This window comes from Clytia hemisphaerica, unplaced genomic scaffold (assembly GCF_902728285.1).
Source record: "Clytia hemisphaerica strain Z4C2 unplaced genomic scaffold, Clytia hemisphaerica genome assembly, whole genome shotgun sequence".
NCBI classification, from domain to species: Eukaryota; Metazoa; Cnidaria; class Hydrozoa; order Leptothecata; family Clytiidae; genus Clytia; species Clytia hemisphaerica.
The window spans coordinates 748,502-820,590 of NW_027103528.1; the positions used below are offsets into that span (position 1 = coordinate 748,502).

At 35.6% G+C, this 72,089-nt stretch overlaps 4 protein-coding genes across 6 annotated transcripts in view; 1 reads left to right on the forward strand and 3 right to left on the reverse strand.

Moving 5' to 3' along the window:
- The first annotated feature begins 7,540 nt into the window (after positions 1 to 7,540).
- Positions 7,541 to 24,450, forward strand: LOC136799458 (glyoxal reductase-like). Of its 3 annotated transcripts, none has more exons than XM_067056169.1 (9): positions 7,541 to 9,250; positions 9,630 to 9,719; positions 9,928 to 10,038; positions 10,365 to 10,553; positions 10,933 to 11,024; positions 11,538 to 11,636; positions 11,941 to 12,034; positions 12,256 to 12,412; positions 24,364 to 24,450. In XM_067056169.1, exons 1-8 carry the CDS (start codon positions 9,208 to 9,210, stop codon positions 12,399 to 12,401), a joined length of 864 nt encoding a protein of 287 aa, XP_066912270.1. In that variant the 5' UTR covers positions 7,541 to 9,207; the 3' UTR covers positions 12,402 to 12,412; positions 24,364 to 24,450. The 3 variants fall into 3 exon arrangements, with proteins under 3 accessions (XP_066912270.1, XP_066912268.1, XP_066912267.1); XM_067056167.1 differs by lacking the exon at positions 24,364 to 24,450 and adding an exon at positions 14,505 to 15,769; XM_067056166.1 differs by lacking the exons at positions 7,541 to 9,250; positions 9,630 to 9,719; positions 9,928 to 10,038; ... (4 more) ...; positions 12,256 to 12,412; positions 24,364 to 24,450 and adding exons at positions 14,103 to 14,167; positions 14,505 to 15,769.
- On the reverse strand, positions 16,000 to 23,270 carry LOC136799457 (semaphorin-5A-like). Its single transcript, XM_067056165.1, has 12 exons — positions 23,069 to 23,270; positions 22,419 to 22,506; positions 21,506 to 22,155; positions 20,986 to 21,179; positions 20,487 to 20,659; positions 20,206 to 20,279; positions 19,919 to 20,037; positions 19,297 to 19,379; positions 18,632 to 18,756; positions 18,121 to 18,264; positions 17,511 to 17,726; positions 16,000 to 17,267 (listed from the first exon to the last, which is right to left on the reverse strand). The coding sequence occupies exons 1-12, from the start codon at positions 23,178 to 23,180 to the stop codon at positions 16,612 to 16,614; spliced, it is 2,634 nt and encodes an 877-aa protein (XP_066912266.1). The 5' UTR covers positions 23,181 to 23,270; the 3' UTR covers positions 16,000 to 16,611.
- Positions 24,451 to 47,329: 22,879 nt separating the features above from the next.
- On the reverse strand, positions 47,330 to 55,954 carry LOC136799459 (solute carrier family 12 member 2-like). Its single transcript, XM_067056170.1, is given in 11 exon segments — positions 47,330 to 47,827; positions 47,829 to 48,033; positions 48,251 to 48,443; positions 48,445 to 48,575; positions 48,801 to 49,098; positions 49,422 to 49,608; positions 49,996 to 50,300; positions 50,589 to 51,116; positions 51,853 to 52,079; positions 52,458 to 52,734; positions 55,403 to 55,954. Coding segments are annotated over 11 exon segments (3,234 nt in total). The 5' UTR covers positions 55,889 to 55,954; the 3' UTR covers positions 47,330 to 47,430.
- Positions 55,955 to 63,608: 7,654 nt separating this feature from the next.
- The window catches only part of LOC136799443 (uncharacterized), a 33,395-nt gene continuing 24,914 nt past the window's right edge, over positions 63,609 to 72,089 (reverse strand). Inside the window, exons 6-16 of the mRNA XM_067056149.1 lie at positions 70,672 to 71,362; positions 70,237 to 70,369; positions 69,835 to 69,897; positions 69,524 to 69,636; positions 68,955 to 68,999; positions 68,658 to 68,768; positions 68,316 to 68,411; positions 67,077 to 67,259; positions 66,734 to 66,807; positions 66,486 to 66,575; positions 63,609 to 64,094 (exon numbers count right to left, since the gene is read on the reverse strand). Of these exons, the coding sequence (XP_066912250.1) occupies positions 63,951 to 64,094; positions 66,486 to 66,575; positions 66,734 to 66,807; positions 67,077 to 67,259; positions 68,316 to 68,411; positions 68,658 to 68,768; positions 68,955 to 68,999; positions 69,524 to 69,636; positions 69,835 to 69,897; positions 70,237 to 70,369; positions 70,672 to 71,362 (1,743 nt within the window). The 3' untranslated portion in view covers positions 63,609 to 63,950. The remainder of the gene's footprint in view (positions 64,095 to 66,485; positions 66,576 to 66,733; positions 66,808 to 67,076; positions 67,260 to 68,315; positions 68,412 to 68,657; positions 68,769 to 68,954; positions 69,000 to 69,523; positions 69,637 to 69,834; positions 69,898 to 70,236; positions 70,370 to 70,671; positions 71,363 to 72,089) is intronic.

Consider the following 72,089-nt stretch of genomic DNA (forward strand, 5'->3'; position numbering starts at 1 on the left):
TTCATAAATTTTTATTTTAAACAATATTTGGACCTCCTTAGGGGCAACGTCCATATTCAAAGTCGCCACTCATAACGGTAAAAGACCGTTACTTTCAAAACATACCTACCCACTTCCTTAACGGTCTTCATAATTTGACCAAAATCTTACCGAAGCTTCCATTCCTGCTAAAAATCAAAACAAATGGCCCGCTCAAAATGTCGCCATTTTTTACAACGGCCAAATTCGATCACAATTTTTAAACGGCCTTTGTTTTTAAAACTCCCGAGGTAAAAATTTTATACTCTGAAACAACCCTTAAAATTGCTTAGGGAAAGGATTTTGGATAGCGTGCTAGCTAAAGGAAAAAGTATTAAAGAAGTGAGCGTTACGGTAAAGGGTCTTTGATTTTTTCCTTTGAATTTTTAATGGCATTTCATTTTGGTCATCAATGCCACAGCTAGCTCTAAACATTCCGATATAACTACCCACTAACGGTCTTTTCCTGTTACGCGTGGCGGCTTTGAATATGGATGTCGCCCCTTAGTGCCTCTTTAGTGGAGGTCTTCATCAGGTTTACAAATGTTCAGTGGAGATCATTGTTTTGTCAGATGACATCAATGCAATGACCTCAACCTGATATGCGAGAGCATTGGTCCAGAACCTCAGTACCCTGAGTATCAGAGGTCAAGTTTTCAAAGAGAAAATATTAACCTCTGAGGACAAGGTTGGGTTTTCTAATCGGAAGGCGCTGCATTGCAAAACGTTCGAAAATTGTCAATCGAATTTTGTTTTTAAAATGCAGAACACAATTACGTCACTCAAGAAAGAAAAATAACACAAAAGGAAAAAACTCTTGTCTAATGCTCATTCCGACATTTTAAATTTTCCGGGGGTTTTGCTGTTTGGGATTGTTTAGGTCAGGGTTGCTAGTAACGGCTTGTCACTGTGCCGGGTGCATACTCGGCGCCCTGAGCCCCGCAGGGTTGCTAGTAACGGCTCGAATTTCAGTCAGGTTAAAAAAGGGGCAATTTTACCCATATTATAATAACATTACCCCCGTCTTTTTATTCATTCAATAACTATTTTCAAATTTTGTATTCTGCTGTGCGAGTGTGGCTCAACGGATAGCGCGTTGGGTTTCTGATCAGAAACTCTTTCATTTGGTGGGTTCGAATCCCGGTCGGGTCGATATTTCAAGGTCAGTTAAAACACTGTAAAATAGTCAGAAAACATAGTAAATAAGTCAGAAAGGTCACCAGGGGGTCAGAAAAGAGCCTCAGAGAAGATAGGCAGAAATGAAAAGTCGATGTCGGAACGAGCAATAGACAAGAGTTCTTTCCAACACAAAAATCGAATCAAAACAAAAAGAATTTCGAATGAAAAAAATAAAGTGAGATAGGGACGTGATGATCAAACTGATTAAAAAGTTTTCTTGTCATATATCTATCCTGGCTGATCCGAAATATGGGATCTATCAATAGAAGAATAGCTACTGTATGTAAAGCTGTTTTTTTTTCGAGTGCAGTCAGTTGCTGAAATTCATAAGTGCTGCTGTGCTGCTAGTGCTAGACAAAAATATTTGGCTGGATATTTTGTTGTGGATTGGAGAATAAATTAAGGCAAAGACTTTGAGAAAGTCTAAATCTTTGGGGAGGGTGAATACTTCTAATGACACCCATAGCCCTGATGCAAATGTTTCACTTGATCCAAATACTCAAAATTTGCTTTGGACCTGGAGGAGTTGGAGAGGAAATGTTTTAGATTCGATTCCAAACTTATTACTCTTGACACTACAGTACAGTTTGCGATAAAGAAGTTAGAATATTTACTTCCAGTAATAGTGATCCATTCTTGGCTTGTTTGCTGTGTGTGTCAGGAACGATGAAGTCTTGCAAAAAAGGGTAAGTCGTTTAATATTTCAGAATTACAGCTGGCATGAATGAATAAAATCGCCCAGCTTTTTTTATCACAAATGGAATGAAACTTTTCTCCGTTTGAAGAATTTCTATGGGCCTATTCCTAGGGAATAAAACACTCAATTTGTGTGCCATAATAGGGTATTTTCTTTTCTGAAGTTAAGAAAAACTACCAGAGAGTTTGTTTTGCGATAGTTGTTTCAATTTGACTCATCTATTAAGACAAGGTGAAGCGTGACGCTGCAGATCAAATCTGTGTTTTGACTGGACTCACCAACCTTTTAAAGGTACAGTCTGTTTATCGCAACAACTCGTGCTAAATCTAAAATCCAATGAGTGTGCTCCATCTTGCTTCATAATAAAATTGTTTCTTTAAACTTATGCTGTTCATTTTTAAAAATGAAAAATAGGGACGGTTCACTCTTCATCCTTGAAAGATAATCTGGAGATATTTTTATGAAGAGAAGGAGTATAAAACGATAAAAAGGTTTTCTCGTTTGTGGTTTAAAAGAGCCTGGTATCTCGGGGTCTTTTGTCTTTATCATAAAGTATGAAAATGTTATCAAAAGGGACTGAAAAATTGCCCTCACTGATCTGACCCGTACGTCAGTTAGGTACAGTTGCAAGGAAAATCTTGTTGAGTTAGCAAGCTATCGCAAAGTTCCCTACTGACATAATCGTTCCGCCTTTCATTTCTCACAATTTTTCTGAAAAAGCAAATCAGACATGATCCGCAACCTCCTCTAAGCCAAACGAATCCAAAATGTGAAATATATCTACTTTGCGAGCGTTTTTCTACAAGATCTTGTATTAAAAAAAAACTTTGTCTTCACAGCTCGAATTTATTTCGCGCTGTGATACTCACGGTAGAACCTCAGTACAGTCAAGTATCAATATTCGAGGTATTACGAAAATTGCTATTTTTGATGAATTTTTGCCGTAATCGCAATCGAATATTACCCAGGATTTGCCGTTCGATTGCTTCGATTACATTCGATTGTATTCAATTATGTTTGAGTGCGTTCGATTGATTTACGGTTAGTGTAAAACGCAGGTCACAGGTCACAGGTCGCAGGTCACAGGTCACAGGTCAACAAAGTACAGACCGGAAAAAAAAAAGATCATAACATATACCATATACATAACATAGCATAACATCAATACATATGTAGCGCATTAAATTACAAAAAAGTAATACATGCTATTTAGATATTATAAAATGACAATTGAATAGAATAACAACCTGTTTTGACATAGTGACACTTACTTACAAAAATAATGACAAAATCATAAAATATGATGCCTAACAAGACAAAAGCATGACAAATATTTATTATACAAAATGTGATGTGGATGGTGTGAATGGATATAAAATGGCACCAATCAGAAGCTTGTGAGGTCCCTACGAGAGTGGTTTTAGAAGGATGGAACTAATTAATTATTCAGTTATTATTTTAATGTCTTAATGATAATTTTTGACAAAAATATTAACAGAATCATAAAATATGATGCAAGAACAGACAAAAAAACGAAAAATATTTATAATACTGAATGTGATGTAGATAGTGTGAATGGATATAATACGGCACCAATCAGAAGCTTGTGAGGTCCCTAAGAGAGTGGTTTTAGAAGGATGAAACTAATTAATTATTCAATTGTCATTTTAATGACTTAATGACAATTTTTGACAAAAATATTGACAGAATTACAAAATATCATTTCTTACGAGGGAAAAGCACCAAAAATATTCAGCATGCCGAATGTGATGATAACAATATGGCTGGATATAAAATTACACCAATCAGAAGCTCGTGAGTTCTCTGAGAAGGTAGTTTTAGAGCGATTTGTTTCATTAAATGTAACCATCATATAACATTACAAACATTACAATATGTAATATACCTGTTATACGTATAATATGGTTTCAAATATTTTCTGGTCTGCGTTATACACGGCGCAAACTGCGAAAGATCGATAAAAGCACGTGGTTAAATTTTGATGTTTGAAATGGTTTTATATGGATGAAATTGCTTGAGAATTATGTTTTTGATAATTCTTTGTGTTTTCCCAACATTTTCCTCTGCAATGACATTGATTAGAGTTAACCTGTCATCACTGACCTGTGACCTGTGACCTGCGACCTGTGACCTGTGACCTGCGTTTTACACTAACCGATTGATTTAGATTTTATTTGCTTTCGTACGATACTTAATAAACGCTCGGCCACCCACACTAAAAAGCTCTAACAGAGTGATCCAATTTAATTTAATCGCAATCAAACGCATCGAACATAATCGCAATCAAACCAATGGAACATCATAGTCAACTATTAATCGAACCAATCTAACCTTACTCGAACGCAATTGAACACAATCGAATATTACCCAGGAATCGGCCGTTCGATTGAGATTCGATTACATTCGACAATCGAATCGCAATTATACGATCGCGTTCGATTACGTTCGATTGCGATTTTTTTTCTAAGTTGTTCGATTGACACCGTCTGGGTACCCCGGGCATAGTTACGGGGCATTGAGAAAAAATCCCAACATAGAATTTCAAAAAGTTTCACGCTATCATATTCTACATTACAAAATACACCTGTTCTATGTTGGGTTTTTTTCTCGGTGTTTTGTAGGCTTAGTTATATCGCCATACAAAGTAAATAAAACCCCCTGGAAATCTTTAGGTTTTGATAAGCAAAACACTTACATACTATTGTTTACTTTTCAGGTATTCATCCAATCAGAATTCACGCTCAGAAACTTCCAACCAATTAAAATTCAACCGTGGCGCGGGAAATGATCCAATCAGAATCCCAAAGCTAAAGACTTACAGCCAATTAGAATTTGTTAGCAAGCGGTATTCATCCAATCAGGTTCGCGTAACACGAAAGCGAAAGTGAAATTAAAGGCGGAAATATGTTCTTTTTTCAACGTGATTTGCATATAAGTAGTAAGTCTGCGACCGCAGTCGGAGGCGACCCGAAGGCTCCTCTTTCGATAGCTATCTACCCGAAGGTAGGGGAGGGCGCCACTCTATCTCCCTGGATTTCTCCACTTACCCTTGATCCTTCTCTTTAGTTGCTTAGCATCAAGCAGAGAGGCATCAAGTACCATTTTGGAAATCTTTGGTATGACCCGGCTGGGGGTTGAACCCACAACCTTGCGAACCGTAGCCGGATGCTCTACCACTGTACTACGGTCGCATATATTAGAACAGAAAGAAATGCCAATTTGTCAAAGATTTGTTTAAAACCACCATATTTTTTGTTGAGTATCGCCTAAATTTATCTCGGGTGAGTTAGGGCTTGTCTAGATTTTTAAAAATCACAAATCCCGAATCTGCGACCAAAAGCACCCATTCTCAGGGATTCACTTATGGATTTTTAGATGACCTATACCTTCAAGTTTCAGGACCCGATGTTACATAATTAAATATTAACCTAAAAATTAATTATTAAAGAAAGTGTGAATTGTGACGTCATCAAATTATGACGTCATAAATCGTAAATTAGCTCTAACTCTATAAGTACATGTCAAATCTTTGTCAAATTTGGACCAAAGACGCATCTTAATGGTGCCAAGCTTTTCAATGAAAAATTTTTTGAAGATTTTGATGACGTCAGCAAAAAATGCAAAAAATTGAAAAATGCAATTTTTTGCTGACGTCATCAAATTTTTCCAAAAATTCTTTTTCAAAAAGTTACATTTCAGTTAGATGCATCTTTGGTTCAAATTTGGGATAGATTTGACATGCATTTTTTATATTATAGCGATTATACGATTCATGACGTCACTAAACTCGATCAAATTATGACGTCATGATTACAATTTCTTTAATAATTAATTTTTAGGTTAATATTTAATTACGTAACAACCGGGCCCTGAAACCTTAAGGTATGGAGGTACTTTAAAGCCCTAAGTGGATCTCTGAATCTGGCTGCTATTGGTAGCGAAAACTTAGGGGAAACTGTTAGGTTTTTGAGACTTGCCCTAAGTCACTCGAGATCAAAAAAATACGCATTTCAACATAAATTTTAAAATCTTTTTTATTGTTAAGTGTCCCTGGGGCTCAACGTCGAAAGGAAAATAAGCGGGCGGAACCGCCCTCGTAGTTTAATCCTGGGGCTGAAAAAACCTGGAGAAAACCTTTTCCGTACATATAATGTAGCTGAGGAATTTTAAAAACACGGCATTTTAAGTGAAACAAGATGGCGGAGAAGTAGCGATTGGAGGTTTTTGTAATTAGATAGCATGACAAAGGTTTGTTATATTTTAGCATAACAAAGACAAACTCAGGAGGTAAGGTAAATTGCGTTTTGACTGCTTTTAACCATTTTTCTAATACAGAATAACTTCAAACTTGACTTCACTGAACCTAGAGGACCCCCCCCCCTGAGCTCCGGAAACTTCCGGAGTTTTCCGGAGCAAGTGATTTTTAGCATGTTCTACAAAACCGTTTAAACATGGTTAAAAGAAATATGCAGATGTTTTAATAACATATTACAGTCTTTGAGGATGATGGTTCAGCCATTAATGAAATTGAATTTGTCACATTATATTCAAAAGCATCACTAGTCGAAATTTCGAAAAAATAAAAAAACGTGAGGTTTCACTACCCATGAGTTAGCTTTTTCTTTTTTAATACGCGAGTGCGCAGTTAGTTTTCACATGATTAGCAGCAAGCGCTATCGTAATTACATCGCGGATATCTTGTTCTGGAACACCGGAAGTGCACCTGAACGTTCCAGAGTTCCGGAGTTCCGGAGTTCCGGTGCAGACCAATTGCAGAAAATTGTGCTCCGGAACACCGGAAGTGTGCTCCAGAATCTTCCGGTATTCCGGAGCACGAAAAAAACGGCACTTTTTGTTCCGGACGTTTCCGGAGCACCGGGAGGTTCCTGAACCTAGACCTCACACACTGACCATCATCGTGTCTAGAGACCACATGTTCAACATGTTTACTATGTGGCGCTGTCTCACGGAACTGGATCTCCAATGCTTCTTGCACCTTCCTATCAAATTTATTTTCCTCTCTTTTAAGGAGAGATACATCATCCCATTTCAGTCCCTCTTTACATATCCTTGCATGATTCGTAATACCAGATAAACCCCACTTTTCGCCCTCAACGTTTTTCTTATGTTGATTCACTTGTGTGGTTACTTTAAAGTCTGGTCTCTGGTGTTCTTTGATGGGAGCCGACTCTTGTTTTTGGATGTTAACAAAGACTTTAGATTCGCACCACTTTTGAAAACAGTTCTGTAGCCTGCGTTTCTAAATGATTTTCTCAATTTGGAGCTCAGTCCTGGTATCCAAGGTAGCTTGACAATTTTTAATTGTTCTTGGTCATCGTCAGTTTGTCTGTTAGGTCCGGCTTCTTGTGCTTGGAATTCTTTAGCAATTCTTTTCAAAGTCGGACAATCATAACCATTTTCCGCAAAGTTATCAATCAGGAATTGAATCTCTTCATCTCGAAACTGTTCGTCGCAGGTCTTGTGAGCGTGATTGAGGATTTCTTGGCTGCAATGTATCAGGGCTTCTCAAAGATGGATTTTAGTAATGGCATTACTGTTTTAAGTTTTGTCAAATTAAAGATGACATTCACCGGTGCACCAGATCTCTTAATTGAATCTCCAACAATATTGAACGTAAAATTTCTTCACCTCTTGAGCTTCCTCTTTCACTTTCTTTGAGGTTGATTTATCACTTAAAATCTTATAGTTAGCATTGTTTCAATATGATTCTCATAAAAGATAGGCGGGTATTTCTAGCAATATCTTGCCTTAGCACACACTTACCTAAGACAATGGGGAATTCAATGCTCTGTTTACCTTCGAGCTCCAAAAAAAAATTATTGATGCAGTAAAATTTCATTATAGACCTTGCTTGTCATGTTGAATAGTTAAAAACTCCAGCATCAAAACAAAGATGAAAAGAAATTAATGCACACTCATAATAATTATACATTAATGTCACTATTTTAATGCAATGTTTTGATAGGCTACGTCATATTTTTCATTGTTACGAACATAAAACTCCTACTCTTCAGGATATGCGCACTGCTCTTGTTTTGAATATTGAATTTATCCGGATACATCGCATGCATACTGAGGTTTTAATGAAACAATAGAAGTAAACTAAAATCTGCAAGTGGGGTTTCATCCCTGCTCGAAACAGCAAATGAAATTTCATCTTTAAGACATGAAGACCATGAAAAAGCAGGAATGTAGTGTCTGTAGTGTCTTCACAAAAGAATCCGAAGGAGAACTACCGGAATTCCAGTCCCACACAGATCGCTTCATCAAAAGAATACCAATAACAAAAGATCTTGTTTCCGAATCTCTACTAAAACTAGATTACAACAAATTGTTTGGTCCAAATGAAATGCATCCAAAAATGTTAAAAGAACTTGTAGATTATATCGCAGAATCACTTGCACTTTTAATACCGGAAGAATGGAAATTAGAATGTAACTCCAATTTATAAGAGCAAAGGAGCACAAAATTTGGCTGTCAACTACCTGTAAGTTTGACTATTTTCGATCGTTTGTACTGTAAGCTGATGGAAACAATTTTACGAGCGCACATTACAAAACATCTTGACGACCTGGAACTCCTTTCAGATAAACAATATGGTTTCATTAGCAATTACCTATTTCGATTTTGCTGAGGCATTTGATACCGTGCCACACCGTCAATTGTGCAAAAAACTAATGGGATATAGACCCAAATAACCTACTCTTGATTGGATAAAAGCATTCTTTAACGGATGTAAACAATAGTTAATTTAGGGGTAGGGGGTAAAAGTCGGTATCTTCAGATCCTCTTCGCCTGGTGTTTTTTCTGTTCCATATAATGATAGAAGACATTTAAAAAAATTTTTTTTCAATTTTATGCATTTTTGACCAATTCCAGCCCAAAAAACTGCCGGGGGGGGGGGGGGCTTTTTTACCGAAAAATTGGTTTTTTTCGAGGTTTATTCTTCATATCTCTTCCAAAACTTGCTCAAACTCTTTGTAACTTTGCAAAATGATTTGATATGATTAAAGTAATGTTGTAATGTTTTTGGGTATATAAACAAGCATTTTAACAATTTTTCCTACAATAAAAGGGCTGTTACAGCAAAAAAATTTCAATTTTTTCTCAAATTTACAAGAATTATGTTAAAAAAATGCTTTATAGTAGGGTGGAGCGTCAAATGTCAAAGTCAGAAAATTCAAGATGTAGTGTTTTTTTCTGTTGTGACTTTTTTCATTAACAGAGTTTAACGAGCTTTAAATTATTTGTAAAAGAAAAATCACAGTAAAATGTTGAAGTTGAATGATGGAAATGAGATACCACTCGTTGGTTGTAAGTATTTCCTGTACAATTTATATACAATATTAGAAAATCAATCTTTAGAAAGAACTTTTTTAACCAATGCAAAGACATTTCACCATTTTTATTGTATAGCTCAAATTTTCAGAAATTTGCTATTAGGATTTTCATGATATTTTGATCTTTATGGATTACATCGTTATTTTCAACCCATTTTGAGAAAATTTAAAAGTTGTGAAGATACTTGCATAACCCTGTAGCCTCTTTTGTACTAAGTTTTTGCCCAGGGATCTATTAACTGATAGCTATAGATATATCCGTCTCCATGTATTTCACATTTTGGTTACCTTTTCATCATGATATGATATGTAGAATATATTCATTTGTTTGCTTTTCATGTTCTTCTTTTTAGTGGGTACATTTCAGCTGAGAAACAATCTTGCTCCAGATACTGTTTTAAAAACTTTGGATGTCGCTTTACAAACCGGCTACAGACTTATTGGTAACATGGCAAAAGTTTTCTCAATAACATTTTTTCTATGCTTTTAAAAAGTTCTAATTTCCAAAGTGAAAAAAATGCAAGTGTGAATGTAAATTTTTTTAAATTGTCCTCCTTGTCTTCGATACAATTTTGATAGACTACTGTTGAATCTATATGTTATTAGTATATCATACCTGAAAAGCCAGTGAAATTCATGTTTCTCATTTAGATACAGCGTCTTGCTACAGGAATGAGAAAGACATCGGTGAAGCACTCACAAGTTGTCTATACGAGAAACACTCTCTATCAAGGAAAGATCTTTTTATCACCAGCAAATTAGGTATGGGACAACATCTTCATTAGTATAGCATGCTAGACCACTAATTCGACGTATAGAAAAATCAAGCAAAATTTAATAGAAGTGAAAAATTGTAGAACACAGACTGATATTATCCCGTAAGACTGATATTTATCCCGTAACAGTTATCGTAATGCCGTATAACACCAATATTACTGTATTACACAGATAATAAAAGACTCCAGTCTACATAATCACCAATTTCACACAGCATTTGCATGTAACTTAGTAATAAAACGTTGATCTTATCTCTTTTTCCCCTTCCTAGAAAATTTTACATAACCTTTACATTCCTTTTTCTCTTCAAGCCCCCAAAGAAATGGGATATAACTCGACTATAGCCACCTGTAAGAAAACACTCAATGAATTGCAGACTGATTACTTGGACTTGTATCTCATACATTGGCCTGGAAAAAACAAACTCAAATCCGATGATGAAATGCATAAAGAATATCGAAAAGAAACATGGCGTGCTTTTCAAGATCTCAAAGAACAAGGTTACAAATTATTCATTGATTTATTGTGCTCAAAGTCAAGTGTCTGATATAAAGTTTTTATTGTACTGGTTTTATAGTCATCTGAAGTCCTAACAAATGCCTATTAGAATACACGTTTTTTTACTAGAACACCTAAATTTTGGCTGAGGCTGGATGTGCTTATTTTCTTGGTAATTTCCAGGGAAAATCAAGACACCGACCCTACCGATTTTTAGGAAATGATATTTTGAAATATGTTTTAAGCTACTCGAAAAATGAGGCTAGCCATGCTCTTATGATGGTCTTAAAATTTCGTTCATTATCCAGTTTAAATGTTGTTATAAACTTAGTTCTTATTAAGAAAACATGTAATCGATTTTTGTGTTTTTCTACTGCTCAGGTTTCGTGAAAAGCATTGGGGTGTCAAACTTCACCATGGATCATTTGACGGAACTGATGGAATTTTCGAATACCAAACCAGTCGTTAACCAGGTTTTTTTGTTTGTCACAAAATATTGAAATTTCATTCTTTCACTCTTTTTATTTCGAACCTTTTACCTTGTTTTTCCTTTCGAAAAGTTGATGAATTTAGTGCTTACCATCTCCCTTCAAAGTTTAAATTCAACCATGTTCAGATCCAATTATCAGAAAATAATCTTTAGATTTAGTAGGAAAATATTTTAAATGAGATTTCCGAAATCAAGACTTAAAAAGAAAGTTCTGAAGCATGTTTATGATTTACAATCGCCCATATTCGCCAAAGCTTCATTTTGAGAGAAGAATCAGCATGTACGATTTTTAAAGGTAGAGAGTCTATCAGCTAACAACCTACCTGGAAGTGCTTGGGATTCAAACACAGTCCATTGCGGTCCAAGTCTGTGATTGAAACCTTCACACTACCAATCGGAAGGATGTTAGTAAAACACAGTGATAGCCTTATCCAGATGGTGAGTGAATGTATACCAAGTTTATCGTTCTACGATACTAAATTTCCATTTTGTTTAGGTGGAGTTCCACCCTGTACTTTATCAAAAAGAGCTGTTGAATTTTTGTCAACAGAACAATATTTTCCTGCAAGCTTATTCCTCTCTTGGTACAGGCCAGGTAAAATTTCTAATTTTTTTGTCGTATTGTCTGGATTAATGTTTTGATAATGAGCTCAATTTCAACTGTTTGCTGTACTGTACTGGTCGAGTCTCAGGACTGGCGGATTTAAGACAATAGAACAAGTACGTCGGAAACATGCGAAGGAGTGCAACGCTCGTTAAAAAGCAATTACAATTCTCTACATCTGATAGGTTCGACAGGGTCTAAAACCGCCTATGTTCCAAAAGTCTGCGATAAATAGGAAAGGGAGCTTGTTCTTTACACGGCTTGGACATGATATTCCCTTCTTCATTTCTTACAGCTTTTAAACAACGAAATTGTGAGTGAAGTGGCTGACATGAAAAATTGCACGAACGCTCAAATCTTATTGAAGTGGGCTACACAACAGTCTGTCGGTAGGTTATCGCTTTAAAAAGGGAGTATTCCCTACTCTGTCGAGAGGGCTTAAAACGTGTTCTATAAGAAATACTGATTTTCCTGCACAATATAGAGATCTCTTCCAAATGTAGATTTTTGAAACACTTTTTATAAAAGAACTTTGGAATTCCCAAAGTATAATCACTAAAAAAAAATATTTATCTCTGGTATGAACGGAACAATATATCCTTTTTTCTAGGTGTTCTTCCGAAGTCAACGAAAGCAGAACACATTCGAAGCAACTTCTATTTATCATCGATCCACTTGGACCCTCAAGATATGGAAAAACTAAGCGCATTGCATTGTGGGACACATTATTGTTGGGATCCGAACAAAATCAAGTAATGGTGGTGGAGGTAGGGAACAGTTTGAGGGGCATTAATAGTTTTGTATTGGGTCTCAATGATTGATTATTGGCTGTCCCCTCTATTCCCCAACGGAAACAAACCATCACTGGGCTTCTGTCAATAGTTATAGTGCGCTGAATAGCAAATTGAATTTATCGTAAAAAACTTTATGATTTATTTCTTGTTATATTTGATTTACAAAGCCGTAAAAGTCATTCTCCCATACATTTGCAACATTCGCTGATTTCGTTTTGTTGAGTTATACCAAAAAGACCATGCGAAACGTTTATAATATATCACACAGCATATAGACATGCTTTCCATGTGGTTTCCAAGCCCTTAAAACAGCAGTCCAACTGTTTCTTAGAAACATTTTAATAATTACAGATTTTATTATTAAAGACACTCTCTAAAGCCTTTCATAAATACATAGGCGCACAACCCCCTTTTTAAAAATATCGTAGAATTTATAGTATAAGTTTCAGCAACTGTTATTTTTTGTAGCAAGGTCCTAGAAAACAAACTTAAGATATGAATATATTTAAATTGTCTATGTAGTTACATACATGATGATATAGGTTTAATATTTTCAAACACAATTAAGGCTTGTCAGTTCTTATACTTAAAGTTTGTTTAATGGCTTTTGAGCCTACCGCTGTCACTGCATGAAGATACTTTGATATTTATAAACATTGACAATGGTTTGCTCAAAAGGTCACTCCTCCCATTCATGCCACCCATTGAGCAAGTCAATTATTTCAACCAGCATGTGTAACAGTGGTTTAACTATTTGCACAGTGTTTTTAGAAATCATAAAACTCTCTTTTCTGTACATTCATCTGCCAATCTGTGTTTTCTTCGAAGGCTATCTCGACCTTTTTTCAAGCTTAGATTTTGTTATTGGACTGGGAGTATGATCATCTGTGGCTTTCATATACTTAGGCCATCGGATGATCTTTCTTAGTAATGCAGTTTAGTATTGCAATTTCAGTTTCAAGAAGAGATGCTCTCACGCAATATGGGGAAGTAAAAGAATTGATCTTGGGGCTAGATAAAGTTTTCCGTGTTCAATAAAACTTTGGTGATACGAATTTATTCTCGTCGTTGCGTTAAATATTTGTTACGTCATCACAATGTGATCATTTTTCTTGGGATTCAGCGACCAAGAATCAGATTTAAAAGCGTAGAGAATTGTAAAAGATATGCATGTATATTGAGATTTTGTTAATAGACAAATGAGCTTTGTTTTGTCGCGGATAATTTGATTTTAAGCCACAATATTTATACGTCTGAGACTATGGAGATTCATTACCTATTATTTTTGACAGGGCAGTTTACAATTTTCTACTCTCGACATCTTAGTGAATGTAGCGCTATTAAAATGCAGTGTTTTCGGACATAAAGTTGTGCTTAAAACACGAAGAATGATGGTATCAAAATCGTAGATTAATCAAACAAATTACGAGTGCAGAAGAATTCAAAGTGTTATAAATTATTCAATAAAACTTCATTGAAATTGAATGTTGGTTCAATTCTTGATTTACTCATTTTGATTCATTCTATTCAAACTAAATTCAAATGCTTTCAATCCCCTTCACAATTTATGTTTCAATCGCTACATTTTTCGTCTTGAAAGCTGGAGTAACTGTTTTTTACGTTGAGTAATCTGTTGAGTGAATTCGCTTTTTATTCGTTTTTTTTTTATTTTAACTGGTTAAAAACAAAAAAAGATTAGATAAGATTCTCCAGTGTCCAGATTATAAAGTGGGTATTCTTTAATTGTTGTTCTTTAAAAAAAAATTTTCCAGTTTAACTGTCAGTCTCATTGTTACGTGGAACTCGCCGCAATTAGCTCCGAAACAATTAATGCACATAATTAGATTGATTTTAGTGGGTGTTTTTCAAAGAAGTTCAAAGAGTGCTTTATACACACTTCACATTCGGCCAGCTGACACAAAATCTTTCAAAAAATAAAACGACCTTAAATCTGCTAAAAACTTTAGAGATCATTGTCACAAGAAAAATTGTGCACGAGTTTGCTTGAGGAAATTCAAAAATTGGATGACAATTTAATCATAAAGTATCCATTCTTCATTTTTAGCGCATCAAAAACAACACCAAAAAGATGCGATTGAATCGACTACTATTCTGCGTTTTCTGCCTAGCAACTCTCGTTTTCGTTCTCGTCTACATTGTCATAGCGAGTGGACGTGAAGTGGCCGCGCGGACGCATCATAAAATGAAAAATTTCCATCAAATGATGTCTGCAGATCATCTAACACTTCTATCATTGGTGGATAATTTACGAGATCTCTCCAAGCAGATTAGAAATATCGACACGAAAAACAACGAAACGCAGAAACAGATTCTCAAAAGTTTCAACCATAAGTTTGATGTTCATGAGCACGTGTTATCTTACCTCCAAACACAAGATAGGATCTTGAAAAAAGAGAAAGACACGGAACGTTTGAACACTGAGAGATCAGTAAAAATACATGGACCTCTTTGTGACGATCAGAGAGCAGAATCTAAACTGATATTATCGTATAGTATCTTTGGAGAGAAAGCGGAGAGTTTGAGTAGATTTATAAACATGGTACATAACGAGTCAATAAATATTTATCCATATAACTTATTCACTATACGCGTCTACCATGATGGGAAGTTATCAGAAAAGACACGTTCCCGCATTAAAAATCAATGTCCGAAGGTCCGGTTCTGTGATATCAGGCGAGTTCCACATTTCGGTGATTTATCAGCACACATCGGAACCGTATGGCGGTTTCTCCCAATGGCAGATAAGACTGTTGAAGTATTTTGTTCCCGTGATCTTGACTCTCCGCTTCTTCAACGTGGTGGAGACGCGGTCAAAGAATGGCTATCAAGTGATCGTCTACTACACGTAATGCGAGATAGAAAATCGCACATGCTTGCTATCATGGGTGGTCTTTGGTGCTTCCGCCCCACCGCCAGTCAACCGTTAGGCGCTCAATTCTTTAATCAGATTCTAGATAAATCGAATACAAAACTTGAAGTTGATATTTCTACTCGTGATGATCAACCTATCTTAACGAATGTCATTTGGAATAAACTTCGATCAAAGGCTCTACAACATGATTCTTATTTCTGTGAAGTCTACTTTGATGCTAAACCTTTTCCAACCCAAAGAAAGGATCATTTTGTTGGTTGTGTCCGAAATTGTGGAGAATTTAGACCAGAACTTTGTCCAGCAAGGTGTCGACCAAAAGAACACCAAGATTGGAATTATTGCTAGTTTGTTTTAATGTTTTCTAAATTTTTAAAGAAATTGTATATAAGTGAAATTTTTATCATTGGCAAAAGAAAAATTCTATGAAAACAAATCAACCTTGAGTTGTAGACTTTATCAGTCTTGTATCAAAACCATTAAGATATGAAGTAAACATTTCGACAATAGTTCTTCCTTTTCAAACAAAAAAGTTAAGGCGAAACTCCTCCTAAATCCTTTTGATAGTTTTAATCGATTGATTCTTTGGTTGCCCAAAAGGAGTAAGAAATGGACAGCTCGGACATAAGATTTCGAAAATAAGGAAATTAAAATTATGACGAGAATAGTCTTTGATCCATTTTCCAATATTTTGGCAATAAAAATTAAATAAATACATCTCGTTTAAAAAAACTGTACAAAAAGAAAACTTGGTTGGTCAAAAAAATTTCTTTAAAAATTGTATCTGATTTCCCTTTAGGACTCACTAACCAAACAATAATGTATTTTCTTTTTCATTGATGTTGGACAAAGTTGTTTCGTCACGCCATCGCATACCATTGTGGAAGCTGCCAAGGACGTCTGCATTTGCATGTGGAAAGCTTCGAAGAATGTATGTCTCATTTATTAGACTGTGATAGGAGTATAGCATAGAGCTTAGTATTCTCAATCCAGCCTTTTTGGTAGGTTTCTTTCATCTACTCTTTCTCATTCATCCATCAAAGATATTAAAGGTACCAGATAGCTGTATTCGTTACACACAGTGTAAAAATTTGAATGCGAGCTTAGGATTCGAGTGTTTTCTATTATCAATAACAACGCTGTCTATGGTATTAGACATTTTAATCGCTGTTACCAAGCAACGGTTTTCGCTGGGTTTTCGTCGTTCGACGTCATCGTTTGGAATCTCCACCTTGTCTATCGGTGCTTTGACCTGCACCACTTCACCTTCCGTCCATCTCTCTCAAGCGTTCGATTCCAGGGTATCGGTTTCATCTTCATTCAACAAAGGTTGTGATTTAGTTTTCCTTACTGGGTTCGGTGAATAATTATTCTTCTTACGATCGCGCCTGATCATTAAGAAGACAATAGTCAATACAATTACAAAGCAACTAGCTATGATGCCAACTCCAATACTTATAAGTTCGACAAGTTGGAAAGTGTACCCGTCTTTGCAGACACTATCCATTGGACCTGTATTCGGAGCAGGTGTTAATGGAACTACTTCAATATATTCTGTAGAGTTTTTGCCACCGTCTGATGGCGAAGTTTCATTTTTAGTGGAATTATTTTTCACACTTTCATCCACTCCTATCGGTGGCTTCTCTGTAGGACATCCTTTAGGCTCACAAGTCTGATATTGGCAGAGCTCCATTCGCGGACAGTTCGTGCCACACCCAACAATGGATTTTGGACAACGATGTTGTACTTTCTGCATGCAACTACAATTCGACCATTCACCAAATGCCACACCCTCTTCCGGGCAATCTCGTTTTTCGGTATCTTTACCGTTACACTGTCCGGGCTTACTACATGTTCGGGCACGTGTTTCATATTTGACCGATTTGTCAGGGCAATTGCTCCATTTTGACCACTGGGTCCATATGATGTTGATGATTTCTAAAGAGATTAAATCACGTGGTAATTAGTTTGAATTCTCAAGTAGAATTTAACGGCTTGCTGATAGATGCTTGAGGCATGAATATTTAAACAAAGGTTTTTTCAAAGTGCTGCCTGTTTGTAGGTTTTCCAGAAACATTGAGTTGGTTTCAAAAAATGTTCAGCAGTTATTTGTAAACCCATGATGCAATTTTTTTATATTAGGACCCAATAAACATATCCAAATCATGACAAGATGTTTACCTTTCTTTTTCGGACACGTTGTACATTCGAAATCTCTTCCAATACATTCACGACCTCCATTTGCTGGTTTTGGTGATTCACATTGCCGGGACCGAATCTTAGTATCGTTTCCACATTTGACATGGTTTCCACATTCGGACCATTCTTGCCAAGATGACCACGATCCATCAATTGCACCTTCTTTCAGCCATCGGTCAATGTCAGTGACAGCATTTGCTGAAATTGAATAGAAATAATGTCGAATGATTTTTACTTACATAACTCAGATACAAAAACTTGAGGAAATTAACTAAAGTTAAGATTGTGTTTAAACTTGGCTATAAAACAAGTAGAAAGTTCTGTTCATAATATTTATGACGTAATGTTTTGTACGGAAGCACCCATAAAGGTCTGGCGTTTGCCACTAGTTTTATGATTTGAATTTAAAGTAAGTAGCAAAGACCCAGTCTGTTTTGGTTTTACGTCATGAATATCACGAATAATATGTCGTCATAGAGTGATTGCTTAGTGAGTGTAGATTTCTATTGTACACAAAAGACCAAACATATGTAACAGTGCAGTGCAAAATCCGTTTAGGACCTGAAAGATTCTCGAGCATAAGTTTACCAACCTGTGCAGTTGATGACTTCGGTAGAAGCAACGTCACAAAGTTTAAGATCACACGAATGACATTGCCGGTGACGAACTAAACAATATTTTTCTTGACCTCCTTCTTGTTCTTGAGCTTTCCATGAAGACCACGCGCTGAAGATGTCTGAAATGATGAAAATTATTGTCTTTTAGTTTCATAACAAAGTTTTTTTTTCATCTTGTCGTTGAGTCATTTCTGACTTCAGACAGGCTTCAGTCAAAAATGAATCTTTTCAGTTTATGCTAGTTTAGTATTAGTCTAATAAATGCGATCTCTGAATTTTAACATTATGCTCTTCTCTCGAGCTGCTCACCATGTTTCCGACTAGGTTCAAAGAGTAATAAACAAATACGAAATATAGATACTCTAGAGGAAGAGTTCGATATAATAGTATTTGTGTGCTATTTTCTATCGAGAAAGTTCCTTTTCACTTGTTTCAGACGATTCACCCCTTTGGTTGCCCTACAAATTCCACAAATTCGTTTCTTACCCAGTCTGTTTGGACATTTGTTGAGATCTTGCAATAAAGTTTCATTCCCGCTACTTCTGACAGAAAGACATTGCGATGTTTGCATGTTCCATCCGCATCTGGGGTTGTGTGCACTGATACAGTCACTGTAGAAAGAGAAACATTTCAGATGAGATGGAGTTTTTATAAGATACTATAATAATTAGTCATTTGATGTAATAAAAATGACGCGTTCTTTAGAAAAAGTAAAAAGATTGTTTTATTACTGGTTAACGACCAACCAAATCAAATAAGAGTTTGTAAAAACTCCATCTCGTCCCAAACATTTAAGATGAGTAAATAAAGTTAACTTTAACCAAGGCCTGAATCATTCACATTCACATAGCATCAGGGAACCAAACTCCTGAACCACTCTCAACAATAATTGTTTTATTTAGATCAATTTTGACGTAGGAGAATCTAACACTTAAAAGAAGAAATCTCTATGCTGATTTTGCAAGTTTTTTTTGCCTGATGCAATATTAAATATAGTTAATCAACATATCAACAGAAACACTCTCATTATCAGTCAGTTACATTGGTCAAGAAGTGACTGTGATTTTTTCCTTGCTCGAACATATTCATTACTGCTGGCCATCAAACATTTATCCCCAGGGACTGTCTAACGGATCCCTTTTCCAACTTACCTTTTACCATTGTATCTTGCACAGCTATCAACATTATACGTCATCAGTCGGCTACCATCTGACGTCGTGATGTATAGCATACGCTGCAAGAAAAGAAGAAGAAGCATGTCATATTCACGAAGTAGAAACACTTTGTTCAAAATATTGACTCTGCTTGAAGGGATTCAGTGGACTCGTTGATTCAAACGTCTATTATCCAAATCTTTCTATAATTCGAACTCTTTTTGAATCCCAGTTAATGAGTTATATTTCGAATCTCTCTGTAATTCGAACAAATTAGATTTCCCATTCGAGTTCGAATAAGCGAAAGTCAACTATACTTTATCAGTAAACTATATCTGTATAGATAGATGCTGGCTTACTAGTAAACAAGATAATAGATAGACAAAAAAGTGAGTAAAGCCAGGAATGGACTTGTTCTTGATTATCTTGTTGAAATTCTACTGAAGACTATATCTGGAGTAAGGATTTAAAGTATTAAGTATTTAAAAAGATTTTCCGTCCAACCTCGAAATGGAGATGTTAGAAATCACTTTTTTACCGAGCAGTGTGGGCTACCGAGTGGTGGTCTGTATCTTAATATTCAACAGCACTTGGAATGCAGTGAAAGTTATTCACTTACCTCTTTATGGTTCATTTGGAAAATCTTTGGATTCTCCATTCCAGTTGCAATTTCTTCAATGATACATGATTCTTTTGTGTTCCCCAAGTTGGCGTGTAATGTGAAAATGTTTCCTTGGTCTGTGAAACAGAAAATGAAAGCATCCTGTTTAAAGTTGCCCTTGCTAATTACACACACGAAATGATTGCGAGATGTATAGTACATAATATTTCTAATAACTTGGCAAGGAAGGAAGATTTGTTTATGAGCGAAGACATTTCCAGACAATTTTAAAAATATCTACTTACCATCAATGATATTGAGAAGGGTTTCTTGTGCTTTGTTTTCTCCTGAAAATTGGTCGATGGCGATCTTGGAAAATCTGAAACAAACGAAAAAAAAGTTTACACAATCCAATTGGTTGATGACTGTAGATCTGAAATGAAATCTATGCTGGAACTAGTGAGAATTTAGGAGAAGAGGATGAAAGATGTGAAAAAGATGAGGCTACTATAACACCCCTTTTTTGGTTTCTCAGTTATTTCCCGTTTCTGAGAGTGACTCAAATACTTCTTTCATTCATAAATACCTGGTCACTGGTTTCATGTATTGAAAGATGTCTGGTTGAGTTGAGATTGTCTTAGCCATGATTCGATGTGATGAGACGAACATTGAAGATTCCAGGTTTAGACTGTTGGTCGGTTCTTTGCCAGGCGAAGTTGGATTGATCGAAGATGACAATTTCGTTCTGTTTACTTTGCACTGAAACGAGATGTTATTTAGTTATTTTATGTACGAAAATTCCACCTTTCCGACCGTACTCGCGCGGTCAGGCGCATGCCTCTTAATTATTTAATTATCCCTCTAAACTCGATCCAATCCTTTTTTGACACCTTTTTCTATTGTCTATAGGTGCAAAAAAAGGACTGGGACGGTTTTAGGGTGGTAAAACGGACAAAAAGATGCCCACGGCAGCAATTGGCGGCTACGTTCGAAAAGGCGTATTGTCTTATACAAACCTACCAAGAAGGATTTACAAAGCTGTCCTATTTTTAAATGGACAGCGGGAATGATTTCATTCTTCTTACCCCATTGAAGATTTTTGGATTTTGAATTTCATTCCATTCCTTGTTATTCTCATTCTTTGCCAGGAAGTTACCAGAGAAAGCTTCTTCCAAGTCTTCAAATTTGAAGGTGCAGATAGTGGATGCTAAACTTTCATGTTTTGTCATGGTGTAGATAGCATAGAAGATCTTCTTGGTTGCGTCATAGTCGACATCAACTAAAACAAGAGATGATATTCATAACCTAGTGCTTGTTTTATTTATGTCTGTAGTATAGGGCTGAGAAAAATGGTTAAATTGATGGTATTAGGTTTTGAAGTAAGACTTTTTTGATCTTAAGAAGGTTTGGCTTAACTTTCTTTAAATTATATACGAACTGCATGTGGATCGCTTATTTTAAATTTCAAAAATATTTCCTTCTCTAAACATAAGATTCTTCCTGGTATCTTTGAGTTTAGTAACTGTCCACCTAAAGATCCTAGTTCTGTTTCCTTCGAGTTTTGTTTTTTAATACACCTTTTTCGCCATGAAAAAGACCGCTTACCTAGATGTCTGAACACCATTTTGTTATCTGCACGATTGTAAAAGCAATTCAAACGAGCTTTCCTGAACGTTGTCCATAATCTGTTGGAAATGAAGCTAGGTCCGCCATTATCAGTTTGGCAAAACCGCCCAACGGTGGGCGTTTGTTGGTTCCCATTTTCCTCAGCTTCTTCAATAAAGAATTTATAAACGCTATTCCCGATGTAGAAACTTTTGATGAACTCGGCACTTGGTTTGACGTCATCGGCACCAGTCTTTAGTTTCGCTCTGTATACTGGTAATTTTTCTGGCATAAAACTACCATGGACCTCTGAATCTCGTCCTTTCTGATCTTTATACGTCGCTACAATCATTTCTCCGAGAGAAGTGATTTGACCGATGACTCGATGCTCAGGATTCGGTGAAGCACAAAGTCGGTTTCCTTCTCTTGTCACGTTTAAACTGTCTTGTGAGAATACTCTATACACCGGCCTCGTAGAGCCAGTACCACAAGCAACGATTTTGTCTTTGTACAAATTGATTAATGTCACGTGATTATTGCAATATTCTTTGGGTACCAACCCTTCACTTAAACATCGTTCGTTGTCGACTTTCCATGATATATGAGATATATTATTGAGATTTGTTCCGTCCAGCACGGTGATGGAGTTTCTAAAAGTTGGTAGAAAAAATGTTGGTCAAGGATATCAACTTTTAGTATGAATTGGAATGGAAATCATTGATGGCTATGTTTTTAGCGAGCACTCCATTTTGAGTTGCGATTGTTGGGATTTATATTCGTGAGACGAGAGAAGCTCCACTATGATTTGTTTGGGGAAGGCCTATCTCACGAATCTATCAGTTGCCATCAACAGGTATCTCTTCTTCACGAAAGAAAGAAAAAATCAACAACAGCAACAACAACAACAACATACCTCCCTCCGGTGTATAGTTTATTTGTTTTTTCGTTGGTCACGATCGATTGGAATGCTGAACTCTTTGAAATTTCTTTCGTGTTGAAATCTAGAAAAAAAATGATGGATGGATGTAAAATAACGTTGACCTTTTATTCTTATTATGTAATGTAGGGGCACTTTAGGTTTTTGTTGAAGCATGAAAATAACATCTGACAAAACAATTAATTGTGACAGTCTAAAATTACTTTTCGTGTGGGTTAGTGTAAAAACATAATACGTTTCAAATGAAAGACCTGAGAATGCAATCAACAAGGTTCATGTCTGACCTTTGGATTTAAATTGGATTAAATCTTCGGCCAACTCTGAACTGACCCTGACTACACGTTTTTTATAATAACAAACTAAATAAGAATATAAGGCTTCGATGGCCAAAATCTTAAGAACAAGTTAAGAACATTTTTAGGCTTTGTGGACTCCAAAACACCCAATTCCTTAGAAAAATGGACAAAAATGCTCAGAAAATGGAGAAAATAAGAACATGTTAAGAACATTTTTAGGCTTAAAACTCAGAAAAGTTAAGAACATCGTCTCTAGTTTTAGCTAGACCTTTTGAGGAAAAAACGAAAAGCCCTTAATGCTAGTATAACAAAAACTGAGAAAGACCTTACCTCTTTTTAAATCCTCCTTGGTAAATTTTCGATGTTTGGCAGGAATACAGACATCACCAAATACCAATAAACATTGAACACATGTCAACAATAAAAATACAAAAACCTCCATCTTGAATAAAAAATTATAAACTCTATATTGCGTTGTTTTTAAACTCTTAATTTCATGTTAATTTCTCTTGGTATCCTTCTAAATGAAAACAAAAGCAAACATTATTTTTAATCATAGTATAGTAGAAATATGACTAATCGGTAAAGTTATAAACAAAACATGAGGAAAAGATTTAGGAAAATACACTCATTTGGAAAAGCAAATACAGCTCAAAATATAATTTAGTATGAAAAATAATCTTTCAAAATATCCGAACGGACTTTCCTTCAATATTTCTTGTGAATGAATGACAAGAAAATTGAACCACGTAGGTTTGAAATCATGATATGTTGTCTCGGTACTATATCCGTCAACTCAACTTCCACTTCAAGAAATCCTTAATGACGATGAGATAAACCTAGCAAGTCGTTAAAACCAGGAACTGTGTTCTACAACACATGACAGTACTCCTTATTTCCGATACACTCAAACAATTCTCTTCTCTTAATCACTGCATCTTGTCCTTATTAATAAGCTCTGATGTTTAGGTTTTTTGTGCTCAATAACACAGCACGTCGATTCCATATTCACTATACACAGTCTATGCAACCTTCACCAAAATTAATTAATTTCTGTCGACGGAGAACAGAAATTTAATTTAAATCTCACATCCTGTTACGAAATTCATGTTTTATCAATCTGTACCAAAGTCTGAATTGTTGTACCAGCTAATAGAAATCTCAAACTCTCTGCAGGATATACTTGTAAAATATACTTTTTGCTTACATTATCCTTTAACTTCTTGTCTGTTTCAACTAAGATTATCAGTACTGATACAGATAATGAGTTTCAAGAGTATTATTTTGTATAATCCATTCTTCAAATAATTCCTTTATTTTGTTTTAAGTTTCTTTTAATTTTTCACGTCTGGAATGATAGACCAAACATTTAAAAAAGCACTTCGCCCTTAGGAAACAACCTTACAAAGCAGAGAAAAAATATTATTTTTAAAAAGAAATAATTTCACACCAAGGCTCATATAGCAACCAGATCTATTTATATTGAAATCTCGAATAAAAATGTGAAATTATATTTCTATGTTCTTTGTTTGGGTGTTGAAAGAAGCAAGGTGTTTAGTTTCAATGCAAGGAAAGACAAAAGACACTTTGTTGAAAATGATTCATAATTTAATCTTATTCCTTAGACACGTCTGGCGACAACTTTTTTGGGGAAGAAGGAAAGCAAATAGAACTTTTCGAAGACGATACAATCATCAAACACTGAACCTCAGGTACCTTCTTTCTTCTTTACAATCCTTTTTAATGGTCAAAAGCCTACACGAATTGTCCTCTTACTATGTTGAATTAACCCTTTCTTGACGAACGAATGAGCAACTGGTCGACCCATAGTTTTGTGAGAAATTTTAACCATCTTTACGCCAAAATACAATAACGATCAAAAGCCTACACGTATTGCCTTACCGTGTTAATTTAAAATGATTTATCTCGTCAGAGACACGATGCCTGTGTAAAAAAGCGATTAGCAAAACGCACGAGCCTTCCTCGTCCCCCACACTTCATTACTTGTATCAAGTAACCAACCCTTTTGAAAGGTAATAATCTTTTTTGGAACTTGATACGTTAATGAATCAAATGAAGTCATCTCAATTTTTTAATATTAAAACTGAAATGCTCCAATTTTGCCCTATATAAATAACACAGTTGTAAAATTAACCTCTCTTTAAAGGGATTGTCTTCACTTCTTGGTCAAGGCGCTCAGTTTACAACTATAAATGTTTGAAGGATGACAAATCTGTTGTTTTGCACGCTTCTGACTACTTAACTAGTCCCTTTAATTTAACGACAAAACCGTCGTTAAAACGGTTAAAACTAAAACTAAAACTTCTCAATGGCCCAATCTTATTATATACGGCCAGACAGCCAATCATAGGAAGGGTAAAAGTCAAAAGGAGCAGCTAAAACATATCTCGGTTTTCCTAATCAGGAGCTTCAAAAATTCCTTTTAAAGAAGCGAAAGAAATAAAACCGATCTCAAGCTCTAACCAAAGAAAGAAATCATTTTGATGAAATTTTCCTCTATTTTTACATTCTTTCCATTTTTTCCATATCATGTCTTTCTCCTTCAAAGAAGGCCTCATTTTTGAAAGGAGACTTTAATATGATTAAATTCGTCTTTCTCTATACGAATTTAGGTCAATGTTTTATAGTTTAGCATGTGATCATCTCTTTAATGAATGTCGTATTACTTTCATAATTTCATTGACTAAAGAAAGAATAAAACATAAAAGGTCATCTTTTATCATAAATAATACGACTTAAAATAATTTTCCCAGTTTTCTGTCATAGTTTGACTTGACTGCTCTGTTTGGTGGTTTTTGTTACATAATAACACTCAATGCCACCTCCAAACAAAATTTTTCATTGCAAAAAATTTGCACAGTACATGAACTACTATACGATCCTACACAGCAGCAACAAACTGGAAATGAGTTTGACATTCAAAATAGTCAAACGATGCAACAAAAATAAATCAATTTGATATGCCACAAAAATGAAAAATAATTACTTTCAAAATCTCTTCAATTTGCAATTACTGCGACGAAAATAGACCTTTTTCAGACATACAGTATTATCCCTTTACTTTACCTGCCTGATAAACATGTCCATCCAATAAAGTTTCAGACACCCTTCAAGAAAGGAGTTCCAAGAGTATTGATAATTTACACAGTATTCTTTCTAGAATCGGGAGCTGTAATACGCCATTAAGTGCAAATAGTGTCTTTGCATCTAAAAAGAAGATTCTTCCCTAGAAATATGACGGACATTTTCTTTTTCACAATAATGCTTCAAATCCGTTCTCTGTAAGGATAAAAAATTATACCGATCAGGAAAATCTAAATCGTCAATGACGTCAACACGCAAATCCTTTAAAAAAATAAATTTAATCATTGTTCAAAGTTTAAAATTTTCCTTCCGTTATCATTCAACTTCTAATTTAAACGAGGAAGCCTCAAACCTGATCAATTTTCAGAAACCACACAACTTTGACTTGGAAAATCAACACAAATAGTTTGCAGCGGTGTGTGTGCCAAAAAAGGTGAAATTTATATCAGAAGATGCTCTTTCAAAATTATGTTCGCCTTTGTATTGGGACCGAGTGCACGTTTTTTTGATGGTCAAAATATTATGAACAAGTTAAGAACTTTACGGACTCTAAAATACCCGATTTCTTAGGAAAATGGACAATAAACATGCTCACAAAATATTGAAAGTAAGAACATTATAAGAACATTAGGCTTGAAAATCAAAAAGTTTTAGATTCTCTTATAAGAAAACGTGTATCATCCATCGATATTCCTAATTAATAATCCACTAAAATGCATTTACCTTTACAAAGCATTGAGGAAAATGGGAGAACAATCAACCAATCTTGATATCAAAAGAATCAACAGCTTTAAGTAACTGCAGAATAGAGAAGTATTCAAGATAAAACAGCTTTGAAGTTAAATTTATATTTTAAGAGCAATCGCTCAAGATCAAGCATATCAACGTTTTGATTACAGATAAGCCGTATTATCGACTGGATAATGAATATTTATGAACAATACGTCGTAATCCAATTGCTTACTTCAAAATTGGACAAATCGTCCGTTAAGTTTTCATTTCTACCTTTGTATTGTGTAGTATACACTTAAAAAAGCTCTTCAATCGATATTTTACTCAAGGTTTGACCTCCTTATGACTAGATATTCTCCAAAAGTGGAACTTTGAATCTTTAAGTCTTCTCAGAAGCTGCATAAGTAACAAACCATATCAAAACGTCGCTAAACATCAACGGAAAGTTCCCTTCCCAACAAAAACAAGCGCCAACTCTATCAAGGATAGAAAAGCTTATTACAGAACGAAAATAGACATCTAAAATGCGAGAAAGGGTTGCAGCTTAAAACAACCCCTCGATGGATATATCAAAAAATAAGTTTTCCTTAAATTGTCGAAAAGAGGTGGGACACTGTTTGAAATATGAGATGTTTTAAGAAATGGATGTCTTTATTAATTACTTTGACTGTGCTTGACACCACTGCGAAATTGTTAGTTTAAAATATCCCAACTTTTTGCACCATTTAGCGCTCGTTTTCTTTCTGCCCCTCCTGTTTGTTTACAAATAATGTTAATTAACATCCATGTATAAAGATGTACAAAATCTATTGCAAAAAATACCAGAAATATTTCTCCCTGTAAGGAAAACTGCTAAACTTTTTTATGATAGGAACAAACTATATAAGAACATAAGACTTCGATGATCAAACTATATAAAACAATTTAAGAACATTTTAAGGCTTCGCAGCCTCAAACACCCACAAAAATTAAGAACATTTTAAGAACAAATTTAAGCTTGATACTCAAAAAGCAAAGAACATCCGATGGCTTCAAAAAATTCTTGGATGTTAAAAATCAGGTGTACTTTTAAACCGATCATTTCAAATCACGTACACATCTTTCTCTATAAGGAGCACGTTTATAAGGAACTTGAGGCTGAGAATGGTCAGAGAATTAAGGAATTCCTAAGGAACTGCTCAGGCTGAGAATAAGAAAACAAGGTAAGGAACACTAAGAGTTAAATTTGCACACATTTACAAAATCCTAAACGAAAAGATGACAAAATATTGACGAAACAACTTTCAATAAACATATTTTCCTGTGTTCCATTGGTATACTTACACATCAATTACATACTGAGCAAATCCAATCTTAACAGCTAAGTAAATAAGGAACTCGATAATGAACATTGAGGCTAAAATTCTCTGGCAAAATAATGAACTTCATGGTCGGCCAAGTTTAGGTTCTTTATAAAAATCATGTATAAGTTTATCTTTTAAAAAAGGAGGAAAATTCCTCCTTGGGACAAGTAGCCGTCCTCTGAATAAAGTTTGAAAGCCAATTTCAGCCAATTTACCATTCGGAGTCAGGAGTCTCCTTAATGTAGACGCCAGCTTGCCCAACAAACCTTCAAAAAATAAGCCATTGTCAGCAAATTAGATTTGTCTTTCGAAAGTACGGCTTTAAATAGCCTTAGTTTAAAGCTTCCTTCTACTCATATAACAAATCGAAAGTCATTTCACTGACATGAACAGTAACACAAAAATAAAACATTAAGAGAGGCAGAGAGAAGTTTTGTAGAAAATGAAAATAAAACTCTAGTGAACGTTATATTTTGAAACTAGACACAAACATTGAAACGCTACGGCTAATATTGACTTCACAGAAAGAATATAGTCTAAGATTTTAACAAAGAAATGCTAAACGCAATCTAAATACTTCTCGTATAGGAGAAGTGTTAAGTGAGAAAATAAACATAGATAAAAGATAAAAGAGGAGGAAAGATTTGAGTAAGAGAGCAAACATTTATAAATGCAACCTCTGACATACCTTTATCTGTATTATCAACAGTCCACCTAAACAAAAGCTATAAATTGAGAAGTACCATATTACCGGACTTCTTAATCGCACCAGTAAAAAGCTGTCCCTGGGTAAAAGCTTATCTAATTAAGAACAGACCTTGAAGGGCTGTTTCTTCATAGACCTTGAAGGACTGTTTCTTAAAAAACAAAATCATTATTTAATTTTACTTTTTGTGTTATCATTTTTTATAAAGATGTTTAGCAGCTATTGAAAATAACAATAAAATCTATTGTTCAGAAGCATTGCCATTGAACATTTATCAGAAGTGAAAAACACAAAAAGTAAAACTAAACTGAAGATTTTAGAAAGAAAGTTTGTTGCCAAGACAAGGTTTCAAAGCATAATTCTGTTCAATTTCGAACTATCTATAAAATATGTTTTAAAAGTTTTAAAGTTTTAGAACAAACAACAAGATTTAAAGACTGAGTAAGCGTCACATATTAGAAAAAGACAGAAAAAGAATTATCATCTCAAATATCAGTATGCGCGTGCTATATGTCAAACTTTAAAGGTATGATATGATATAAACACAGAGAACAGTGATAAGAGCATGCATGAGAAAGCAAGAAATTTTGTGGTCATAATCTGTTTGAGATACAGTAACTTTCAGGTAGTTTATTTGAACCGTTAAAGAAAGACGTAATTTGTCTGGTATGTCGCCACTTATAATAGTTGTAATATTTTTTTGGTAGAAGGAAAATGGTTTTCTCAACACTAGGAGAAAAAAGGAAAAAGGCAAGACCACACCCCAATAAGTAGCAAAGAACTAGCAAATATACCGATATCAGTGCCTCATTTTTTCCTGTATACCTAATTTCCAACTGACCAATTTGGCGAATCATGTTCAATTGAAGCTTAATTCAATATTTCTCAATACTGTAGTACCACAATCTATGACCAAACCAGCCATTCATCAGCAAGAGAAGATACATAAATAAGATTTAGAGATGAGAAAAATTGAAATCTTTTTCTTAAGATTTGTTTAAAAGAAAAATATCAATTATTTGTAAGCTATGTCTCGTCAATGTCGTAAAACTTTACGATTTTCTCTGATAAAGTTTATAGCATTGAAGATAACAAAAAGCTCTCCCTCGTTACGCGCGTATGCAATGTCTTGATTAATACTTCTTATTGTTGTTAACAGCAGTGCGGGGGAGTGCATTTACACCGTAAACAATCAATGAAAGTTAATTGCTTCAAAATTACGGATATAAATTGGTGCTTTCGCTCTTTCCTTTCTTTCTAAATCACAAAACAATTAAGCCGGAATTATGTTGTAAAAAAACTTATCAATTGTTAGGATGAGTCTAAACTACTACTCCTAAAAGCTAATTTACTCCAACATGCGATGTTTTTAAAGAATGTTTTTTTGTCAATTTATAATGAGAAGCCTATTTGAAAAGTCACCCCCACCTGGGGCTACCGTCAAACAGGCGACACAACTTTATCAAACAAATTACAAACAGTCATACAGAGATTGATGCCATGAATCAAACCTTCGAACAGTCTTTCGAAAAAAACACAAACTCGGTGTCTTTTTTATAAAGAGAGAGGGATAACCAGATTCCACATGGCCACGTTCACTGCTCTCATCAAACTTATATTTCGATTTTCTCACTTTGAACCATGAAGAATTCAGACTACGTATAGTAGTATAGACTACGTATAGGCGATGGCAACTATCCGCTGCCTCTAAACTGTTTAATAATGTAATAAAGTAATAGACTAACATTAAAGATTAAACTACGACCATACCCTGTATTCAAACCATTCTATAAACGTTTACCCACATCATAGAGGAAAACCATTTCAACTTTTGATCGATGACATGCCATAAAAAAGAAACCACCTTGTCAGAACTGTCAACAGTGTCCGCTGACCACAAAATCTGCCTCTTGCATGAAAAGAAAAACATAGTGGAAACTGGCCGTTTCTTGTAACATGAATACAAAAAAACATATAATTTTCGATACGTCCCTGCATTCTACAAACTTTACCTTTCCAAAAGAATTTCCAAAACGAGACTATTAAACAACCCTGTGACAGACCCGATGAAGCCCACAACCTACTAGAAAAATGTTTCTGGAAAAAAAATAGTTTTAATCCCACTATGAAAGTGCAGTGCACTGTGGTTTTCTTCAAATTAAATGAATGGAAAAATTACAGCTCGAAACAATCCCGGATAATCTATCCCCACTTTGGGAGAAAGAGTCTGAGACATATGGTGTTATACTGTAATGAAAGTAAACGGCTTCATCATCGCAATTGAAGCATCAAATCTTTCATTTCATCAACATTACAGAACCATAGCTTATTTAGAAATGTACTTACTTACTTAAGTCTATTTTCGTGTCTCTATCCTTGAACGATTTCGCAAACTCTACAACAAAGTAAACAGTTTTCTGTTGTCAATGCATTGTTATGGTACTTCAAGTCTATTCCAGCATCAAAATAAAGTGCTTGAGAAATACCACTTCATCATACGTAAAGGACTGAATGTTTTTCTAACTCAAAGTATCTCAATGATCTCTTCACAAAACTTAATATTCAGCACTTTTCTAGTTGCCAAGAAGCTCTATAAGATTGATAAAGCTTGACTTATTGGAATATTTTCTTAAGTTGAATAAACGCAACCAACCAATCAAAGGCTTCAAGTTTTCCAGTTGTATGAAAATAACACCAAAAATTGTAAATTCAAAATTACTAACAGTTTAATTTGAGCACTTTAAACCATGATGTTTGAAACAGTGCGGGTCAAACCAGTATGTTCCCTTGTTTAAAATAAGGAAAAGAATTGGTATCGTACGTATGTTATGTCATGAAAACACACACATGACAAAAATTTGATTAAATTTGAATCATTAATCTCGATATATTTTCGTCCTTCTTTCATAAGAGAAAGGGGATAAAAAGTTCTTTTGAGAAGCAACTCAATGCAATCTCTAACCGCAATTCAATGACGTCATAATTCCCGCAGCGCCCTCGCGTATTCGTCATCTTAGCGCGCATAATACAATGTGGTAGATACGAAATTGCTGAATAGCACTAAAAGATTCGATCCAGTTTTTCTACCTCGATTCAAATGAGTTACTAGTTTTTGCTATAATTTTGATCTCATTTTACTCACATTCGGAAAAACTACTTTAATTCTTTACTTTAACATTACCCTTTTCTTGTTGCTTGAACTAGCGATTAATCAACTCAACAATTATATCTAAATCAAAGAATCGAATAGTAATAAAATAACGTACTGCTCAGATACACTTGCCAAGAAAATTCAATTACGTTTGTTATTGCCATCTGTCGAAATGAAAACAAACCGTCAAAGTTCGAATATCTATATATTTCTTTATTCCTGTTGCGCATGCAAACAGAACGCCAATGTTTCTCCGCTATGGCAAAGATCATTTACCTTTCCAACCAATGTTGTTGTCAGCCATCTTTCTTAACTTTTAACCTTAACCAAAATTAAAAATCTTTCTTCTCTCCTCTAGAATCTTTTTTAAACTCGGTCCCTATGACGTCATAAAGCGAAAAAAGCGTGAGCGCGAAACATTTCGGGTGCATCGCCTTACCTAAAAATTGTTATTTTTGTGCTTAAAAAAGGCAAACAAATTTGGCTGTCCTCCCCCCGTCCGTCGTCATGCTACTATAGTTTTAAACCTTACAAAAGATGGTAGATATATCACTCTAGACAATTTTGTACATTTTCCAAGAAAACTCCATCAGAAACCCTCCAAAGCGACCAACTATTTGACTAGAAATCAGAAATGTTATGTGATGGAAAGACAATTCCTTACAAATTTATACCATTTAAAAGGACCAGAATTGAGTTGCTGATGACTTGCTACCAAAAGTCTTTTGTTTTGACCTCTCATTTCTCAACTTGTTTTCGCGTTTCCTATGCGCTGACCTTTTGTTATGTCATGTTCATTTTCGAGTCATTTTGGATTGGCCAAGATTGAGCATTTGTGATGCAAAAGTATGAACCTTGAACTGATGCCAAACCAGTAAAGCCAAATTACAAAATCGATTGTGGTTTGAAAATGTATGGTTTTCACAATTGAATTGGTTTTCATTTCCTTCTTGTGGTCGTTGTACGGGAAACTGATTTTAAGGCAATCGAAAATCACATAATCTATTTCAAGGCTTCATCCCTATGATGGGTTTACTTTTTTCACCTGAAGTCTCATTAGCTTATATATCTACCTATGGGTAGACCACCTTAACGTTGCGTTCGAAAAATACACCTTTTCGACCGTAGCCGCCAATTGCTGCGCGGGCATTTTTTTTTCGTTTTACCACCCTAAAACCGCCCCAGTCTTTTTTTCGCACCAATAGATAATAGGAAAAGGTGTAAAAAAGGATTGGATCGAGTCTGGGGTGGTAAAATGGCAATCGGCGGCAACGGTGGAAAAGTTGTATTAAAAGGATTTTTCAAAAGCGATGAAAAGCATTGAAAACCTCTTCAATCCCTCTAAAAATCATTTTTTATCGAAGTTCTGAACAAAAAAACAAAGGTTAGCAAATAAGGTTCATAAGTACGCGTACGTAGGATGTCGGAGTCGGAAATTTTAAGGCTATTCCTCCAACCTGGATGTGGCACAAAGATATCATTGAAAACATTACCACTGTGTGTATTAAAAGGTCCCGGTTAAGAAAACCTTTTGATTGCTTCACAAAAATTTCCTTATATGTCGCTTCCTTTTTCTAGTTGCAACAGTCGAAGAAGAATATATCACTCAGAAACTAATTAAAATTATATGAGTAATTGTGACGTCATTGATTATTTCCTTGCATGCTGTTGAAGTGTGTCCTGGATGTCTGGTCACACGCTGTGGTCAGATTCTTTGTAAGAACAGTGAAGAGTTAATGCCACGTATTTTGTATCCGTAAGACGAAAATCAAAACCATTTCATTTGTTTTTGGAACTCTAGAATATGCAATGACCTTATCAGGGGAAGAGATTTGTAATTGTAATTTCATTTCACGAGCGTTGCACTCCTTCGCATGTTTCCGACGTACTTGCTCTATTGTCTTAAATCCGCCAGTGCTCTTCGTAAATTATGCTAGATTACTCAAATAATACTAGAAATAAGAAAGAATTTTAAGAACATTTTTAGACTTAAAACCGAAGAGTTGAGAATACCCGAAGGCTTCAAAAGTTTTTGACATTCTCATAAAATAACGTTTGAATACATTTTCTACGAAATTCAGTCCGTGTCTATAACTATAGGCGGCTAAATTTAATTTAACAAGTCATGAGAAAGTAAGAAACTGAATCTTTTTAGATTTCTGTAAATGGTATGGTTTTTAATTAAATTTGAGTATAGTAATTTAGTAGGCGATATAATGTGTATCATGATTTTTTGTCAACCCACAAAAAGGTTGATGTCCTCTCTACCCTTACTTTCCTTTTTGGACCTACCTCTGGGTGCCCCGGTGGAGGTCCTATAAATTAACCCATGTCCGTTCGTCCGTCCGTCCGTTCGTCCGTCCGTCTGTTACCAGCTTTTCTCAGGATTGGCTCATTAGTTTTTTCTGATTTTTTGCACAATGATGCAAAATGGCAATGCCCAGAACGTGACGGAGCCCGATTTTTGAAAAAAAATTTATTTGGGCAAATTTGGGCCAAAAACTACCTAAAAATAGGGTTTTTTGGACTTTGTGCAAAATCCTGTCATTACTTTTTCCTGTTTTTTTGTACAAAGATGGAGGGCAAGATTCTCTAAAGAATGGCTGAAGTGGTTTTTCCCGGAAAATTCTTATTCGCCTTAAAAAACGGATTTTCGTATTTTGGGGGAAATTCCCTTTAACCAAATAAGAAAATATAGCTTTTAACAATGTTGACTCATTATTTTTTTCTGATTTTTTGCACAATGATGCAAAATGGCAATGCCCAGAACGTGACGGAGCCCGATTTTTGAAAAAAAATTTATTTGGGCAAATTTGGGCCAAAAACTACCTAAAAATAGGGTTTTTTGGACTTTGTGCAAAATCCTGTCATTACTTTTTCCTGATTTTTTGTACAAAGATGGAGGGCAAGATTCTCTAAAGAATGGCTGAAGTGGTTTTTCCCGGAAAATTCTTATTCGCCTTAAAAAATGGATTTCGTATTTTGGGGGAAATTCCCTTTAACCAAATAAGAAAATATAGCTTTTAACAATGTTGACTCATTATTTTTCTCTGATTTTTTGCACAATGATGCAAAATGGTAATGCCTAAAATGTGACGGAGCCAGATTTTCGAAAAAAAATATATTTGGGCAAATTTGGGCCAAAAACTGCCTAAAAATAGGGTTTTTTGGACTTTGTGCAAAATCCTGTCATTACTTTTTTCTGATTTTTTGTACAAAGATGGAGGGCAAGATTCTCTAAAGAATGGATGAAGTGGTTTTTCCCGGAAAATTCTTTTTCGCCTTAAAAAACGAATTTTCGTATTTTGGGGAAATTCCCTTTAACCAAATAAGAAAATAATAGCTTTTCTCAAAGTTGACTCATTATTTTTTTCTGATTTTTTGCACAATGATGCAAAATGGTAATGCCTAAAATGTGACGGAGCCAGATTTTCGAAAAAAAATATATTTGGGCAAATTTGGGCCAAAAACTGCCTAAAATAGGGTTTTTTAGACTTTGTGCAAAATACTGTTACTTTTTTCTGATTTTTTGTACAAAGATGGAGGGCAAGATTCTCTAAAGAATGACTGAAGTGGTTTTTCCCGGGAAATTCTTATTCGCCTTAAAAGACGGATTTTCGTATTTTGGGGGAAATTCCCTTTAACCAAATAAGAAAATATAGCTTTTAACAATGTTGACTCATAATTTTGTTCTGATTTTTTGCACAATGATGCAAAATGGCAATGCCCAAAATGTGACGAAGCCAGATTTTTAAGGAAAATTATTTTGGGCAAACTTGTGCAAAAAACAGCTTAAAAGGTTTTTTGGGCCTGAATGGTTCAAGTGATTTTCGTATTTGGGGAAATTCCTTTTTACTATTTTACATTATTCAACACACAAGCTTTATTTCTCCATTCTGAATTTTTGTACAATTATTGTCACTTTTTTCTTATTTTCATCTGATGTTAATCATTAGGTAGGTCCATTCAGCATGTTGCTTGTTACAGTTATTTTTTGAATGTATTTTATGGACCAGAACGTAAAATTGACCCCCTGCCGGAACTAGGGAAGCATTTGAATGAATTTTTTACCAGTGATAGATATTGGTTTTGAGCCAAACAATGCTCTTAAAATGTTCTTATTCTCAGCATTTTTAAACAACATAATAAATAATACAAATTCTAACATTCTGGCACCAACGTACCTACCAACTCGAAAGCAACGAACATTTTTCACTACAACAAATTTCTGTCCAACAACCTTTTTTCCTCTTCTATTCCAAATTTTTTTAACTGTATTATTCATTTTCCTACTTCAGATATCTAATATTTGTTACAAATGAAAGTGAAGAAAAGATGAAAAAGAAGAGATAATCTGTAACAAGGAAACTCTTTGTTCCTCGTTATCCCTTTCCCCCTATTTCTGTCATTTTCCCCTTTAGGGGGCTGAACACATTTTTGTCCTTTGAGTCATCTGTGCAGACCCCAACAGGCTCACTTACTTAACCTTTGTTCTTTTCTTTCATTTTCAAAGTCTCAGCCTCAAAACTTCAAATCAAAAACCGAACAAGTAAATATAAGAACTCAGTCGATTGCAATTGCAACTTACATCAGACCCGTCAATTATTTTATGTATGAAAACCTCTCAAAATATAACCATAATTTTATATATCGGACGGAGGATAGAGACAAAAATACCATTAGATGCTAGAAATTTCCAACATGTTTCGACCAAGGCCGTTTTCAAGGTATATTTCCAGCTAAAAAAAACAAAAAATTTTTGACGTCAAATAAACGCTTTTTTGTGACGTATATTTATGAGCCGTCTGTAAGTGATCTGGAAAAAAATGGACGTGTAAACACAGACTTAAGGCGCTATCAAATTGAGTTCTTAGTTTAAACCCTTGGGTTTTAAGGTTTTTAGTTTTTAGTTTGTTGATCCAAAAGTTCTCTCGTGATAGAATGGTGTTTTTCAGCTGGCTTTCATTTCCTTCGATATTTCTTAGCTCTTCAATGATCGTAAATTTAGCATCTCTATTGTAACCATAACTTTAGTCTCCACAGACTTCGTTTTTTATTTAAAATCTAATGAAATTAATAAAAGAGTGAGTCAATACCCATAAAATTTTAAGGGAGCTAGAAGACCATCAGTTAATATTTTGGTGATAACGAGATTAAAAATTCCTTTTCTTCCTTTGATGAAGTATTTTTAACGCAATCTTTGTTATTGTAAACATTTCAAAACCGCTCCTCATTTTTCATACATTCGTCGTCGGCAAAAAGCATGCTTGAAAATACAACACCAGCTGCACCGAACAGTTTTTTTTAGAAATATTGAATTCCGCAGAACGTGTACTCACTTAAGAGATTTGAAGATACTATACACCCCTGTCTCATAGCCCCGGTGAAACTTTTTCTTACAGCGGGGATAAAAATTTCGATTAAAATCTCAATGGGGATGAAGAATTCTATTGTTCCAAAGTTAAAAAATCCAGTAGGGATGGTTTTGGAGTGCAATTTCTGAACAATGAATTTCTAATGGGGTTGAGATCAAAGTCAATTTCTCAGTGGGGCTGAAATTCTAGAGTATTTTTCCCACCGGGGACGAAATTTTTGCCAAATTTTCCAGTGTGGCTGGGGCGCAGCGGGTCTGTGACACAGGGGTGTTACTATGTTTATCCATTGATTCTAGTAATGTGGAAATTTAATTTGTTTTTTATGCTGCAAATTTTTGACAAAAAGAAATTTTAGGTGGGTTGCTGAAAGAAGGTTGTGCTGTTGACCCGGGGGTTGGAGAATCTCTGGGCCCTAAATGAGACTAAATTTTTTGAGAAAATCGGCGAAAAGTGACCTTTACACAGACAATCTTCGAAAATCTTACTAAATTTAGAGAATTTCATTTCATGGTTTTCGAACACTTAGAAATCCCAACCCTAGAGAGACTATTTTTTTAACCCTCCGAGAGACTCGGAAAGTTCAACAAACCCACAGCCCATACCGTTCGCACATACAAAGCACCTATTTTTGCCCATGTAATTCCACTGGGATTATAATAAAGCCAGGCTAACCTGAAGATCGAAAAGTAGAAATCAAACCTTGACGTGTAAACGACCATTTAGTGCAATAAATGGCCGATAAATATACCTAATTCAGGGAGAATTTTATGGATACTGCTTACAAAATGGATTTCAGAATAAAAGTTTAGCTAATAAACAGATATTAAGATTCTCACATGAGCATTTTATTTTTTCAAATGAATGAATCTAGAAAATGCCTCATAAAAACAACAAAGAAGATCTCCAAAATTACATTCGAAGTCAATTCCAAGTAATCTCAAAACCACAACAAATCTTCCTTAAATATTACCATTCAGATAACAATTATATAGATTTCCCCGATATTTCTCTTCATTATAAATATTAGAGAGAACGTCTGAAAGCTCTCAGCATTCCTCATCATTTTTGAATTCATCTCCAAAAATCTTCATGAACAACATATATTCCTTTTGCCTTTCCTCTCATTCTATCCAGGGGTAAATTTTTCATTCTTTATCTTTTCAGGAAAATATCTTTATTTTAAATATAGATAAGTTTTGAAAGGAAGAAAAATTACCTATTGAGGATTGATAAAATGGTTGTGTATTTGAAATATTCATTTCTCGCCGCGCTCCAGTTGGAGTAAATTGAATTATCTTTAAAATATTGATGAGATTTTTTCGTTGATTGATTACATTTTAAAGAGGACTCCTCTATGAAAGAGAAAGCCCCTCTCCGACCAATTCCCGCCCTTTTACAAACCTCGATTTTATTTTCAAGCTACCTTATCGGCCCTTTTTACGCCGCAGCCTGATTTTGGGTTTACGTCAATAAGGGCTGTAGATAACGCCAAAATTTGTTAGAATTGCTATTTATGCTTTAATTTACATTAAAATATCATTTTTCAGTAGTAAACGGTTGTAAAATCCATTGAAAAATACTGATTTTTACGAAGTTTTAAATATGGAGTAAAACAATGGTTAAACTTTTATGTTTTTTTTAACCTAAAATCCTTTAAATAGAGGAAAATGGTCATAAAAATTAACGCCACTTTTAAGTGAAATTTGCTAAATTTTGGCCCTTTTAACGCCGGCCCTTATTACACCAAGAGCCTAAAAATAACACCAATAATTGCTGGCGTAAAAAGGACCGATGAGGGTATGCAGTCGTCATACTTGGAGATTTAATATTATATACCCCTTTCTCTCAGACCCACTGGGGAAATTGGCCAAAATATCGTCCCCGGTGGAAAATTATCCTCCCATTTTTGTTCCCACTGAAAATAATCAAATGCTAATTATCCAATCCCCACTGAATTTTCTGACTTGAAAACAAAAAAATTTAAATCCCCGGACGTGAAAAATATGTGAATATCAACCCCTATCGAGTTTCAGTCCGTTACTGTTACCCAACTGGTTGAAAAAACCCTACCGGGTCTGTGAGAAGGGGTGTTATTATCGATTTCTTTTCACTGGAAAGAGGAAATATAAACTTAAGTTTTGACAGGTCACTTGAAATTGTTCAAAATAGTCAAAAACTAAACTTATCTAATTTTTATAGAATCATTGTCACACGGCTTACAAGTTTCATGTCTTTAAGTCATTAATGAAGCGCTTGGAGGCCCCCGGGGGGGGAGGGGTACTTAGGCAAAATGGGTGCCGGGTATGTGTGAGCCATAAGGGTCCCTTTTTCACACCCTCGAAAGTCCCTCAAAGGGGTACAAAAGTCATTGAAAAGCAATTGTAAGGGTTCTAAAATTACGAAAATTAAAAATCTCTCAAAGTGTCATAAATTCATGAATTTATTCGACTAAAATTTGAAATTCTCTAAAGTTGGCAAAGATGTCAAAAGTGGACAAAATCTTCGAAATTTTAACTTTGGCTCGGACATACCAAACCTAGTAACCCCCCCCCCCCCCCGCGGCACGATGCATTTCGATGAAGAAAGAATGCGAGATTTTAAGACGAAGTAATTTTCCTTAAAAAGATTAAATTTACCGACAAATCTGTCAGAGATTCGTGAATGAAGGTAGAGCATCCAGCTAAGGTTCGCAAGGTTGTGGGCTCAACCCCCAACCGAGTCATACCAAAGATTCCCAAAATGGTACTTGATGCCTCTCTGCTTGATGCTCAGCAATTAAGAGAAGGATCAAGGGTAGGTGGAGCAATCCAGGGAGAAAGAGTGGCGCCCTCCCTTACTTTCGAGTTGATAGCTATCAAAAGAGGAGCCTTCGGGTCGCCTCCGACTGTGGTCGCAGACTTTCTTAGAGAGGATCTATTGAAGCCACAGGAAAACCTGATAAACCCATAAGATGCTGCGGAAAATCTCTTATAAGAGAAAAATAAACCCAGGGGAAATCGAGGGAATTTATTGCAAGAAAACCGGGAAAGCCCGCAGGCCGGCGGGAGGTGACAAGAGAAACATAAACCCAAGGGGAATCGAGAGAACTTACACGTCTTTTTTTTTTTAAGAAACACACTTTTAAGAAACATGAGGCTCAGAATGCCTAAAAACTAAGAAACATCTAAGAAACATGCTGAGGCTGAGAATGAGAAAATAACATTTTTTAATTCGGTTTTTTATAAGAACCTTCCAATTAAGGCTAATTATGTCAAAAAGTTTGGAAACATGTAAGAAACATTTAAGGCTCAAAAGGCCGATTTCTTAAGAAACATTGAGGCTGCTTGGTAAAACTAGTTTCTTAAAAAAAAAAAAGACGTGTATTGCAAGAAAACCGGGAAAGCCCGCAGGCCGGCGGGAGATCTCTGACAAGAGAAACATAAATTCAAGGGGAATCGAGGAAACGTGCAGGAAACTGCAAAAAATAAAAACGAAAATCTGTGGTATACTCCAGCGTTACCACATCGTACGCTCTACGAAGGAGAGCAGACATATGTTGAACCAACGATGTAAAAATAATAGATAACCAACTTGCCTTGATTCTCAAAAAACATCCGTGTTATGGTTATAAAAATTTTAATGACATTTTGCATCGTAAAAAGTGCAATTAAATAAAAACTTGCTTCATTTGCAACCTTCTATTGGACAGAATCGATCACGTGATGTATATTTTTTCAAAATTTGGGTTAAAAAAAGGGTATTTTCCTATAGGCAGCCTCACAGAAGGAATTTTTTAATTAGATATTATTGTTCTATAAACATTTATCTGTTTATTTTGTATCAGGCAACCTTCATGCACTTTTCATTCGTGAGATATCGCACTTCAAATCACACATATATTTTTCAGATAACAGCATTTTATGAGCGCGTTTATTTATCCAGATGAAGATTAAGTGGTATCAGGCCGATCCGTAGTCAATTTGTCTAAAAATTGGTACCTTTATCTTTTGAAAAAAATTCCAAAATTTGCAGTAAATAACAATCCAAATTTTCTATCAATTCAGTGGATGTTAAAAAGTGTGTCAAAATCTAGCTAAAAGCATAACACGCACTGCACACAGAGCTTTTTAAAGGAGTGCTCATTTCAATAGGAAAACAATGGTTGCTCTCTTGGGAGAAGTGCCTTCTAGAGGTAGTTGGTTATCTATTATTTTTACATCGTTGGTTGAACATAAGTCGAATATCAAACTGAAAATCAAACTGAATATCAAACTAACTTATTTTTAATGTGAGAGGAAGTCCCAGAACAGATAATCTTCGCTTGATAAAAACAAGCAAAAACTTTGTCAACCAAAAGCTGTCAATATCTAGCCTCAGTAGCAGCGACGATGAGTTGCCAACAAAATATTAGCTTTTTTTTCAAATTGTAAAGTAGCGTTGACTTTTATTAGCCTTTGTTGCTACCTTTTCGTCAACATGAAATAAACTATTACATACATACATTTACATTCCATTTTTCACAAGGAAGTCAGTGGGGTTGTAAAAAAGCATAATTTGTTCAACAGGACGATATCTTTGCCAGATTTTCCAGTGGGAGTTGGTCACGACTGCACACAGGAGAGGAAGCAGATGAGATGGAGTTTTTATAAGATACTTTAATAATTGGTCATTTGAAGTAATAATAAACCAGCCGAGGCTGGAAGGTCAGCCAATAGGACTTAGCTAGATAGCTTTAATAAGTGGGTTAACAGATGTAAGATATGTACTGAAACAGAGTAGACTAAAAATGTTGAATAATGTACAAAATGTGAAACATTTGATAACTTGATTTAAAATTATTTAAAACAAGCCTGAGAGCTCCTCCAACCCCCCCCCCCCCCCCGAGAAGATCAAAGTATACTTCTCTTTAGCATTGTAGCACTGTTTCTACGACATCAAACAATTAAGCTATAGTTCATTACTATAAAATAAAAGAGAAACATAGTGTAATTAAAGTTTTTGTTAATTTCATTCCAGTCAGTTATGATACATTTTTTCTGTTGGATGTAGACAATATCCATATCTGACCAAAGTGTTATCTAGAAATAAATTAGAAAATTGCCAAAACGTCAGAACCAAAATAAAGATATCCATCAAATATACATAGAAACTATACTTTTTGTTTTACTTGATAAATCTCCAATAACACTTTAAACTAACAAGCTACAAACTTTAAGACAAAGCGCAAACTCCAGAAAAATACAATTTGCATCAAAATCTTTGCAAAACGTAGCTCATATTTATAACATTTCAACAGGAACTGTATTTTGGTAGACTTGGTCAAATTACAGAAACCATTTGTCAGTTGTCTGCAAGGCCAATGAGGTACGTAAAAACTGACTGCTATTCAGTCAAAGTCAAAATTTGGAAAGGTCAGAAAAACATAATTTACATCCAGTCTGCGTAAATAAATTTTGTAGTTTAGCACCGTCAAGTTACACAACATGCACACAACCATCTTGAAGACTTTGCTGGTCGCAAATGATAATCGAAAGCAAAACTTAAAATTCATAACTATGCAGGGAAGCTCATTTTTTCCCCCATTTTGCTTTAAACTCCCTTTTGATTGGTCTATGAATTTGGGCGATAGCTTTACCGCCTTGGCGGAATAAACACATGACCATATAAATTCAACAGGGCAGCGGAGTAGCAATTAATTTCAACTGGGAGTCCTCTCTTCTGTGCCAAGCACTGGTAGTGTTTTTTAAACTTTAAAACAATGTTAAATGAAGACCAGATGGATCTGTTTGTTATGACTGTGCAAGTTGTGACGAGAGTGTGCATATTGTGTAACTTGACAGTATAATTCATTAAATTCTAGAAACCATTTTTCATAACTTTCTGCAGTCCGCTTTCTGCAAGTCTGATAAGAGATATGTATAAACTGTTATCGCCATTCATTCCATTCCATCATTCAGTCAAAACGTGTGCCAAGGTTAGAAAAGGTTAGAAAAACACAATCTGCGTCCGGAACTGCGTGAAAAATAGTTTGATCAATTTCAACAAGAACTGTATATATTAATATTAATATAATTGATCAAATTCCAAAGACCATTTGTCATAATTTTGCAAGTCCAATAATAGGAGATGTGATGTCATCATTTGGTTCCCGTCATCTGACCGACCCTGATTTACGGTCAGCAGGTAGAGTTGGAGAGTCGGAAAGCTTTTCCGCTGCTTTGCTGGATTTCCACTGTCGACCTCTGGACGCTCTGTGTTTACAAATTTTCAAATCGAAGTAGTGAGCCGCATGCTAATGGAGAGTAAACCGAAAACCAGTTTATCCACGGTTTCTTAATTCGGATCAGTCCACACGGATTCCCTTTCAACAAGATGTAGCTGCTTCTTAAAAGAAAAATATTTTCGACCGACCGACCGAATGAATGACCCCCACTTTTTAAAGTAGAAATGACGGGAACCAAACAATTTTTTGCGATGCGCCTTATCAAACACGTCCAAACCAAGTCCAAAAAAGCACGATTGCATCCAGCGAGGTCTTTATCAAATTTAGACAGTAGCTGTACTTTTGTAAACTTTATCAAATTCCAATAACATTAGAACACCATCAATCCCGCCAAGATACTAAAGTCTATTCACGATAAGTGTGCACTCTTTTTTCATTAACCTATAACTTTTGAAGGAATTCTTCAATCTTTATAAATTTGCTATCATTGGAGAGATATTCGTGAGTGGAACAATTTGAAATAAAAAAATCTTTAAAAAAATTCTAAAAATTAAGATGAAAATGAAGAAGAAAAAAATGAAGATCTTGTAGAAAGGCGCTATAACTATCATTTTCACTTAAGTGAATCCTTGATCATCGAACGTCATCATTGTGAAAAAATTTCTCAAAAATAATCATTCAGTCAAAAGATATCAAACAAAATTATAAGCTGATTGAAGTCTAAAAACGCTGATTTCTGCTGTTTTCTGCTGTTTTTTGGGGTCAATCACTTATCAACTTTTTATCATAACTTTATATTGAATAAATATTTTAGTGAAATTTTTTCACAGTGATATCCTCCTAAGATCAAAGAATCTCTCCAGTGAAAATGAAAGTTATAGCATTTCTCTAAGATCTTCATTTTTTTCTTCTTCATTTTCATCTTCAATTTCAGAAATTGTTTAAAGATTTTTTTATTTCAAATTGTTCCACTCGCTAATATCTTTCTAATGATACCAAATTTATAAAGATTGAAGAATTCCTTCAAAAGTTATAGGTTAATGAAAAAAGAGTGCACACTTATCGTGAATAGACTTTAATACTTGAACATTAAAAAGCACAAAAAAAGTATGTCTTAAGTACTTTCGAAGTATGATTAGAAACCTATAATTTTGGTAAGGGCAAACAAGAAAAATATGTTTTTATTGCAAAAACTAATAAAAAGCAGCAATAAAAAGTATCTGAGTATCAGAAAATTCAACATAAACAAAAACTTGAGCAAACGGCTTTAAACCTTCAAAAGATGTAGAAAAAGAATCCCCTTGATGAAAATCATGTGTTTGATTTTCCGAGTTAAAAAAATAAAAGACAGAAATTGAAGCTTGCAACAGATTTACACTCGAAATACTTTGGTACAACACTGACTTATCATATCTGACTTATCGCTTGAGCCGCCATCTTGAAACATCACATTATGATCTGTAAAAACAACGCACGCTAAAAGTACCCAAAAAGTTAACCCGATCGGAAGAAAGTTTAGAAATCAAAGTTGAGATCGGGAAATCGGATTTTTTTTTTGTCGTCTTATGGAACTGGAAAATTTTACCTATTTGAATGCTCAGCTTCGGCTGACCAAAAATGACGCGTTCTTTAGAAAAAGTAACAAAATCTTGGTTAACGACTAACCAAATCAAATAAGAGCTTGTAAAAACTCCATCTCTTTCCAGAGGAAGGACACAAAAAGCATATTTTTCCGATCTTTGATAAATTTCTCAAAAAGTAACCAAGATTTGTTAGTTCTTTTTCACATTTATCTCATTTTCTCAGCACTAGCCTGGGAATCCAAGCGTTAAACTTTTTTCATAGTCTAGTTTATGATATTTTTGCTGCTGGTTTAACGCTTGGCGCAGGTAACTCGCCTGCAGGGACATTTTTCCCTGCAATTCAGGTTCGGCCTGATTGGCCAGCTTTCGGCGTATTACTTAGCAGTACTTTCGCGTGCATTTTGATTATTTCGATGCGCGCGCATAATTTATGGAAAAAAACTGACTCTGCAGAAAAAAGGAAAACAAATGAAAATGAAAACATAGATTCATTTCAAAACAAAATGGCTGTTGGCTGGAAGTCTAAATACATATGGCTGATGTTTTTATTTTGGTTTTTAGTAGCTTTGAAAGTCTTTATAGATTGTGGAGGAGTTTTATGGTAAGTTGATTATGTGTGTTTGCCTGGGTTTCCAAAGTTCAGAAAATCTGTCAACAAGGGTTCACACACAGACTGTTTATAACATTCTGTGTCAGACTAATCTACCTGCACCAAGCTCTATAATTTTAGAACTTTGTGAGGTGAGGTATTTTTTGTTTTCTCTAAAATTATGAGCTTGGATTCCCAGGCTATCTCAGCACGTGCAGTTTTTCGCAAATCTGGAAATTAAAAAATGACTTTTTTCCTATGGTCATTTTTCCCTCACAAGTTGGAAAAATGGAAAATTATCACATTTTACGGTAGCCTGGATATCCAGACCGTAAACTATTTCACCGTCTAGTTTTTTATAATCTTGTCTCTGGTTTAAGGTCTGGTCGAAGTAACTCGTCTGCAAGGATATCTGTCCCTGCATATGCGAGTGTCTCTAATTGGTCAGTACGCGCCCAGTCACTGAGCAGAATTTTTAGTTGCACCAGACTCTAAAATTTTAGAAAGTTTCTTTTTCTGAAATTTTGAGTCTGGATACCCAGGCTAATTTTACGGATTTGAGTGATTTCAATGCTTTTCACAATCAAGGTCAAAAATTTTTAAAAGAAGAGCACAAAAGAGAGAATTTACCAAAATTTTCAAAAACTTTCACAGGGGTCACTTTTTGACAGCTAAATAATCAAAAAATGACGTTCTCTGGTAGATTTTCACAACTTCTAGCCTTCAACGATTTCAAAGCTTCAAACCTCTGCCAATCAGTCTGTATAAACTCCCTCACCAAACCTCAACCAAAAAAACTTGTTTACCGGGGAAAACCGAAAATTTCTTGCCAATTAGTCGTAAAATACATTCCGTCTTTTTTGTTGAGACTTGTATAAGACAAACTTCCAATTAAAAAGACAATAGGCCTTTTCATAAATTATGTCACAAACATCACTTGCCTCGTTTTGAAATTATTGCCATGGTGATTAACTCCCAGCGGATTTTATTAAAAATACTTTCTATTCATGAAAAAATCATTTAATGACTCAAAGGACATGATCACCATGGAAATTGTTTGAATACGAGGCAAGTGATGTTCGTGACGTAATTTATGAAAGGCCTATTGATAATAATACAGTCACAAAGATTGATCAAAAAAGAGTTTTTGAAACCAAAAAGTAAATTGGGAATATAAAATGTAATAAAAAATATTTTTAATATAAAAAATCGTATAACCATTACATAAATACAAAAGTGACACTAATACAATATTTTCGTCAATAATTTTTTTTTTGAAAAATGTTTAGAAAACTGAAACTGCTCTCGAGCCTGTCGGATCTATGACATGATTTTTCGCGGGCTATTTGTGAAACTACGGGCAAAAAAGTTGGAAATCTATGGTGTGAAACCACCGAAGCTTAGGTCGTAGATTTCGATTAGGAACTTAATTTCCTGCGGGGATTGGGTTAAATCGATTATGTTATTACCACACTCCGCGTCGTAAATGTTACCTTGCACTTTGTTGGTCAATTCGGTAAATAAACACACACTGTGTAAAAAGAACTGGATTCTAAAAAGTTGGACTCTGACCTTTGATTGAAAATCTTTGCCTAAGAAAATTGTTCTGTTCAGATCCGAAAGTGAAACTAATTGAACAGTAAAAGTTATTCACATTCAAACTTATAAAATATGTGTTTTCATAGAAAGCCGTTTGTTTCCTTCTTTCCCTACTTTTAAAACTGTTCTTGCAGCTTTGTCTTCTATGACGATTACTAGTGACATACTGTTTTCTCGTTTATAGGAGCAGATGTTCGAATTTCCTGTCCTTCGTCCACGATTAAAGGGATATGGTCCCCGAGGCTCTCTGGAGGTGGTCTAGTCAAGTGGCTAATAAATTGATGGATTCGTGAACAGAAACCATCCCTCAAGAATAGAAGGTTAGAACACTGGTCTGGTTTCCACGTACCATCATAATTGGAGGGAGATCAGCAGACAACACTTCCAGCCAACTCATGTACATTAATGACGTCACTACCGATTTTTTTGGAATAGGAAGCGTCAAGACAATCAATTTGGCTTCAGATGAATGTTCATGTAAAAGCTCACCAAGTCGAATTTGGCGTAATGTCTTTTTATCCAATACACCATCAGGGGGTAAATGAGCTCCACCACGCATGCGCTTAAAATGAGTCACGCTATCGTCACGTGGATGTTTATTGATACCGCGGAACTCAACGACGCTCGAGAAATCAATACGGAATTTCTTTAACAAGTTTGCCATACGGATTTGATTAGCTTTGATCTTCTTATCAGAAAGCGGGGGTAAAGATTCTTAATTTACATCCACGCCAGTGTGTGCTGAGTGACAATAAGTGTGGCAAAAGAATGGTCAAACCCCCGTCATCGTACAACCACCAAACATCAATGTAACCTTTGCGTTTCTTATCGAAAGCCATGACGATGTTGGGAAGTTCGCTCTCTTTGAGTCGTGAGCCGTCCTTGCCAGGGTCACTTGAATTGTCGCTTCCTGAGAATGGAGAGAAGAACAATTTCATGACTCATATCATACAATGTTTAAAAGGCCTAATAGGAAATGCTTGTGTGGTTGGAAAAGAAAGAGTTCTGAAAGTGGGGGTCTTGTAAGACAAGTGAAACTCGTTATCAAATCGCTCACTACACTGTGGTAAAATTTTCATTGAACATTATGCACATTATGGAGTTTCTTGAAATGTTGTTGCACTCACCTTGTTGGTTGTCAGGGTTTTGTTGTTTTTGACTCTCGTCCCAATCCTCAGTATACCAATCAGGTTCATGGTTATCTACCACGCCGTTCTCAATCTGGTCATCAACTATACCATCCGTGATGTCGAAGCCGTCTTGAAGACGTAAAATACCAACGCCGTATTTCAAGTCGAACGCGTCGTGAAGCATATTTGTAGAATTCATCGACTTTAGAGCTATCGGCGTTTTGCCAGCAGTTCATGTAACCAAGGAGGAGAGTGTTTGGTCGTAATTTACCGAGACCGAGTGTCTGTAACATGCTGTTGACACCACCGCGTAATGTTGTGTCTGGGGGAGTAACGAAGGTTAATTTATTACTGAGTGACCAAATTAAGTAGCTATCTAAGTAATCACTCGTTAAAGTAAGTAGTCAGTGTATTACAGAATCACAAGTGTCATCTAGCTTGCTAAGATATTTGAAGTTGACGTACCATGATTTTGAAAGAATCCTTAATTAAATTTCAGTTTCTAACAGTACTGCGGGAGTTAACAAAACCTATAATATAGTCTTACTTTGAACAATTTGATGGAAAGCTTTGACTTTATGTTTCTTCAGCCATTTTGCTTCATTGTGTTGAGTAGTTTGTGAAATCTTATCAGTGATGACAACTTCACCACAGACTAACATTCCCAAGTGTTTAGTAATATGTGAAGCAAAATGGACGAGATTTGGACGGAGGGAAGGTTGACCGGTCAAACATAAACATTGGATGCGGAAGTTCTTGACATGATCCTCGATTTCTTCTAAACGTCTCGTGAAACGTAATGCTTTCAAGAATGTATGAGCCTGCCCTGACGAGCCCCAATTGATCTAAGTAATAGAATTTACATTGTTAGTTTACGGCTATTGTTGATTTATCAGTGTCAGGTTCTAGTAGTTTAAAAGACCCATTATAGACCATTTTGTCAAGCTTCTTATCAAACATACCATAAAGATTGCAATATCGACAATTAGAAAAATCCTTTTCTCACGCAATAGAGTCTCCCTAACCCGTAAAGGGAATACAAATTTTGTTCGAGTTATTGAGTAAGGGTTATAAGACATTATTAACTGAAGGGCTCATATAATTGTTTGAGTTAAGGAGACATTCGAGTTATAAAGGTCCGAATTAAATATCCTTTTCTGATACTTACATCAGGTTTTCGCACATCAACCCATTTGTACAACCCCGCCACAGCGAGAAGGGTGATGAGGGCGGCCCACCAATTGATCATAAACATGATAGCCATGCACAGCAAGAAACCAATAAATGAAATCCACATGTTGTAATATTTGAAGGCTGGACGCCAGCCAGGTGATTTGGAAAGTGAGGAAGCAAAACTAAAGCAAAGAAAGAAGAGGTTAAATGAGGACTGTTGCATTGAAAGACTCCAAGGTGGAACTCCTTTGGTATTACATTCGTTTATTCGAAGAGAAGGATAGTCTTGAGTACAGTTAATTTTTCATAACTGGGCAACACATGGAAAACACGAATTTGTTCCAGTTATTGAGTAAAGCTTTATAAAGTATTGTTCTATTGTTAACTGAAAGGACGAGACTAATTGTTCAAGTTAAGGAGGCATTCGAATTTCCACTGCATTTACAAAAGTTAATTATATTTTAGTGATTTCTCGGCAATGAGTTTACTAAGAAAGCTCGAAAAGAGTAACTAAGGTTTTCGTAGTTAAGGAAGGAAGAAACGGAATGATAGAATAAGCAATAACTTACACAGCATAATTGATAAGGGCGTACGCCATCAAGAAGAAATTAGAGATGATTGGAGCAATGACATTTAGTTCACCGATAGCAATGAATCCTGCAGCAATGATTAAAGTCAAGAAATAGCCGTTCCTCGGTTCGTTTGAGCGACCATATCCTTTAGCGAAGATTTCGATCCCTGGAAAAATTTTGTCTTTAGAGACTGCTTGGAATACTTTTGGAGCGCTAACCAGAGATGCAAGTGCAGATGATAATGTGGCTGCAAAGATTCCGATCAAAACCAGTGGTCCCCATAACGAGATTCTCTCGATGATCTGAAAGTTAAGATGATGAAAATGTAAATAGTACATAGATAATTTATACAGTAGAAACTCGCACCTCTATAGCTTCAATGTATCAACTCTTATAACAATATTTCTAGTACTCGAACTTTACATATAATAGCTCAAACAAGTTTTAGTCTCCCATGAGTGTTCGATTTGTGGAGCTATTGTAATAAGATTGTGTAGAATCAGTCAAAGTTCAAATCGCTTTGATTGTATCCAGAGAAGAAGTGTTGGGGAGTTAAATCTCAGTGACTAGATCATTGATAGCGCTCTCACCTGTAAATCGTTTCTCGCACCGAACTCATAATCCTCGACATTTGCCAGCGTTGTTGTGACGGTGGTCGTTGTCGTTGTGCTGTTGCTAAGGGTGTTGTTAAGGGTATCATTCAATCCACTTGCCATCAAAGAGATTGGGCCTTGTGCAAAACGCATGGTTGAGGAGCCCAAGAGCCAACATAGCAAGACGTACACTGCGGAAGTGACTACGATAGCAATAAGGGTACCCCATGGGACGGCTTGTGATGGATTTTTGAGATCACCTGATAAGTTCGCTCCAGCCATGATTCCTGTTGCAGCAGGGAAAAAGATGGAGAAGACGTCGAAAAAACCAACACCGTTCTCATAATCTGGACCGAAGTTCGTTTTGAATAGTTCACCGGAATATCCGGGTAGTCCGTATTGTTCCATTGTGTCACGTGACGATTGTGGGTTCGGATAAGCTGTTCCTGCAATCACACTGATGATGGCTGCACCCAACAACGCCAACAGGCCGGATTGTGTGTGGATGACCCAATCAAGACCGACCTTTAGAAAGAAAATACAACTTATACCTCATTTTCTTGGCGATAAGACATATATGCTACTGATAGTTCCTTATCGAGTATGCACGACAGTTACCGTTACCGTTCTCTAAAACCTATTTATGAATTCAATAAAATCTTGTCAAAAAAGTGGAACGAAAACAAAGCGCACAACGAATTTACAGTCGGCTTTCCTAATGGTGAATCCAGCTTGATAAAAAAAGACGCAGAAATTTTCGAGTTTTAGAACGTATTTACTGAGAAACTTTTCTTGGCGGAGGCTGGAAGTTTGTACAGGTTACCAAAAGTCGAATACTACAGATGGTTCATTTTTAGGTCGAAATGAATCAAGGGTAATCAGGACTGATTGCTCCCCCATAACGATTTCCCATTGGTTAACCTGCAAATATTTAGACCAATAGAAAGTTGTTATCTAAGCACGGTGATCCTGATTGCTCATGTTTGCTTTCGATCGTGAAATGGTCATTCGCGAATGTGTTTTGTAAAGTCAAAGGAACGTGTTGAATCGCATCGAAAAGTTTTTGTGACACCGAAAATCAGGGGTGGAAAATTTAAAGAATATCAAGGAAAAACATCGAAAACAAAGCTTTGGCCGAATCAGGCGAATTTAAAAGCCAGTATAATTAGTAGATGACTATGAACAAGAGCATGTGATTTTGAAAATATTCGCTATTTGAGGTTTGATTCCAAAAAATTCCAAAAACAAAGAGAATACTTACTTGCGTGATGATGAAGCAGAGAACAAGAGCAATGAGACCAATAATCCGAACATCATTTTTCACATCCACCATAAAGATTCCATCCTTCCCCATCAAAGCTTGTACAGTTTCACCAAAACCCACCAAGTAGAGTGCGACGGCTACTGCGTTTGCGATGGAAAAGATGATACCAATGGAGCCACCGAATTCCGGACCGAGTGATCGGGAAATGAGAAAGTAGGCACCTCCTACAGATAACAAGATAGTAAATTCGCAGGTCAATCATTTTTGTTTTTCATTTAAAGGAGTGAGGCTTAAACTCCTTCTCGGTTCCTTCAGATACATATAGTTTATGTCAGTAGGTCAATCTCGTACCCAGAGCCACTTCTACCACTTCTTGAATTTTTACTGATAGACTAGACGATGCTATCGTCCTTTTATGAGCACTGAGCGCTATCAGAATCGCAAAGGAACTGAGTTCGAGATTGACGCGGCGTGAAAATCTAGTTCATTAATATCCGAGTAACGAATGAACACCTTTAAACGATATTATCAAGTCAGTAAAGTCAAACACCAATATTTCACAAATGTCCAAAAGGAAGAGGAAAACCAGATAAACTTAATACCTCCTTTGACTTCACCATTGGTGCAGATAGCAGACATGGAGAGAGCAGTAATGGTGGTCACACAAGTTGCCAAGATCACAACAACCGAAGATAAACCAATCCCAGCGTTTGCTACAATCCATGGCATTCGTAGAAATAGAATTACGCCCCAAATGTTCAATAGGGTGGGAAATAATACGCCCTTGATCCACCCTAACTTGACAGCACCCTTCTTGTTTTCACCGGTACTTTCTATGTCGGAGATCCCTTTGACAGGTTCAACCGTTTTGGATGCATCCTGGAAAGACAAGAATCGTTTGAAATACATTGAGAAACAATTAGGACTTTTCATTATAGAACAAACAATTCAGTGATACTGCCAAAAATTAGGGACTTGGGTGTTTTTTGTTGGAAAATTTTATCCTTGATACTATTTTAAACAATAAAGGTCTGTAAAGGCCGAAATATCGTTTAAAAAATTTTAATGTCTATAATGTTTCAGTTTTTTTGATCAGGAACATTTCTTCAGATTTTTATTTTAAAAGGCACACAAATGTTTTGAGGAATTTCAATTTTTGATAAGATTTCTGGTTTTAATGCGACCAGCAAAGACGATTATATTCAGGCATATTTTAGTTTTAACTGAATTAAAAGATTTAAGAATTGAATTAAAATATTTGAGGCTTTATTTGATTGACATGTGTCTTGCAAAAGGAGAATTTCCTGGTAGAGACTTTGATTTTCATGTTTTTACACGTTTGTTGAATTCGAATAAAAATATTAATAGTTGTTAAATTAATGAATAGTGAATAATATTTTATCCTTATGAAAAATCAGTCAATTTTTCCCCCTATCTATGCCAATGATTCGATTTTAAAACATTGGTTGATATATTGCTTTCAAGCTTTCTGGATATTTGGTCAGTCTGTGGTGTCTGTATTTTCGACCACAACAGCATGCCCCATATTTTAAAAAAAATTATTAATTACATTTTTAATTTAATGTCATTTTTTAATCTAATGAATTATTGTAATAAATCATTTGCAATCAAACTGAGGAAACTACCAAGGTCAGGAATCTCTAATCGATGAATGATTAAATGTACAATTTTAGAAAATGGTGGTCAAAGGATCAATATTTCGAAATACAGAGACAGTATAATTTCAGAAAACCTCTCTTCGCACTAATAATCGTATAGGAAGGAAGACAGTTTAGAATTAATTTCATATTATTTGCGTAATTTCTTAGCCTAGGCTATGCACAGACTGACACAGACTATAAGTCGATTTTCATGTCAAAAATTTACCCCTTTCTCACAGACCCACTAGAAAAATTGGCCAAATATCGTACTATTTTTCCCATCCTCACTACAAGATATTTACTATTTTTCCCACCCCCACTGAATTTTCCTGACTTGAAAACAAAGGAATTAAAATCCCCAGCCATATAAGATATAAAATATGCCTATCGAGTTTCATTCAGTCCGTTATTTTTATCCCCACTGGCTGAAAAAATTCCACCGGGTCTGTGAGAAGTGGGTATAAAAATCTTTGTTTTGGAATTCAAACTTTTTATTTCAACTTTGAACAGAAATCATAGAGACATTGACCTTTTTTGTCATATTGATGAAAATTGTGTTTAGACCTTGAATTAAAACAAGCTTAAGACAAAACCTGAAAAACCAGTTTGACAAAGCCACAAATAGAACAAGGTCTTTTTTTGCAAATTAAATATTAGTTTGAACTTTGTTCGATAGATTGAGCGAGGTATTTGAGAAATGACGTCAGTCACTGCAAATCTTATTTTGGCATCAATGCTTTGAGAATGTCTGTAGAAATTTAATTTGATTTTAATGATAATGTATGCTGTTAGAAACATTTTAATGATTGATTTTGATTGAATGACTTTCCCTTATAAATGGTGTTTAATATATCCCAACCTTTCCGTTAATAAACGTCCCCTCCCCGATGATGCAACACTTGTTGAAATTGAGGAAAATAATTTTGATCTAGAAGCGAGGTTACGAAGGAAAACGTGACAAAAACTACAGTAGGATGGAGAACAAGAAGTAAACCATTGAATTTCAAGCCTGAAAGGCTAGAGGCGAAACTTAAACCCTGGAGAAATTGAAGCCACTTATTTCCCATCCAAAACGTGCATAGAACCCCCCCCTAATCATAACGACGGATTGCATCTACCGGTTCCTTTGTTTTGGAGGACTACATTTTTTTGAAATCTAGCGATAGATTTTAGTCTCAATCCGGTGTTTGTGTAAAAACTAAGCGCGGGCGTTATAGATGGGAAATAAGTGGTTTTATCTCCCATCCACGAGTCTCGCCTCTAGCCCTTAGGGCTTGAAGCTCAATGAAGTAAATCTCCGCCAAGAAATTTATGTCAGTAACAGTCCTGCAACTTTCCCGCAGACGAATCTCGCTAGAATTATGAATACCATTACAAGGAGGGATAATGATAAAAGTCCCGAGTTCTGAAATTTTGTGGGAAATGAAATCCCTTTTTACGGTCAGTTTTTGAGATGGTATTTTCCGTATGACGCATTTTGCGCATGCGCATTATATTTCACAAACGTTGAAATAATTTAAAGCTTGTAAAGATTATGTAAAGCAAGGACGATCATCTCCTTAACCTCTTTATATTTCTCATCTTGAGTGAAGTGATTTTCTTTTTAATTGATGTTTGTTTAAAGGGGACCGATTTTGTTTTAAGTGGTATGTATATTGAGATGGTATTACGGTTTGGCTTTGACTGACTGACCAATTAGTGAAGAATGCTTAATGCATGTTTTCGTTAATTGCATTGGATTGATTAAAGCATTCTTGTGAGGCGTGCAGTGTAAAGGTTTCAGGTTTAAGCAGAGGGAAACTGAGTATACCTCACGTGTCCAGATTGAAAACAACACTAAAAAGACACTCTAAAAAGAAACAACAAAAAACAAAAACGATTCTTACCCAATGTCTTTTCTTAGCATGTTCAAGGCCTTCACCCTTATGAAGTTGATCTAATGTCGGTCTTTTACCACCAGCGATATTTTCCATCGATTCCTGGTTGCGATAGAAGACAGACAAGGGAACAGCGTCATGAGTCAGATAGCCCATAGTCTGTGTATTGGTATGTGTACGGTTGTGTTGCAATGTGTCATTATGGTCTGTCGGCAGGTATAGATGAACATGTTTCTCTTGCTTTTCGGTTGGTGAGGCGGGCGTTTCTTGAACAGCATCATCCGCCTTTTCTATACCAGGTGTCATGATTGAGGGCGGCATCGTTCCATTTTGTTTGGAAGCGGCATCTAACATATCTGTGACGTCATTTGCAGCTGGTGTTTTCGAAATCCTGAATCGAGGTACACCGTCGATTTTGCTACTCGGCACCATAGAGTCAATCTCAAGGCCTCCATTCACGACGCCGGTGCCATTTGAAAGGTCTTCACTTGACATCTTGGGAAAGACTCAAAAGTGAATTTGAATAGGCAAATACGATTTCAAAACCCTGTTGAATTTTTATTCTCTAGAGAAATGGAGAAGAACGAAAATTTACAGTATTGATTATACACACTTTCATTTTGCAGGGAAACAAATCTTGATGATAGTGTTGATTGAAAACAAGGTATCCAGGAAAACGCAACGTTTTGAGTAACTTCCAGGCGTAAAGATATTAGATGTTACTCGTCATGTTTTATGTTTCCTGGATATCTTGTTGTTTGAATACACCTTATTTGTTGCATTCAATCAATGATACATTGGAATCTTCGTAACCCGGTGCTCTATAAATATGCAATGTCCCCTTAAGTAAAACAAGCTTGCTGTTTGGCTGGTCTCTATAACTCGAAATTTTCATTAACTCAAACTAATTTGCGTTCTAAGTGTTGCGTGTTCGAATTAGGGAGACTGCACTGTTGAAAAATGACATCAATACAAACCTAGTCCAAAAATTTATAAACATTTCTATAAAATAGCCTAAACAGAGCAGAGGTGGTATTCTACTGCAACCTTATTTACGCTCTGCAAAAAAACAAACAAACTAAATGACGATCCCACACCTTCAGAAAACAAATCAAGAGGTATATGCATTCCAATGAATAGAAAAATGAATGAAAGCTCAATCTTAAATAAGTCTGTGTTTAGCATTACGCATACCGGTTGATAATACGTCTTTAGGACAGCCCATTATCTTTATGTAAGCTAGTTTAATCTTCTCTATATATACAATAACGTATAATGCTCTACTTCATTTAATTTGTCCAATTTGTCCGATCCTCGACTATCTTCATATTAATCTGAACAAACAAGGCAGATAATCTATACTCTAGATCTCTTTTTCGTCGCGTCTATGGCAATATACCGATCTATTGAAATACGTCATGCAGATTTCAAAATTTCTCGTCAACTCGTATTGAACGATACCACAATACTTACAAAAAAGTGAAGTTAGGTTTTTAAGTCTAGAACAGCTATTGCGTATGGACATGCAAAGTGTCACGCTTTACACTGCAATAGCTTATAAACGACTGACATAAACACCTAAACTCCATTCACTGTCAGTCAAACGTCCATGCACTGGTCCAAACGCAGATCAGAGAGCAGAGAAAAAAACAGTACTTTTATGCAAATCACAACAACTCCTTCGCTAACTATTCGGCGCGTGGCCATATCACTTCTGAGGTTAAACTATTCAAAACAAGAATTTATATACCTACTTAAACAGTGTGGAAGCAAACATATAAATACCTCAAGCAGCTATTTGTTTACACAAAATGTGTACAAAGATTCCTCGTCTTACAATGAGAATTTCGCATCCTACAACCTCGTAGTATCAACATAATACGTCTAACAAATTGTATGAATTCCTTTCTTGAACTGATGCAAGTACTGATAATCTTTTTGCTAAACATTTGTTGAAACTACGACAAAGTTTCTAGGATAAAATCAACACTACACGACAGTTTGCTCATCCAGCCAGCAATAATAAAAAACCTACAACAGACTTGCACACAATTAAAAACAAAAAAGAAGTTTGTCGTCCCAAAAGTGTTGAGAAGAAACATTGTTTGGCATTCCACATGCATTGCTGGATAAAATAAATCTAAAAAAAATCCGTAAAGGAGATAGAAGGTAAAACATCATTCATATTTTAATGAGTCTAATACATAATGACAAAGTAATTAAGGATGCGCTACTTAATGACCCATATCATCACTCGGAATGCGAGATCACAAAACTACCATAAAACACAAACGGTGGAGGACTCTTTAAGATATCGACACTTCAAATAAAGTAAAATCGAACGCACCATCGTTGTGGTATAAGAACCAGAAGGATGCGCGAGCTACGAATGACGAGTTCCACGCAAACGAGAGAATGAATACCGACCGCCACACGAACTTCATTTTTTAGTTTGGTGTAAACAAAAGCACGGATAACCTATGTATATCCGTCTGCAGACTAGCGTAACGTCCGTTAAAAACAGTAAGGAAGAGACGAAATCACTTGTTAGTTCAAATGACATACGAAAAATGTGCTATTTCTAAGATGTCTGTAATTACAAGATTTGACGGTTCAAAGTACTGCAAAACTTTGAATCACATACGATGATAGACTACGAAGGAGAGCGGGAATAACTAAATAAGAAAGAGTATCAATGTGATATAACATTCCATTTGAGAGCACAAGAGAATACTGAATGAAATATCATACAGTAGGATGTATCAAGGATTGACCTTTTGAATGTTTGTTGCTTTAGAAAGTCTCGATCAGTCATGGGCAGCCTTCCGAAGATTTTCAAATCTGAAGAGGGATAGAGAGAGAGTGAGGACACGGTGGTACAAAGAAGGAAAAATATTTTTTAAATAACATTTCCTATGCGTATCATCAGTTTTTATTTTTGGCATCATTTTCTTGCATTGAGCAAGTTTGTACCCTAAAAAAGTATTTCATCAAATCATCACAAATCATTCCGTCATTATCCATGCCACTCATAAAGTAGCAGTTGAGTCAAACTTCTTGTCAATAGTCAGCTAATCGAGAGCGAAATGAATATCTTTGTTGGGGCCTAGATATAAGTAAAATTCGATTGATAGTCGTTCAATAACGGCTTGAATACTAGGTACCAACTGCAATCCCCACCGTAATACTTGGCACAAAAGGAATTCCCTCAAAATTTAAAAACCACAAGTGATTTTTAAGTGCTTTTAAGTACGGTTGGAAAGTAGAGTTTTAACTCTGAGTTTAATGACCTTAGGATCTAAAAGCTCAACAATGTTCCAATAAGGCTGAGAATATAGCCTGGAAGCCACTCGAAAAATCCAATGAAACAAAGTGCAATTTTCGCCCGATCTTTAAACCAATATATTTCGGCGCTGATTGTGGATACAAAGGAATCAATCGCTCAATCGAGCCATTATAATGATACATTATAATCTACCTTTCTTTATCTTAGACAAATTCAACTTCACTCAGCAAAGCCATTTTCGAAAGTATTCTAAAATTTGCGATTAACTTGTTAGGTCAGGGGAGATAATCCTTTAAGTAACTGATTCACTGTCTGGCAACGTGACCAAATAATCTGTTGAAGAGAAGCGATTATTACAAATCTCAATCTCAAGTCAAATACAACATCCAAAGTGTGCCAAAGTAAATGTAGCCTCAAGAAATACAGATTTGCATCCATTCAACAATATGAACTTGAAAACGACCTCTTGCTATGTAGAATTCACATTCGACTTATTTTATACCGTAACTTAACACATTTAAGTCTTCCTCAAAGTGTCAAGTGATCAACCAACGATTGCCCAATACACGGAACTTCCTGGTAAAGAGAAAAAATAACACGCAGAAAGTCTCAACGTTGAAATGTGAATAGATGACTACGAAACAAAGTTCATGAAGATTTTTTCGTGTCTCGTTGGACCTTAGAATAAATATCAACCATATCATTTAGTCAAAGAGGTGAAGGTGCTGTTGCTTCAAAGAACAAAACTATGAAGGAAATGATATGAAAAATAATTAATGAACAGCTCTGTAAAAGAAGTCTAAAAATCCTTTCCAAGTTTTCCGGATCAAGAATAAATGCTAAGCAAACGACTCAAAAAAAGAAGTTAGAGGTTGACGACGTCGAACACAAGAATCTATAATTATAAGGGGAGTAAAAATATTAATGATCGAATATGCAGCACCTTATCATCCGCATCTGAACAGACATCAATAGGATGCGACATTCGTCTCAGAGATTAAAGAGAGGTTAAATAAACAGGATAAAACAACACTCAAACAAAACAAACAAAAAATCTATTTTTCGAAGGAAGCATTAAAACAAATCTTAGCGCTTACTCGTCAAAGTCATTAGGTACAAAATACTGTCTCACTGTACGAAATACAATTTGATTTGCATACTGCGTAGTTTTAGTTTATAACCTAATTTCTATAGAAAATTTCTATCAAAATTCTGAAATGGGCAATCTTTAATCCATGCAATGCCAATATCTTCTGACATCACATCACGGACCCAAGGGCTTATTGGTTACAAGTGACGTAAAATCAATCAATACGTCACTTGCAGCCAATCAGCTGTTGGGTCCGTGGTGTAATGTCAGAAGACATTGTAATGGTGCACATCCCCATTTGTTTGTTTTTCTCCACTAAAAGCAATCAACTCCATTCATGCTAAAGTGGGAAACAGTATGAATTTTTGAGAATTTTTCTATAGTGATAACATCATGAAAAAATACCAAAAACGATCGAAATGTGACCACATGATTGAAGTTAAGCTTAAGATATATAGCTTTGAGATCACTTGTCTCACAAAATGTCAATGTAATGAAATTCAATGCATAGTTTCTACAAAAATAGAAAATCGTTCAAAAGATCGATCAAAATAAAGACTTTCAAAGCCTAAGCAAAGATTCTCCAAATTCTAAAAAAGCGTCTACAATCAAGTCTCTCTAATTCGAATCTTTCTGTAATTCGAACTAACGTATTGACCTCCTCAACTAGAAAGTGGTTTAGATTATACTCTCTTATTCGAATGAAATTTTTGGTCCCTTGAAGATCGAATTAGAGAGAGTCAACTGTATATTTAAACAGTCCTCCAAGCCCTGTTAATAAACAGTTCCTCAGATTCTGTTGTTCGGATCAAGGAAGTTTGATTTATACTTCTTCTAACTTCCTTGATTAAAATTAGGGTTTTAAATTCATGAGCTATAAACCCACTTAAAGGAGACAAACGCTAAATATTTACAGTTCATAAAAAGAATTTATTAAACCATTTCACCAACTCATCGAATACTCTTATTCCAAATTGTACTAAATAATAAAGCGCATATCACTGCTACACTACAAACTTCAAATCATCGCAAAAGATGCAGAAACTTCATCACAACTGCTTGCCATTGTCTGAGCTCTGTTAAACGAGGCGTCACCTCACCCTAACCAAAAGAGCTGAACTAAATGTGATATCATAACTCAAAATACCAACTGTTATATATACCCCATCTTGCATAAAGCCGATACCACTGATAACATTTAAAAGAAAAGACACATTAAGCCTATTTAGATTTAAAAGCAAAAAACTTCATTGTCAGAAGAAATTATCATTTTTTTAAGAACTTCTACTTTTTCTTTGACGCTTTTCCCACGTCACGTTATTACTTAGTATATAAGTAGCAAACTTCTCTTAGAAAAATTGCGAAAGCGTGTAGATAAGGACGTGTTTCACGCCCTTAAACACCCTAACTGGGACTCTCATTTTCACTTTTATTTATAAGAACAATTTTATAAGAACACCAGCCTCAAATTTAGGCCCTAAGAACAATACACGCTTTTTTTTTTATAAGAATACACTTTATAAGAATGTCCATGATGAAAATGGCCAAAATATTAAGAATATGGTAAGAATATCACCATCATGGAATTTAGCAACTGAACCTAAGAATGCCATTTTTAATGCATTTCAACTTGTAGATTGCCAATTTCGATCTTAACCTAAGAATACCGTAAGAATACCGTAAGAATATTTTTGGATGATTTTCGCCAAAAAGTTAAGAATATCCATGATGAAATGAAAAAACACCATTCTTATAAAAAAAAAAGCGTGTAGCTCTATTTTTTGGAACAATAGAAATTTAAGAATAACTGCAAGCTTGGCCAAAATTGACTGGTTTACACACAAAGGGTGATTTGGAGAAACTCATTTGACTAGCATCTTAAATGGTAAAATAAATTTCGCTACAATAAGCAATATAATTTTGAGATCAACCAACACCTAGCCATTGTTTTCACTATTTATCGATACAGGGGTGTTCAACAGGTAATGAAGCCTCTCTTTGTAAAGATTACTGCCTTACCAGCAAGGTCTATCAGACTAGATGTTTCGATGTTAATAACAAAAAAACAGTTTGCTTGGCACTATAAAGGGGAACTCTTCACTCTTCATCAACCTCTACCAAAAAGAAATCCGAAAAAACTTTTCAAATTTTCAACAGCGTTGACACACAGAAGATACTAAAATCCTATTTCAATTCATGAACACCATAAGATGAAAATCCGGAAAAGTGATTGCTTAATTTCAACCCAGCATCGAAGCATGAGAAGGACAAACAACCCACGATAAGAAGATTCGCTTAAATATACCAAAAATCAAAAATGTTAAGAACGTGAAAAACGTCAAAATTTCGATCAAAAACAAGGTTAGGAAGACGCTTTGAGAAACCAATCGATTAAACATTTCAAGAACATTTAGCACGTGATCACAGCAAATCCACAAGAAAAATTCAACCACAGAAATTGCTGATTGTTTGTCTCAAATGCATTGTTTGTTTACTTTAACTGCAAGAAAGATTTTTGCAGCCACATGAAAATAATTTTAGGTGAGTTAATGACGTACAAGGAAAAAACTTCAAACTCCATATTTGGGCAAAGAATGACCAAAATCAAGTAGTTGTCGAAGTCCTTAAACGATGCAATAATTTATTGACGTGTCTTCTTAAACGTTCTCTAAAACATCAAAACGGTAGTCCTTATTTATCACGCAAACGATTAGGACTTGCATAAGTTATAACACACAAATATTGCATAAACTGAACCTCCCTAATTGCTACCTATCCTATACATCTTATCCATGATATATTGTAGAAACATAAAATGCTAACTTTGATCGTTGATTACACCCCTGTCTTACAGCCCCAGTCGAACTTTTTTCCTCAGTGGGGATAAAAATTCCTACTGAAACCCCAATGGGTATAGAAATTCTATTGTTCCAAGGTTAACCCAGTGGGGATGGTTTTGGAGTGCCCAATCACACAAATCAAAGTCCCAGTGGTGCTGAAATTCAAGGATATTTTCCCACCGGGGACGAAATTTTTGCTTTATTTTCCAGTGGGGCTGGGGTCCCAACGGGTCTGTGACCCCTGTGTTTGATTGAATGAAAATCAAAAAAAATTAGACTCCTTTCATTAAGGAAAATTATGGAGATACACTATAAAGGATCCCTTCTACCCAAAGAATACAATCGTTTGATGACAGTTCAATAATGTATGATACTCTAGACAGAACCTGAAATGGTGACTATTCTCTCAAAAAGGACCATTACTATATAGGAAATCTGTGAAGAATAAATATTACAGATCGATCTCCTTTCCACCGTTTCCCTTATCTTCTGATGCAAAGGAAGTTTCAAATGATGAATTAAAAAAGTTTTCAATTAGCCAAATCATGACTACCTGCAAAAAAACTTCCCTCGTTGCCTATTTCTAAAAAAGAACGAGAATATCGAAATTTCAGATAAAAATATAAAATAATTAATATCTGTTCCAAAATAATTAGCATGAAGTTATTAGAAGACACTCTATGCACTCGAGTTCAAGAGCTGATACAATTTTGAAGGCTATTAGAGTTAACGCAGGCACGTTTTAAATAACAGCTTGTACAATGACAGAACAAATGACATCGTTTTTCTTCTTGGTCAGAATGTCACTGGAAAACCAATTATAAGTGAAAAGGATAACTTGTTTTGCTTAAAACGATTTAGACGATGAGAAAATATCGAAAATATTGACAGAAGCAATGTATGATACATGCGATCTAATTATTGAAACCTTATGTATGACAGTCAGAATATCATTTGGTCCTTTTTCGGGATGGAAATAAATCAAGGCTGAATGTACAATTTCAGTACATGATAGTCATCTTTTCCAAAATACATACCAAATTCAAAATGTCAGTTTTATACAATCTAGTTTAATTGAGCCATGATGCAAGGCACGACGCTCCGGAATATTCCAATAATCCAATCTCTTGACACGTTGCAGATTTTAAAAGTAGCTCAAAAGAACATCAGAATCATATTGTTTAGAACCTTTCCAGTTCATCCCTGCAACATCTTAAAATCACAACAAAAAGTCCCAGAAAAAAGCGAAACTGAACAAAAAATATTATAAAGCGCTGCAGTAAAAACCAATAAAAATATATCATATAAATAAGACTCTGCATTTTCAAATTCTCAAATCATCTACTTGTTTTCCAATGCTTTTCCCTGAATGACCAGCTTTAGTTCATCAGCATTCAGAGTCTCATATTTTAGTAAACCTTCTGCCAGACGTTTGTGTTCTTTAGCTTTCGTACTCAAAATCTTCTTAGCTCGATTGTATGCTTCCTGTTAAAATAAATGAGAAGAAAATGAAAAATTTTTTTCGATGAGGAAAAAACACGATGGAAGGTTTAGTCAAAGAGGAAAAAGGGGTTTTATGAACTGAAAGCTTTCTTATTGATAAACATACATGGTCAATTCTAGTTGAGGGAAGATCTTTTATCTTTCGACAATATTTGGAAAAAAAACGACCTTTCATTTTTTCTGGAAAGAACGTTTTTGTTAAATGTAAGGGCAGAGAGACAAAGTTTTTCAAAGCTTTATCGCAACTCTCACTTTTTAATTTGAGCCTAACAAACTAAACTAAAGATACAAAAATCTCATTCTATCCAATTTAAGAAATGAGTCTTCATTCAGGTCGTTGTGTGTGAGTTCTAGCTAAAATGCGGACTAAAAAGGAGTAAAACTTTTGATTTGAACTTTTGATTTCAACCTTTTTTTTACCAGAACCCGTGCACGCGTTTCCTATTTTAAGAGGAGCATGAAATTAATGGAATCGTGGTATGTAGTATGTTCGACGCCTTTTTGAAAGAGGAGAGACAAAAAACGAAAAGAATTAAAGGAGAATAACTCATAGAAAGGGAGGAGGAGTGTAAAAATAAAGGAGTGGTTCATTTTCAAAGGACAGGTTCGCATCAAAAAATTTGTATCCATCGTTGCGAAACTATCATTTCACTTGAAATACAAAAGGAAACGTCACTTAATGTCCTTAGTCGAGTTTCTGGGTCACGTAAAGAGAAAGAATTGCCGTTAAAAAATAAAGCCTGTCAAACTCAGGGTTGAAGTCCAAAGCAATAAAATTCTATTAAGATGAGATAACAAAAAATGCATGAAAATTTGAGTACGTTAAATTTTCTAGTACCACGTTTATCGATAAGATTGATAACGCTTAGGTATCAGAAATCTGGAACTAATCCGATTTGACGCGTTGGAAAAGAAAGAGAGCAAGCATGCAACGTCATTGAGAACGTTACTATATTGAATTATGAAGTTCGTTATCGATGAAACGTGGTATAAGCTACTGATTTGGTTTGTTGATAAGCAAAGGTTTCAGGTCAAACCCGTTTTGAATGTCTTTTTTTCTGACATGCATGATGAAATGGATTAATGTTTAATCCATGGCTTATAGAAAACTTTTCTGCAACATCATGATTTAGCAACCCCAGATCACTTCATACAATACTTCTTTTTGGGAGCTCCAATTTTAGCGACAACCAAACTCATAACATCAGCCGGACATTTTGGGGGCCCGCTCTTCTAATCTGCTCTTTATGCTCACTTAGCTATTGCCTTTTCTTTTCTTTTTTGTTGTTGTTCGTAACAATTTTCTTGTTTTTGGTCTATTATATTTTTTCTGCGTCAAATCATTTAATAAACTTGAAACGAACACTGGGAAATCCTGAAATCTTATGTATTAAACACCACAAGGGAAAGTCTAATCAAAACTGTTATAATTGGTAATACCCACCAGTCAGTGAGTCGATTATCCTTTGGAGTGCAAACTCGCACACAACGTTGCTATGGCTGATGATGACCTCGAAACTTAACTCAAAGCCTGAGCGAAACCCTTAGGTTGACCGAAAATTTTTATCACAGTTTAAAATTACTTATGAATTTCGAAAGGGCTTAAGTGTGAGATGATGAAACTTTTATTCAGATTAATAAGTCTTCATCAAGAAATTTGGCCACCGAAATAAAAACCATTACGATAAACCACGCAGATAAACCACGCAGATAAGGGGTTTATGTAAGGGTCGGTAGTTCAAGTCTTCCGTCCTGTTGCAAGCTCACGTACCGTGTTTATAACATTATAAACATTGCTAAAAAGATTTTGAGGGAGTGCAGGGGTCAACATTTCGCTAAGGTAGGATGTTTCAAAAATAAAAAGCGCTGCATAGGCTCCTTAGTTTTTCTTTATCAAGATTTAATTTCAAGTCATTATAATATTGTTCACTTTATGATGACGTAAACTCGAAACAAGATTATATCTGCATACTACAAGGCCTGCAAAATTAATTATGAATTACAAAGAATTGAGTACACGTACACAAACATCTACTTTAAAACTTGAGGTAGGGTGGGGTTTGGATCGAGTTTATTTGAAAAGGTTATTCGGATTCAAAGCATGGCATCAATAGGGAGGACCAATATCAACACTTTTATCACTTGCCTGGAAAAAATGTCAGAATAGACCTAGATTTTTCTAAAAAAGCGATGCATTGTGGGATAGTTTCGAGTGTATTACAATAAAATTCCCTCGAGTAATTCCAAGAGATTTCTATTGTAATACACTCAAAACAATCCCACAATGCATCGCTTTTTTAGAAAAATCAAAAACACCGTTAAGGTCTATGAATCAAAGATTAAGTGGAAAGCAAAGCAAAAAAGTCAACTTACGTTTATAAGACGCTTGACTTCACTTTCGATGACGGCTTGTAATTCTGGACTTAATTTCTCTTGTTGTTCGTCGATGAGAACTGTTCCAACCTTTTGTGAGCAAGAAGAAAAATCTGAAGTAACCAAGTGGTTATAACTGCATACGACTTAAACAGATAAAAACAAAGTGCTACGCTAGTATGGAAAAAAAGTTAGAAAGAAATCTTTTTATACACAAACTTATTTAAAAACAAGAATACTGTACTAACCTTTTCACTCATTCCGTATTGGGTGACCATTGCTCTGGCAATTTTAGTTGCTTGTTGCATATCACTTGATGCACCTATGAGAGATAAGAGAGACGACACTCCTCAAAACTTGCTTGAGAGAGATATGCAAGAGAAAGGAAAACCATTTAACAGCGTAAAAGGGTGGTCCAATCTTTTACAGATCAATGGAAAATGACAAACGAACAAATCTACATAGATTAAAATCCACTTTTAATCAAGCCTGACCATCCCAAATGGTTTCCGCCATTCAGAGGGAACACTCTAGCTACCTAAGAATTGAGAAAAAAGCTATTTAAGAGTTGACAAAAAAGGGGAGAAATACCTGTAGTGATGGAGTCTTCACCAAAGATCATTTCTTCAGCGACTCGCCCTCCCATACACACATCCATTTTCGCTAACAGTTGTTTCTTTGACCAACTCAACTCATCTTTCTCTGGCAGTTGCATCACATAACCGAGCGCTGATCCTCGAGGGATGACGGTTGCTTTGTGAACAGGTGAGGCGTCTGAATGGTGAAAAAAAAGTGCACCAAATAAAAACGGCCGATCATAATAATTCAAAGGATTAATGATACATTGTAAAAAACGAACGAACGAACGAACGAACGAACGAACGAACGAACGAACGAACGAACGAACGAACGAACGAACGAACGAACGAACGAACGAACGAACGAACGAACGAACGAACGAACGAACGAACGAACGAACGAACGAACGAACGAACGAACGAACGAACGAACGAACGAACGAACGAACGAACGAACAAACGAACGAACGAACGAACTGTGAAGCTAGTAAACTAATCATTGATGAATAATGCAAACAGAGACTGGGACTGAGCCAACACGATATTAATGAACTGAAAGATGAATAGGCCCTCGAGCCTAGACACCTGAATAGGGCAAGCAAACATGAGCGAGAAAAGGAAAGAGATCATGGACTTGGAAGGAAGAGCTCGAAGGAAGAGGACTTGGAAAGGAGAGCTCGAAGGAACAGGCATGGTGTCCTTCAGGTTTTCAGGTCCCCCCATCTGGGGCCTAAAACCCCCATTCGGTCTTCTCCCCCCACCTACCCTTTTTGCGGGGTCCCCCCTATCAAAGAATATTTTTGTGACCAACCGATTCGCTATATTTTACGTAATAACTTAACAAAAATATAACAATTTCCTGCAATGAACGCATAAATGCTGGAAATATAGACACATTTAATCATCTATTTGAATTATTATACCTGATCTTTGCGCTTTCTACCCCCACTTCCCATAAAATTTCCTGAAATCCCCCAATTGCATTAGTCCCCCCATCAAGGAGAAAATATTCACTTCCCCCTCCAGGGCAAAAGTTGATTCCCCCCCATCTTCCTGGGGGGGGGATGATCCCATGACAGGACTTGAAAAGGAGAACTTGAAGGAGAAGGACTTGAAAGAAGATTATCGTTAATTACATGCCAGATCTATTGATTTATGTGATGTCATTATATGTTACCCTTTTTTATAACATTTGCATTTGTAAAAGGACCTAAGTTCCCTTCGTCACAGAACGAACGAACGGCAAGCTCACCTGGCGTGAAAATGGCAACAATAGCATGTCCGCTTTCATGAAAAGCGACTAGAGTTCGATTCTTTTCTTCAATGACTGCACTTTTACGTTCCGGACCTATTTGGAATTGAAGAGAGGTTAAAACTTCAATATTTACTATACGATACTTGGAAAATTCAAAACGACAATACGGCTTTTCTTTATATTTCTATAAACGAAAATAACATCAACCCTTTCCTAATTGTTCAATTTTTCATCTAAAAGAACCACCTTTACCAGATTTTGATACGGAAAGGCCATAGCCTCATCAAAATAGCTTTTTTTTAAGACGTCAATATAAGAAGAAGAAATTGACCAGCTTACCCATATAGATTTTATCTTTGGCCCATTCCAAGTCATCCATGGTGATGAGTTCTTTATCCAAACCCGCTGCGCGCAAAGCAGCCTGGTTAATTAAGTTGTATAAATCGGCACCTGCAGGAGAATGATCAAAGAGTTAATTATTACAAAAGAAACAGATAAAAACATGCACCCCTCGCTTAGGAGGATATACAGTAGGAGATTAAAATCAAGTGGTCACAAATCATCTGAATAATGGTTGTTTTTAGAAGTACTTTATTTTCAAAGGCATATATTTGCCATTTATAGAATGGCGCTTACCAGATAGTCCAGGTGTTCCTCGAGCCAATACTCCAGAGTCCACATCTAAAGCAGTAGAAAATCTTTATTAGACCTTTAAACATTGAAAAGTAGAAGAAATACTATGAGCTAGAAGCTCTAATACCATTCAATACCTTAAGGGAACTTTTTTGGCGGGAACTAATTTTGGCGGGCAGCAATGCAAATATCCTAAATTTTTTAATTTTGGCGGGAACTTATTTTGGCGAATAGTGAATTTTTTTAATTTCTGCGGGAACTAATTTTGGCGAATGACAGCGTAAATCTGTTCTATTTTGCCTTATTTTGAGCAATTTTGATTAATTTTTATTATTTTATAGCCCTGCAAAAATGAAGTAATAAAAGTAATTGACATGTTAATGATGTCAATTTCATAACTGGTCATTATATTTAATTTTGGCGGGAACTAAATCCGCCAAAATTAGTTCCCGCCAAAATAAGTTCCCTTAAGGTACAATGTGAGTAGTTTCGAGCAACAAAAGTTATCATGTAAACGTATGCAGTCGAAGAGATGTATTAAAATATTTACGCATTATTGGACGTCTACCAACCTTGAGCAACAGGACTTTTGGCGAGATACAGGTTGAGAATTTCTTTTCGACCACGGACGTCTGGTAAAAGTACGTGCACTTTACTGTCGAAACGTCCAGGGCGAGTCAAAGCTCTGTGAAATAAAATCGTAGATGGTCGATGTCGTGTTACAGAGAAACACCTTTGGAACAATATTTTATCTACAGAAAGTCCTACTTCTATAAATGATTTTGAAAGCAGCTGCTCAAAAATGAACCACTAGAAAGCTTAATTAAAATTCAGAAACAACACATCATTTTATGTTAAGCTAAAAGTCAAGGATACAACTTACTTATCAAGGATTTCTGGGAAGTTTGTTGCTCCAATGACAATGATGCCTTCCGTTTGATCAAACCTATACAAAACAAAAGCGTTGTTTTTGTTGTTAGTCACACCATCGGTCAATTTAAACATCTATCAGTAGATAACACTATTTAGGGGGGGGGGGCTTAAACGACTTAGATAGTTAAATCAATACAAAATGCATCAAACTCTTCTAAAAAACTATTACGAGTATGGGGGGGGGATGCGAAGAATGAATTGTCCGGGAGTGGCGAAAGTACTGTACTGGAAATATACACTGGAGCAGCGACAAATTTTGCTATCTCTGGCTAAGGTTCAGGGATAGGCCATGTCAAGCATTCTCCTCTTATATGTAACTTTACTTTTTAGAAATGAGTATTTTCAGACTTACCCATCTAGTTCAACAAGGAGCTGATTGAGGGTCATCCTTGAGTATGGTTGATGATCGTTGGTAACTCTGGTGCCACCAATGGCATCCAACTCATCGATGAAAATGATGCAAGGTGCTCGCTCCTTCGCCGCAGCTGAAAGGTAAGCAATGAAGTATGATGAAATGTGAGCAGGATTTATTCATTATAAAGTCTGCTCCAAAAATTGCCAGTACTTTTTCAAGAGGGGAGGGATATATAGTAAAGCTAAAATTGATAGCTCGCTGGATTATTTCAAATATATGTGTAAATCAATAAATAAATCTCAATCAGGTCTCATTCATGAAATATTCACCAAAACCCACATTGAAAGGGTCCAAGAAGTGTTTTCTAATTGAAATGAGGATTAGATCAAGGAATTCTAAAGAGCAATAAGTTTTAAAAAAACAATCACATACCGAAAAGCTTTCGAACCCTTGATGCACCGACACCAACAAACATTTCATCGAATTCTGAGCCAGAAGCGAAGAAGAAAGGGACATCGGCTTCACCAGCAATTGCGCGAGCCAACAGTGTTTTGCCTGTTCCTGGTGGACCAATCAATAGAACGCCACCTGGTAATTTTGCACCAAGACGTTCAAACTTCTCTGGTGATTTCAGAAATTCTACTACTTCTTGCAGTTCAGCTTTAGCTTCATCGCAGCCTTGAACGTCGGTGAATCTGAATTTCTTCTCAGATTGATCAGGGAGGATCTCCTTCTGACTCACATTGAGCATTTTAGTTTGCATATATGTGAAGCCGTACATCACAACACCAACAAGCAAACCGATTCGTAGTAAATTGGGTACAAGTTCTTTAAAGAATGAACCCTTCTTTGGGTTCATGATGACATGCAATGGTTGGTCTTCCGTTCCATTTGGTTTATTACCCTGGTTTGCAAAAATATTCCAACCAGTGTTTGTGGTTCCTGTAGTTGCTGTATTTGAGGAACCAAATTGATTTGAGAATCTTCTGGTAGCTTCTTCAGCAGTCAGTCGGTTTGTAACAAGTAATGCTTTCATATAGATATCTTTAGCTTCCTCATTTGAAGCAAACCGACCGCTTTCATACCTTCGAATGACAAGCTCTGGATCTTCAGGTAGAATAGCCTGAAAGTTAAGAAATCAATGATCATAAGATTCATTTAGTCTGCAAAATAAGATTTAAATTAATAAAACAAGCAACATGCTGAATGGACCTACCTGACGATGAAAGTTAGATAGCAATGCGAAAAGAAAAATGAAAAAAATCAGTCAGAAAATACAGCGTTTAGCAAAAATACACAACGCAATAAATTCATCATTGATTGTTGATGGGGGGAGAGGGAAGGGTTGTAGGGAAAAAATAAATAGGAAGTTCTGGTTGCAAAAATTTTTATTGACAATTGAATCATGCTTGATGGTGAGCATTGTTATCAATAATGTTTTTGTGTGAAAAGCATAGAAATACAACAGGGGGGGCACGCAGTTACTACAAGACAGTATGACACTTACTACCGTGGTGGTACTGTATTCAGAAGTTATGAAAACAGTTACTACACAGTGTAGTAACTGCTGTTTGGGGGTGGTGCCAAACACTAACGCTAGCACTTTTGGTGTAGTAAGTGCTTTTATTTTAATTCTTTTTAAAGAACTTTCAAAATTTTTCACCAAAAATGAATTTTTTTGTGAAAAAATTCTTTGTTAAAAAAATATTTTTGTTATAAATGGACGAAAAAAAATGTGAAATTTTTCTTAGACCCAACTTTGAAATTATGCTTTCCCTAATTATCATTAAAATGTTCTCAACAGCTGTTATCCAAGTAAATTAAAAGAAAATCTAGCACAAAAATTGCTT

Coding starts and splice junctions, on each gene's coding strand:
- LOC136799458 (XM_067056166.1), top strand. CDS start 14,529: ATGCGATTGAATCGACTACTATTCTGCGTTTTCTGCCTAGCAACTCTC.
- LOC136799457 (XM_067056165.1), bottom strand. CDS start 23,180: ATGGAGGTTTTTGTATTTTTATTGTTGACATGTGTTCAATGTTTATTG. Junction 22,156..22,418: donor AAACTATACACCGGAGGGAG/GTATGTTGTTGT, acceptor ACCAACTTTTAG/AAACTCCATCACCGTGCTGG. Junction 18,265..18,631: donor CAAATGTCCAAACAGACTGG/GTAAGAAACGAA, acceptor TCATCATTTCAG/ACATCTTCAGCGCGTGGTCT.